Source organism: Malurus melanocephalus, unplaced genomic scaffold (assembly GCF_030028575.1).
Source record: "Malurus melanocephalus ecotype Western Australia unplaced genomic scaffold, MMel_1.1 scaffold_177, whole genome shotgun sequence".
In the NCBI taxonomy this organism is placed as follows: domain Eukaryota; kingdom Metazoa; phylum Chordata; class Aves; order Passeriformes; family Maluridae; genus Malurus; species Malurus melanocephalus.
In genome coordinates, this window is record NW_026623409.1 from 938,748 (window position 1) to 1,010,290 (window position 71,543).

At 43.0% G+C, this 71,543-nt stretch overlaps 3 protein-coding genes across 9 annotated transcripts in view; 2 read left to right on the forward strand and 1 right to left on the reverse strand.

Annotated features, from left to right (window-relative positions):
* The first annotated feature begins 12,645 nt into the window (after positions 1 to 12,645).
* On the forward strand, positions 12,646 to 23,482 carry GGCT (gamma-glutamylcyclotransferase). Its single transcript, XM_057372698.1, has 4 exons — positions 12,646 to 12,787; positions 16,752 to 16,897; positions 19,985 to 20,120; positions 22,016 to 23,482. The coding sequence occupies exons 1-4, from the start codon at positions 12,665 to 12,667 to the stop codon at positions 22,163 to 22,165; spliced, it is 555 nt and encodes a 184-aa protein (XP_057228681.1). The 5' UTR covers positions 12,646 to 12,664; the 3' UTR covers positions 22,166 to 23,482.
* Positions 23,483 to 24,105: 623 nt separating this feature from the next.
* Positions 24,106 to 51,761, forward strand: NOD1 (nucleotide binding oligomerization domain containing 1). Of its 7 annotated transcripts, none has more exons than XM_057372699.1 (14): positions 24,106 to 24,169; positions 26,074 to 26,250; positions 27,265 to 27,357; positions 30,755 to 31,093; positions 32,958 to 33,132; positions 34,324 to 36,127; positions 38,201 to 38,284; positions 39,316 to 39,399; positions 40,926 to 41,009; positions 42,461 to 42,544; positions 44,569 to 44,652; positions 45,272 to 45,355; positions 47,389 to 47,472; positions 48,906 to 51,761. In XM_057372699.1, exons 4-14 carry the CDS (start codon positions 30,878 to 30,880, stop codon positions 48,976 to 48,978), a joined length of 2,856 nt encoding a protein of 951 aa, XP_057228682.1. In that variant the 5' UTR covers positions 24,106 to 24,169; positions 26,074 to 26,250; positions 27,265 to 27,357; positions 30,755 to 30,877; the 3' UTR covers positions 48,979 to 51,761. The 7 variants fall into 7 exon arrangements, with proteins under 7 accessions (XP_057228682.1, XP_057228684.1, XP_057228688.1 ...); XM_057372701.1 differs by having other exon boundaries at positions 26,074 to 26,203; XM_057372705.1 differs by lacking the exon at positions 39,316 to 39,399.
* A 4,706-nt stretch (positions 51,762 to 56,467) lies between these two features.
* Positions 56,468 to 71,543, reverse strand: part of ZNRF2 (zinc and ring finger 2) — a 59,304-nt gene continuing 44,228 nt past the window's right edge. Inside the window, exons 4-6 of the mRNA XM_057372726.1 lie at positions 64,220 to 64,325; positions 63,429 to 63,506; positions 56,468 to 62,320 (exon numbers count right to left, since the gene is read on the reverse strand). Of these exons, the coding sequence (XP_057228709.1) occupies positions 63,449 to 63,506; positions 64,220 to 64,325 (164 nt within the window). The 3' untranslated portion in view covers positions 56,468 to 62,320; positions 63,429 to 63,448. The remainder of the gene's footprint in view (positions 62,321 to 63,428; positions 63,507 to 64,219; positions 64,326 to 71,543) is intronic.

The window sequence follows — 71,543 nt, forward strand, 5'->3', positions numbered from 1 at the left end:
ACTGATGGAATAGGGAATAAAAGGGATGATTGTGTCRCATGTTTGAGAGATAAAAAGTGCATAGGCTAACATACTTGGTGTTCTGGGACAGGCACTGAGAAATTTTGTATTGCYGAATTTAGAAACAGACTCTGGTCTTTTTCCTCAGTTGCAATAGTGATTAAATTCTGAGCTAATTAAACTGCATAGTAATTACCTTGCTTGTTTTAATGTGTCCTCTAAAAATTGTGCCACTGTGCTTGTCATACCACGGAGTGCTTATAAAATGCTTTTCTTTTTCGCTGCTGTTCAGAGGGAGATCCTGGGGTTCCAACACTTGCATCCTTTGCTGCTCAGACCCATTTCTGTTGAGAGCCAGGTGACCCTGGGCAGCAGAGAAGCCCCAAGCACCAGTCAGGAACAGAGCAATCCCCAGAAAACCTGAAGAGAAGGAAGCTCAGTGACCAAATAAAATTCTCCTGTTCAGCTGGTGAATCTGGAAACAGCAGGAGAACAATATTGTCTCCACAAGGAGGCAACTGTGCATGTCCCGCTGTAAGGTCACTTGTGGCTTYGGCTGCCTGGCCCATGYRGCTGTARGGSTCCTGTGGGATTGTTYGGWTGGCACCACTGGCCTTCACACCCTGTGCTTGGAGCAGGGTGCCTGAGCAAGAGMGGACCATGCCTTGTCACTGTCCTCGTTCTTGCCATCTCTGGCCCAGCTGATGACCACAGGGTTGGGAGGGCAGAGGGGGACAGCATCAGCCACTTCCAGTGTGTCACCCTCTCCCACCTCTCACAGGGAAGTGAGTAATAGTGTTTTCACACTCTCCCCTGCTTRTATCTCTGCTTGCATTTCCTCTGCGAGTCATCCCACGCAAAACCCGCCCTTCCTCGGGCAACACCACCCTGCCTTCAGTGGGAGTTTGAGTGGGAGTGCAGTAACAATCCAGATTTGGGTTACAGCTGTGGCAAAACAACTTCGTCCTTGTAAGAGTTTGGTTATAACSACATTTTCATATTAGCAAGCTATTTAAAGAATAAAATAAAATGTCTCTCTTCTGCTCAGCTGTGGTATCTTAGGCTGTGTTCCAGCCAAAGAGTGCCTGATAAAGACTCTGTATTTTTCCATTAATTAARATGCATTAATTAATTGGGATAGCTAATTTGAATTAGCTCTAGGAATAGTTATAGCCCTCAAGAGAGCAAAAAACAATGACTGCAGTTAATTCAGAATAGATAAGGGAAAGCTTTCCTTTAGGAAAAGCATTCAACCCTATAGACCAAGGCATCATTGGATGCACAGCTGGTCATTTGAATGCATCTCATCTGATTTTATTTCATTTCATTTTATTTTATTTTATTTTGTTTTGTTGTTTGTTTGTTTTTTGTTTTTTTTACAGGCAGTGCTTGGTTTTCCTTTTAGGAGTTAGAGTCACTGTTTTTTCATGGTACTATCACAGCTAGGTTTTTGCATGGACAAAAAAGATACTTTTGACAACCCTGTATTACCTTCATACAGCGTAAGAACTGGGAAGAACACCTTGGTTGTGTCTTTCTGGTGCTGGCACACTGCATTTCCCCCAGCCCTGAGGCTGCCGGGTCATTAGCAGTTCTTTCCATTACTGYCTTTCTTTCACCACACTCAGGGACYSGACCASTATGAAAAACCAGCACTTGGATGGGCACTTTYCGGGGCTGGCTCCCCCAGCTTGTTAGAGCAGGATGCAGAGGTGGAAGATGAGATCAGAAGCCTCYACAAGAGCAGGAGATCCAGGGCTGATTCCATAGAAGATTTCTGTTGAGAAATGGGCAAGGAGCCTTTTCAAGGAGGTAAGCTGGACTAGGGATGCAGAAAACAATCAGATGAATTTGCTTTCTCATTTGTGCAAGCACACGTCTCACAAAAGGAGATTAGAGAGGAAAACAAGGTGCAAGTTTTGATCAGCCATTGTGATTATTCGAGCAAGAGCTTTGCATTTTAAACTCCCTGCATGTTTATTGCTGCAGGAAGAACTTGTTCTGCAGAACAGGTTGAACTGTCTGCAGGAGCAGACAAATCTATAGATCATTGTTCTCTGCATTGAAACACACCAGTACGCCAGCCTGTAGAAGGATTTTGATGCTAGATACTAAAAAGAAAGTGTTCGCTCAAGAGTGAAATGTTCTGGCTAACCAAAAACTGCCGCAGACAGGATAGAGTCCTTATCACTGGCACAGGTGTGCAGATAACCGCTGCCTCCGAGCCCAACAAAATACAGTTATTTTAAGAACAGCAGTGATTTCCCCTCCTTGTACAAATAGCTGCAGTTGGACATTGTTGAAAACGCCACAGCATATTTGCTTTTTTCCCACCCTGACATGACCACRTTGGATATGAAACAGGATCCCAAGCCAGTGACTWGGATWTCTTGAGAYTATGCTTCTTTTTCTTCCCAGGAAATATCACTTTGAGCTCAACAAACACATCACCCTGTCCWAAAACATAGGTTCTATAGGACATGCATTTAAAACATAGGACARTAGATWAAAMTATTTTTAAGGTTTCTGYAGATCAGCTGATCCAGTTTTCTCCAGTGAGAACATCAGAACAAGAATATGAAAATATGCTTGCAGAAGTCTCCATGGGGATAACAACCCTAGATTCAAATAAGGGCATTGCATTCCCCGCTTTTCACTCTGTAAAATGTATTTTTACAAATGTATACAATAAAAAAAATTGTATTGTTTACAAAATATTGTAAACCCCTATCAGCCCTATATGAGGTACCTCACTCACAGCCTGAAGGACCCGAAGAACTGGACAGCATCAATGTGAGGCAGACAATTTTCAACAGATTTTTTCAGTTCATTGTTTTTCCAGAAAACCTGGCTTTGTTTGGGAGTTTCTCTTTGCTGATGGGGGGTGGCATTTTTAGTTGTTTTGTTTAAAAATACTGATCTATTTAAAAACCTGATTGCTACTAAATACATCAGGAAGGCTCCTTCAAGTAAACAATTAAACAATTACAATGGAAGATATTAAAATAAGGTTTCTGTGATRTGATGGGATTGATTTAAGAGGGCTACAGGAAGCTGGAGCCTGCTGTTCTGTGACAAATGATTTCCCTGAGAAAATTCAGTAAGGGAAGCATAATCACATAATGGAATTGATCTTGAAATATCACTAGCTCCTGGGTTTGGAAATCAGCAGCCCCCAGTGACCTTGTATTTAACATCTTTATTCATGGACTAGGAAAAGAAAAGGTAAACACATAAAGGATAAACCAGTAGACAAGAGGGCAATGTCAGGCTTGTTTAGTCCATGGGGAACTCAAATGGAAAAAGATCTGATTAGAGAAGTGAATTGGGATGTTACAGGCTACATCAAAAACAAGTCTAATGAGTCATTTAAGGGCAGAACAGAATGAAGACCTGCAGCAAGATCGAGCAAGGCAAGCAGAAGCAGAAGGTAAAAYTGAACTTACTGAAGCAATTCAGGGTCTCACCAGAATTACACTTGGTGCTCACTTGACCCTAAGAGCTCTAGAAGCCCTCTGCTTTTTAAACACTGCTGTGCTAGAACATCAGCTTAGATCACCCAAACAAAAAAAAATCAAGCGTGGAAGTGCAAAACGTGCTTTCTCACCCCCTTCATCTTGAAAAATGTGGTTGCTTATGGCACCCCATCACAGGCTGTCCCCTGGGGCCACTGGTAACACCTGTCAGTCTTTGGGACAACTYTCATGGTGACAAGCAGATAGGAAAATCTGCTTCTCCCTATGAAAACCASTGGACTTGGGGCCCCAGAGACTGGCAGGGCTGTGGCTCCAGGAGCGATTTCATTCACAAGTGAACATGAGGACCAGSAAATGCCAGGATCCTGTTCCCTAGGACAGAAAACTGTGCCCACAAGATGAGCAAAACCAGGAAGGCTATGTGGTGGAAACCTCAGGCTTGGATTCCATGGCCAAAACTGAAAAGGCAAATATTGCAACTTAGAGCAACTACAAAATCTCTGTTTTGTGCTAAATAAAACCRCAGGGTGTTCCTCAGGGTGTGGGCTGGAGGAAGCACCAACTCTAACATATATGGCAAAATGGGGAGATGGTCAAAGACCCTACAGACTTCTCAAGCAGAGCTTTTCAGCTTTCCATCTATATCCCTCTCTYCCTGYGCAAAAACKSYKSYKSCMAAMMAAWKSMRRMCMGGGTGAGTGGYACTCAYGGTTTTCCAGCATTCTCCTTACYAGAGGATGGGGAGAAGCTGCTGTCCCAGCTGCATACAGCCGGTAGGAAAATCCAGAGACGGACACAATGAGTGACGGCTGCACGATYTGGCTTTTCCTGCCAACGATGGCCACCCTTACAGTCTCCCCCTATTCCCCGTGGAGCGAGAGTGGCACCTGGTGGTCACATCGCCCTCGCACTAGCCAGGCGGATTTTTGTTACTATTTTTTTGAATGCTTGGTACAGTGGAAATGATGGAGGAGCACTTGGTATAAAGCAGTCCTGATTAACTAGATCAGTGATAACCGCTGGCTGCAATTAGTCCTGTAACTCATTTTTTTCCAATGCCCCTTGTCATCCAAGTAGCTACAATTCACAACTTGCAACACACCCACTGCACGAGCCTCCCTGCCCACTCATTATGCTCCTGTGAGTGGAAAGGAAGGAATGACAACCTGTCCCAGCTTGCTGAAAACATGTTTTGCTTCTTTTCCCCCTGKCTTCTTAATAAAGATATTCAGGGCTTTCTATGCAAGCAGAGATAAAATAATTCAGATTCCAATCAGCTACCAAATGCACATCCCTAGAGATGCTGAGGGCCACATGTGCCTTGGAAGAAAATATTGTTATTCTCCTTCTGYCTGTCATTGAGACATTATGTGCCTCAGCAGGACATGACTTCTGTAACTCCCTGCACTCTGCAAACCCTGTGAATAATAGATGTGCTCTGAGGCAGAACTTCTGCCAAGGCTGCTCCTGACATTGTTAACTTGTCTGGCAAACTGAATTTTTGGTGCAGAAGGGCTCTTTCTGAAAAAGGGACAAGAAAAACAAGCCCATACAAAGCACTGAACCTAAGACAACCTGTTTCCATTGGATTCAGGTCCTGTGGCTGAGTGATTTTTGTATGACTTAAGGGTGAGTGCTTCATTAGGGATCAGATTCTGATGGATTGTCTGTCCCTTTTCTTCTGACAAACAAACTCCTATTGGAAGTTTTTYTGTAGCTGGGCCCCTCTCTCTGTCCTGGGCAGTGTCATTGCTGTCTAAKAGCAGCTTACCCAAACTGCTGCCTTTCCCTGCTTGAGACTTATTTTTTCCCCAGCTGCACCTTTCCTAAAATTCACAGGAACGCTCAGTCTCAGAGATCAGTACCCCTCTGCAGGCTTGGTAGGAGTTGCCCAATGTGTTCAGGATGGGCAGTGAAGGATGCACTCACTGGTGGAGGCACRCAGTGTGATAGCATGAGCTGCACTTCCTTAGGAAAACAGACTACAGAGTCTGGGACTGCATGAAACCAAATCCATCTCTCCATAATGGTTGTCCTGCAAGGAAATTGTAACAGCAAAGATGAGGCAATTATGCAGCAACGGCCAAAATACAGAAGCCACTGGAGCTGGAACCATGGAACCATCCCAGGAACCATGAGTGCACTCAGAGAGGGATGTTCACCTGTGTGGCACCGCTCCAGCACAGGCAGCAACAGGAGAAAAGGTGACTTTATGTGAACACTGCTATCRATTTTAGTGAGGAGTGCGGTCTGCAGGTACAGCCAGAGGATGGCTTCTCTGGCTTTTTAACCTGAGAGACCTTGAAGGTAACAGAAATGTTATAGCACATGATGTATCTCRGATGTATCCTGGAAGTTTCTTTTGGTGAAGAAAGCAATGAAGCACCCAGCAGCTTTCCCACTAGCAAGGTTTTCTTCTGTTCTTCTCCAAGGGTTTCATCCCTGATGCTGAGGAATAAAAAGCAAAATTAGGGGAGGGAGGTGATAAGCAAAGCACTCCATCACTGGGAACAAGTGCTAAGAATACATTCATTAAAAGGCAACAATGTAGAAGTGGAAAATGAAAAGAAAAACATCTTTGGGGGACAAAAGATTCACTCTTTGTTTCTCCTTGAGATGTGCCGTAGATGGCAGAAAAGCATTGATATTCTTGYCCCATCTTCTCCAGAGATACAAATCTTGCTTTCAGCCTGCACTCTTCCCCTCCTGGTTTTGCGTCATCTCATCATCATTCATCTTCTGAGAATCAYAGAATGGCCTGGGTTGGAAAGAGACCTAAAAGATCCTCTAGTTCCAACTCGCTGMCATGATAAGRGAAYATCTTCCACTAGACCAGGTTGCTCAAAGCCCCATCCAGCCTGGCCCTGAACAATCCCAAGGATGGGGCATCCACAGCTACTCTGAGCAACCTGTTCCAGTGTTTCACCATGCTCACAGAATCCTCACAGTATCCTAATATCTAATTCAAACCTACTCTCTCTCAGTTTGAAGCAATTTCCCCTTGTCCWGTCACTACATGCCCTTGTAAAAACTTTCTCTCCATCTTTCTTGTTGACCCTCTTCAGATACTGTAAGGCCAGAATTAGGTGATCCCAGAGTCTTCTCAGGCTGAACAAGAACAATTTTTTTATCATTTTCTCATACAAGACGTGCTCCATTCCTCTAATMTTCTTCGTGGTCCTTGCCTGGACTCAGTCCAGCAAGTGAGGAAGTGAGGAAAACACAACCCCCTAACTCCAGTCAAATTCAGCTGCTGAGCTGAACCAGGTCTTGCTGCTGGTTCAAAGAACTGCTTACACACAGGAGCAGAGCAATGGCAAGCCACAGCATGAGCTCAAACTGCTRTTGTCACCAGTGCAATGCTCAGAGKCAACCTCTTTTTCTGACACACAGGGATTTTTCTGGTTTAGCTTATGTCATGSTAAAATGAGTTTAAAACAAGTGAAAAAAACAGTGCCGCCTTTATTCCACAACAAAAGCATCCAGACAGGCCAACAGTCCAGTGGAAGGACTGAATTAGTTTACCAGTAATTGTTACATTTCTGTCTAGAATCATTTGGTGGGCATCTGTACCATGTTTTGTGCAGTCTGTGCAGAGCTAGGAGGAACAGTACAACCAGGGCCTGTTTAGACATCCCTGTCACATGCTCCTCCAGTGCTCTAGCATTGCTCTTACAAAAAGGGAAATGCTTCTGCCTTTCTCCATCCCAACATCTCTCAGGCCATAGCTGCCCTCAGAGTTCAAGAAGTTTAATCATGTTGCTTCTGGGAAAGGATGTGGCTATGAGGCACACGACACTCCTGCATTGTGGCTGGAGCCATGTGATGTCTTGTGCAGGATGAAGTTGGCAGCACAGCAATGGTTTACAGACGTGTACAGTACAAAAGGAGAAGTGCAAACTTTGTGTGAAATACACTGCAGGGTTCWAATGCAAAGCCATAGGGTTAATACAGGACTGGAAAATTCCATCTGGAACTGACTTTACTTGATAATTTCAGAAGAGAATAAAAGGAGAAATAAACAAGAGTGCTCTCAGCCTACAAAAGGTAAAAGGATGGGAAGAAAGCAAATTAACATTAACCAGTAAATAATAMTAAGTATTAATGATAATAATAAAAAACTGCAGAAACACTTCGTAAAAATTACACTGAATAAATAAGCTGCCTAAAGACAGCAGGATACAGCCCTTTCATCTGCTGGTCTGCATTTGATAGTCATCACTTTCATAGAAAAAAAAAGGCTCAAGTACTTGACAGACTTGAGAGAAAACCTTTTTGGTGTTAGGTGAGACATGAGTTCCTGCCAGAGACAATGTGAACTGCTCCTCTGGAAGGGGCCATCTCTTCTGTTGTGGGAGAAGATAATGCACATTGAGACAACAGGACACAGAAACATCACACTGGAAAATCCTCTTGACACAGCAAACTAAGGGATTTCAGTACCAAGGAAAACTATTTTGAGAAAATTTCCTGCAAYCATTTGTGTTGCATCAGTAGAGAACTCTTATCATTCAAAAGAGCTTTACAATAAGGAAAGGTAAACACTAGGTCCTAGGATAAAAGACAGATTTGGAATGTACTTCCACAGAAACAATCAGGGTCAACTTCTTTTTCTGACTTACAGGGATTTTTCTCGTTGTTCCCACTATTAAGTTGTTCCTATTATACATTCATATGTAAGATAAAAACATTATGTGCCAGGTACAGTCTCTGCAGTACAATGCAGCATTATTTTTTTGAAACAAGACATATTTGGCAGGATTTATTAACCAGTTGCTGAAGTCACACAGGCAAGTACCTCTATGTCTGTAAGCAGAGCAGATGMCCTCACAAGCCAAAGTGACTAAAGYCAGCTGCATGCTGGGACTGCATCACTGGGATCTGTTGGCCCAAAACTCACATTGGCAATGGGCAGAACCAAAAAAAAAAAAAAAAGTCAGGTGGATATATGCACAGACCCAGCCATTTTAATAGTTCATCTCATAAANATGCACAGACCCAGCCATTTTAATAGTTCATCTCATAAATGACTGCACTATTTGAGGAAACACATGAAAACAGAATTGCAAAATGAATGATGGATATTCCTTCTGGTTGYCAGTGGTGCTGAGCCACAAGACTCATGGGTTGGTGGCTATTCTGTCAGGGAGGGCAGGGAAGGAGACTGGGTTTCTGCAGGACAGCGTGGTCCCTGTCTTGTCGGGAAGGAACAAGCACAGCAACATCATGACACCTTGTAAAATCATTTGCATTCATTTGCATGAACATGAAATCTCTGCAGACCCMCAGACCTTGCACACTGTATTAAAACTGGTACAGCTACCACAAGCTGTAACCATCCTGCAGCAAAAAGGTATCATTTTGATGAAATACTAATTGCAGAGCACATCCTACTTGGGCTCCTCAGGGAGGAGTGAAAAGCTGTGGGGAGGACTGCACATGCAGTTCATTTGCATCAGTTGTCCTTATTATCCTCCAGGTTCTATTTTCTTTCTTCAATATCAATTATGACTCATGCTGTGACAACCATGGGGTGTAAAGGGAGTGATGGGGAGGTCATTGAGTGACTGGCAGACATTTCAGCAGGTTTAACTTACCCCACTCCATCTCATTTTTCCCCTAGCTCCTTTTTCCCAATTTCCTTTTACTCCCCACTAAAAACCTAATAGGATATGCTTAGGAATATATTACACATAGGTGTAAAAACCTGATGGAAACAAATTCCTGCTTTCTTTGCATAAATAAACCTGTTGGTCTCCTCCACAGACAATGMACAAATAGCTGTGGATATCCAGACTTTTCGCCCATGTTTGGGAAGGTCCCAAACAGGAGGTGTGCTCCTGACTGCTTACGCTGCGCAGGTTTTGTAGCGACATGCAAGGGGGAACAATGGTTCCAAATTGTTTGGGGCTTCAAACAGATCTCATGTCAGCTGCTCTGGAGATCACCTAGAACTGATTTAACTAAAAAAAAAAACAAAAAAAMCCCCAGGATTTCATTTAACACGCTCCTCTCTTGGAGAGTTAATTTTAGTTAATTTTCATCTGAAAAGGTCATGAAGCAGCAGAAGAGTAAAATCTGGCAGCAGCATCAAAGCCTGGCAGGTTTTTACACAAATTGCTACAGGAAAGGTCTTCGTCCCTGCCTTTTCTGTTGTAAACTTGGTTTCCAAGCAAGGTGTGCCCATAGTGCCCAAGAATTTCCCTGTGCACACACAGCCATTTAGTCATAATTTGGACATACATCAGCAGAAAGACTTGCAAAGCTTTCACTCCAGAGCAAATTGACTTCCTCCCGTGCTGACTTGTCATCAGACTGGCCAGATGGGGAAGAAATGGACTTCAGAAATTCAAATTGATTGAATCAACTTCATTTAAAAATAATCACCATAAATCTAGGGTTTACCTGGGCAGTTCAAATAAAATTGGAGTTAGCATCATGCTACATCCAGACACCAAGCATATCAAAACCACGCTCCTAGAAATGATGGCTCCTGTTCTTTGGTCAGAGAATAGGCTWGGTATTCACTACAGACTGCAGAAAATGGAAACCTCAACAGAGGTTCAGTTTGAAAAGACCTTTTTGAAAGATTAAATACTTAGGATTGCAGGTGGCAGTGTTGTAAACTGATTCTCCTTCTATAAATGTGACTGTAATTTTGCTAGCTGCCTTTGCTAACAAAGGTTTTCAGATGTACAAACCTAGCCATGAGATCAGGGGCTTGATGTCCTCATTTATCAATCATCTGACTCAGCTTATAACATTAAAATCTCGACTGGGAAAGAACATGGGAAAGAACACAAGCTTTAGGAAAAAACTTGCAGCTTGTTCAAAATCAACATGCTTTTTGAATGAAAAATCATCACAATTGTTGAAACTCTGAATGTTGAGAAAAAGAATGGCTTTTTTTTTAACAGAATGTCAAAAGTTTCAATAATTTAAAAAGTGTTATGAAAGGCTGGTTGGGTTTTTTTTAGAAAGTAATTTTGAGATTAAAGAGTAACAACTGTTACATGCTTCATTGCAATTCTTCTATTTAGAAAGAARTGTCCACCTCAGCTCACAAGGGACAGCTCATATAAAGCCTAAACATGTAGTGCAGCACGCATCAAGGCTGGAAATCCTGTCCATCAGCATGCTTAGTACCTGGGGCTTTACAGGCCCCTCTGGAAGCCTCCCTCATGGGATCCTTGCTGTCTCATAGTTGTACTCAGTTTCTTTTCTTGAGACCAGCAAAAACCTAGTTATCTTTGAAACCTCTTGCTTTCTGGTTGAAATTAAGCAACAGTCTAGAAGCTGATGGAAGATGAGTGACACTTCTCATGGAGTTTGCATGTCMTTAGGGAAAATGGACTAAAAGCATACACCAGAAGCAGGTTTCCAAAAGACARGCTTGGATACTGGTTGTTGTAAGGACTGAGAGTGAGGAAGTCCTGCTAGATAATCCTATGACCTCTGTGRTCCYTCTCACTTTGCAATACTTAGTTCCYACACAAGAAAAATAATCCCTAAAAATAGAAAGCGACTAGTCAGGAAGGATCAGAATCACTTTCAGCCCTTTTTGTGCTTTACGATGAATCTGTCTTTCCCAATGCCTGTGTTGGGAAGACTAAAGCAGGGACTCGAATGAAGTGCTGCACACATCAGTAAAGRAAGGAGCTTCTTTCCTTCTATCTTGCATGGAGAGGCCAGGCACTGTGCTGCGGAATCCTGCTAAATCCTGCAGCAGCTGCCTCCGCCCAGGAAGCTAACTCGCACTGAGGGCTACTTTGACTGCTACTCTGGGCTACTCAGACCAATAATGAGTGGTGTCTCACCATTAATTGTTACACTGTTGCTCTTTACAGCCTTTCATGGTTGCGTTATACATGCATCGCTTCAGCAGCCAGCAATAAGGGCTCCTCCTGTCCCATTCGAGCATTGCTTTTGTCATGAAAGGAGAGGAAGTGCCTCTGCGCAGGGTGTGCAGCTCTGCCTGCCCACACGCCAGCACCTTCTCGCCTTTCACTCTTGCACATTGCCAGCTTACTCTGAACGCTCCCAGCTGGGAAAAGCTGCTCTACTTTGCTTCTCACTGAATGTATTTACAAATTGTCGCTGTTTATCTCAGAGGTGGCCAGGATGCTCATTTCGGTACCAGGGGCTGCRGGCCCTGCTCGCTGACAGCCTGTTTCTTCCCACTGAGGATGGCCCTCGGGRAGCAGCCGACATGCAGGAATGGGCAGGTTTTCCAGATTTTCCAGGTGTTAATGTGTGCTGTGCTACCTGTTTGGCCTTGCTGTGACCTGCCCCTCGTGAGCTGAGGTAGACATTTCCTTCTGAACAGAAAATCTTAATACAGGGATTATAATGAAGGTCATAGCAATTGTTATTCTTCCGCATCAAAATTACATTCTTAAAAAAAAAAAACAACCCAACCAGCTTTTCTTAACACTTTTTAAATTACTGAAACTTCCAATATTTAACACAAAAATAAATAAATAAATAAATAAATAAATAAATAAATAAACAAATAAGCTATTTTTTTTTCTCAACACTCAAGAGTTTCAACAGCTGCAGTGATTTTTCATTCAAAAAAAGCATGCAGATTTTGAGCATGGTGAGTGTTTTCTCCTAAAACCTGTGTTCTTTTCCATGCTGCTCCACCTGATGCTTAAATGCTACGAGCTAAGTGAGATGCTTGGCGAACGGGGAGGCCCTGATCGCAGGGCTGGGTTTGCGCGCCTGGGCCCCACAGCCCTGCCAGCGGCGGGGATCCCGGCCCAGCGCTGTCCCTGCTCCCGGCTGGACGGAGAAGCTCCTGGGCCCCACAGCCCTGCCAGCGGCGGGGATCCCGGGCCAGCGCTGTCCCTGCTCCCGGCTGGACGGAGAAGCTCCTGGGCCCCACAGTCCTGCCAGCGGCGGGGACCCCGGGACAGCGCTGTCCCTGCTCCCGGCTGGATCCCTGCTCCCGGCTGGATCCTCGCCCCCGACTGGATCCTCGCCCCCGGCTGGATCCTCGCCCCCGGCTGGATCCTCGCCCCCGGCGCTGCCCCGCCGGATCCCGCCTCACGCGTCCCACAGCGCTCCCGCCGCTCCTGCGTCACGGCCCCGCTCGGCGCCGGCTCCCCTCGGCGGCGGAAGCGCGGGGGAAGGCGGGGCGGGAGGGCGGTGTTAAAGCGGCGGCGGGGCCGGGCCGGGCCGGGCCGATGGAGCCGGGTGGCGAGAGCGGCTGCTGGTTCCTGTACTACGCGTACGGCAGCAACCTGCTGCGGCAGCGGCTGCTGCTGCGCAACCCCTCGGCCACGCTCTGCGCCCTGGCGCGCCTGCAGGTGCGTGCGGGGGGCGGCGGGGGCGGGGAGCCCGAGTGTCCCTCAGGGAGCCCGATTGTACCCCAGGGAGCCCGATTGTCCCACAGGGAGCCCGAGTGTCCCCCAGAGAGTCCGAGTGTCCCACAGGGAGCCCGAGTGTCCCCCAGGGATCCCGATTGTACCCCAGGGAGCCCGATTGTACCCCAGAGAGCCCGAGTGGCCCCCAAGGAGCCCGAGTGTACCCCAGGGAGCCCGATTGTACCTCAGGGAGCTCGATTGTCCCCCAGGGAGCCCGAACGTCCCCCAGGGAGCCCGAGTGTCCCCCAGGGAGCCCGAGTGTCCCCCAGGGAGCCCGAATGTCCTCCAGGGAGTCCGAGTGTCCCCGAGGAGCCGCGTGTCCCCGCGGCTGCGTGGGGTCAGGTGCTGCAGCCCGTCCGTCCGTCTCTCCCACGGGAGAGGCCCCAGCACGGATCTGGCGTGGGGGGACCTCGTCAAGAGATGGTGCCGGGTTCTTTACCGTGGTGCCCAGTGACAGGACAAGGAGTGGTGGACATACATAAACTAAAACGCGAGAAGTTTCACCTCGACGTGAGGAAGAACTTTGCATTGAGGGTGGCAGAGCACTGGAGCAGGGTGTCCAGGGAGGCCGTGGAGTCTCTGGAGACATTCCAAACCCTCCTGGACGCACTTCCGTGTCACCTGCTCGAGGTGACTCTGCCTTGGCAGGGGGCTTGGACAGATGATCTCAGGAGGTCCCTTCCAACCCTGACTATCCTGTGATTCTGACCCAGTTGCCAGGGCTGTCTGCAGCAGAAGGAGTGTTTGTGGTAGTCCCACTGCTGCGGGGTTATCTGACAGGGCTTAACCTACCAGGCTGCCAGCCATGACCCATGGCCCTGCGTGTAAAGTACTACAGACTTTGAAACGTAAAGTAGCAATAAATTCTTTACTGTGACCACTGGAACAGGCTGCCCAGAGAAGTTATGAATGTCCCATCCCTGGCAATGTTCAAGACCAGGCTGGATGGGGCTCTGAGCAACCTGATCTAGTGCAAGGTATCCCTGCCCATGGCGTGGGGTTGGAACTAGAAGATCTTTAAGGTTCCTTCCAACCCAAACCATGCTATAATTCCAGGTGCTCAGCTGGATTTATGGGACAAGCTTCTGGCAGTTTTAAAAAAAAAAAAAAAAAAAAAAAAAAGAAAATCACTCCTTCCTTTTGGCCATGCTGGGTTCAGGCAAGGAGCTCTCCCTGAGCTTTTACCCAGCACTGCACATCTGTAGCTGACACCTTCACACATCCTACAAGGCAGTTCCCTCCCCGGCAGGGTTATTAAATACCATTGTATCAGCTTGGCTTTAGTGTAGGCTTGGAAACACGAGTTTGTGGTCGTTGAAGCTGTTTGATATACAGATCTATACAACTCATGCTTGGAGAAGCGGAGCATCAATTGATACTACTTAAAGATGACTTGAAGGTTCTCTTGGGGTAACTGGCAGGAAATTATCTATGTTACAGTGTATGGAGAAGTTCCAAAAACTTGTCATTAATAAACTCCCCATAGTCAGATACTTGGTGTCTCTTGGGACTATCGACCTGGCAGCTAAGGCCTGCTCCTATAAAGCAAGAGGCACTTACAGCTACCCCTCTACTGAAGGTGTTGAGAGCACTGCACCTTGTAGGATCACACCTTTGGAAGCAGGGAGAAAGGCTGTAGTATTGTGTGTTTATCTTAGGATAAAAGCAAGCTTCTTCAGCWCTCCCAGCTCTCAGGTCGATCTCCAGGTTAGCCGGTAAGCACCTCTTGTCCCACTGCAGGCTGGCTGTTCAAGAGCGGGCGATTAAGCTCTGGCTTCTCTGGAGCCAGCCTTTGATCGATTGCTATGTTCCCTGCCGACACCGGGTGGCTTCACTGCCTCGCTTCCAACTGAAAAATCTCTGATGTTAAGGAGTGAGGGACTGCAGGAAGGTTGGAACTGATTCCTATGAATTGCTCTGTGATGGTGTCACTTGGGCTTCAAAAAAGGAGAAACAGCCTGTAGTCAGAGTGGTTTGGATCCTCAACTAAAGTTAAAACTTTAGTTAAACTTTAGCCAAACTTCCCTCTAATTTTACTTTTTAAAGCTTTGTTAATCTTCAGCCAAAAGCTGTAAAGAAATGGGATGTGTAACAAGYACAAAAAGGGTATTACACTGGTACTTAGAAGAAGGACCAAAGCCCAATCTCTTGTTCCAAGAAAGTATCTAGTGTGTTTTTTCCCATCTTCCCAGCAGTGTCTGATGCAGTTCCACACATGGTGTAGAACTTGAGTTTCCTGCTTACAGAACCAGAGCTAACTGTGCTGTTTCTACTGTTTCTATGCAGTCTGTTGCCCTTTTTAGGTGCCTGATAATTTTATACAGCTCCTTGCAGCTCTTCATTGCAGGTCAGGTCCAAGAAAATGTAACTGGAGGAATAAAGTAAAAATTGATGGGGTTTTTTTCCCCTTTTTGTTTTCTCCTCCTTTTTTTTTTTTTTCCTGCCTTACAATCACTTGTCCTCATCTGTAACTCCAGTCTGTGACTTGACTGGATTTTTACTTGTGTGAAAATAACTTGGCGCATCTGAGTAAACCTTTTTCAAGTGAAATTAATTTAATAGGGGATATTTTATAGGGGAGGAAGATGACTCTATTGAGGGAGTAAACAGAGTGGTTTTGCCAGGGTGCTGATTGTCACACACAGACACAAAAATTGATYGGTCTTTTAAGTGCTGCTTTTCTTTGTGTAAGCTTCCAACTGCTTCATATTTTGCAATCTTTTTCTTCTAGCTATTTGGACATATTACAAGAAAGTGATGTGTCTCAAAGGGAATATTAATATGCATGTGTGTATGTTTCAAATAAGAATTGTAGCTTCAAGAGCATGATCATAAAAAATACACAAAGCTGTGGGGCTGCATAGGTTTGGATTTTATTTTTTCTGTTGTTAAGCAGGTAGTCTTCCTTAAAGCACAGTGGTTTGGAATGTTTTTTCCCCCTTCTGCAGTGCTAGGGAAGGAGCCACAGACTGGCTAATAAGTAGGAGAGGATACTGAGTGTATTGAGTCAGGTGAGAAATTACACTGAAAACATTGAATTCATTATTCTTTTTTTTCATAKATAGTAATATTTGATATTACTTGTAAGAGAAAGTGATACTTTATTTCTAAAATAATTTCTRCTTGYAAAAACCTGAATAATCTCACAGAAKGAGTYATATGCCTTGACTTAAAAATACCCAAGACTGTTCCAACTGAGTGAAAAGATGCCACAAAACACTGTAAAATACAAGGGATTATATTTATTACTGTATGAGGACAGGACCCAAAGCTCACCATCTTGTAGACTTCTTTACCCTTACTATTTTCTTGTATCTTGCATAGTAACATTTAAGTCTTACAACCTCATGGATAGGGAAGGAATTGGCACAAGGTACCCATGTCTTTTGGTGGGAATGAGAGGGGAGTAATCACTTCTCTCCTTCATGGCACACCTCAGCCAAGGACCCTTCAGATTGTCCAGTGGGAAGCAGATCAGCAAYCCTGTCACTGYCMRSWTKGACAYAAGTCAAGCTGACTTTTCTTCAGCACTGCAGAATTGGGTATGTGKGCTACTCCTGAGAAAGGGTCGCCTCCATTCCCTTCTCACTGCTACAAATTGTCACCTGCTTAGGCCAGACTACTTCTGCATTTGGATTCAGTCCAGTCTCTGCAGGCCAAGACTTTTATCAGTAGTGCTCTATGCCCAACCTCTCTCCTCTTTGTCCCAAGGCTGCTCTTTCTCATAGGGAGGTGGAAAAGGCTGATTTCAGCCCCTCATGAGATGGGAAATGGAATCCTGTATTTCCTTCTGCATCTCCAGCTGGCTACATGTACTACTGTCCTTTGGCTGCTTTGTCTTGTCAAGAATAGCCATCAGCCCTTACCTTAAGTGGAAATTGATTCTCYGTGTTGCTTTCATTTGCAGGATTTTAAGCTCGAGTTTGGCCATCATCAAGGCAGGATAAGTTCYGTCTGGCATGGAGGTACAGCTACCATTGCTCAGAGCCCTGGCGACGAAGTATGGGGAATAGTGTGGAAAATGAACACTTGCAATTTAAGTTCSCTGGATAAGTAGGTGACTTAACTTYTGCTGTCTTCTACTACTTTAGAGAMYTATTGAAAAGTAGTAGTTAAATTTTGGTAAAGAGCTGTGWGGAAGCTTTGGTGTTGGAATCAAGAAGATGCTTTCGATTTTAATATGTGCATTCCATTTCACAGTATCGGTATTGACTTCTGAYACTTCTGTGATTAAAATGGGTTCATTTTCAAGCTAAAGCTACTTTTATGGGTATTTTAACCATCTGTGGACCTTTAGTTGAAGCTAATATATTGGTCAGGTTCCTTTGGCTTTTTTAACCTCATTTCCTAATTTCCTGTCTCTTAAATTATTCTAAAATCTRTGTTTGTCCTATGGCATTTTTTTCCATTACTTTTGTGAGAATTTTGTTTGAGAGTGACATAAATTTTTGTCTATATACATCTGTAGACTCCAGTTGTTGCAGAAAAGGAAGGGATGAGGACAAGACTGCAGAAGAGAAGGAGATCTTTAATACAGGAAAAGGGACCTTCTGAGGAGGTTATTTAACATGTCTTCTCTTCTAAGGATTTAAATTTGTGAGCTTGAGGAACATCCAAGCAGGGAGCTCGGGTGTTATTTTTCCCCCTTTGAATRGGAGAGCCTGACTGCACCTTTAGAATGCATGGTGGAGAAAGTTCTACTCTAACTGGTAACTTAAGAGAGGTTCAAGGCACCTGAGCAAGTTGCTCCTAGGCTGAAGTCTGGGAGACCAGCTGGGTGAACAAAGCAAGGAATGGCATGACTTCTTGCAGAGTCTGAGACAGGACTTAGAATGTAATCTCCAGACTTTGTCTGCTGCTGTATGCTTGTTGCATCTTCTGAGATGTGCCTGTACAGCATGGTGCTTCTGGTACACAAGGATCATTTCTTGAGAGCAGTTCATCACTGTCACTTCCAGCAGACATCTGGGCTAGTGAGGACCAGGAAGCAGAGCATAGTAAACCCAGTGAAAGCACTACCTTGATACCGTTCTCTTGCCTCTGGTACTGTTGCAATTTCACTGTGTAARCATGTCCTTACAATGCTGGCCCTGAAACTTGTTTCCAATGTGCTTTTCATTGCCTGTGGTGAGCCTGAAATACAACAGAAACTTGCCCAAATTCTGTTAGCACATTWTGGGAATGGCCACTCTCAGCACTGTAGTCCTCACTGGGTGTGTTAGTCCCAAGCAAGAGGGCATGGCATCTAGTTGGCATGCTTGTGGTTGGGGACAACTTCACATGTCCCTGCTTTATGATCTGCTGAGTTCCTGCTCAGCAAAAGCACTGCTGTTGCTTACAGTGACACTTAAATGTCCTAACCCCCTTCTGCTGACCTTTACTGAAATCTCCTGATTTACTGTGCTATCCTAAAGTGTAAACTTCCTAAGTATGACAGCATCTGCTTTTGGTAGGAGCACCATGTTCCCCCTCCATGGGACAGTATTTTGTATTTTGGCTTCTAGAAGTGTTTACATACTTCTTATAGTTGACATAGTGTAGGATTCCAAATCCCTAGTATAAACCTGCTTGCTAAGGTGCTAGAGACTTGAGTGCTGTAACATCACCAAAAACTGCAGCATGCACACTAGCACTACAGAGTACTTTTTCACAGCTGCCTCACTGGTGCCATGGAGGTGAACTGGAAGGAAATGGGATGTGTTCTTGGCTTTCATAGTGATAGTCAATAGTTCTCTTCTAAGCATTGCTCCTAACCAACTCAAATGAGCTTGCACATGTTCCTTGGGATTCTTTGGCTGCATGCAAGCTGTTATATCTGTAGGTTCTCAACCAAGTTATTGCCTGAAATTACCAGGTATCAAAAAAAAAAAAAAAAAAAAAAAAAAAAAAGAAAATAAATACTCAACCCCTTTTTATTTTCTCCCTCCTAATCTGGGTAAAGTAGTCTGTGCTTTGTTATCCAGAAGCAGAGGAGGGAATATGTAATTGATGCTGCATGTAATTAGTTGTAATACTAATAAAACAATGTAATATATAGAAAACAAATATGGGAGGGGAACCTTTTGCTTAGATGGCTGAACTCTTTGGCTTCAAATTCATTTTTGGTCCCATAGCCACTTCACAAATCTATAAGTTACAGACTAAATAATGACTTTTCCACACAGAATCTAGCAATGGATGTTGTTAAACAGTTTTCTTGCTTTCATGCAACCATGTGACTTATTTTATAGTCTGTTGAAGACTCTCCAGTTAGCTTCCAGTCTGTACTTGCACTTAACCTAGTTACTCACCTAACATGGCCCACATTATGTATGTTAAATAACTTGAAATGGTAGAAAGTCTTTGAAAAAAAGATGAGTTGTCAAATTTTTATTGGACAAACAGGGTTAAAAACATGTTATGACTTGTAGCTAAAGTACATCTAAAGTAATTGTGCTATAAAGTCTTTTGTGTTGCTTAAGTTTTTCATTTACTTCTTATGACTTCCTCAGATTTTTATTGGTGGCTAAATACCAGTGGTTAAGGATTATAAGTAGCCTTGGTTTTGAGTTTTTGTTTTCCTAAGCATGATTTTGCTAATAAAAAAAAAAAAAAAAAAGCTTTTTGCCCTGACCTACAGTATATAACTGCTGTATATGTCTTGTGCAAGTTAAAAGGTGTCTTTGATTATTCATTGTAAAGTACATTGCACAAGTTGTGCGAGTTTCCCCTTATTAAAATGTAACACAATGGGCAAGATAAAACTTAGCAGTTGTTTATCTGAGTGGCAGGTAATGAACATGTGTCTGSCTCATTAATTCTGATAATCTTGCTTGTATTTCTCTTTTCAGACTACCTGTCTTCCACAGTAATTAGTTTAGGAGTATTCTCTTTCTAACTATGCAAGTTAACCCTGAGTCACTTCTTACAGAGCTGAAATTATAAAAATAAATGCTGCTGCTTCTCTAGAAATTTATTTTTTATATGAAACAGGYTTGCACAAAAGTACTGAATGATGTTTTGCTTTATTTGTTTTTCTTTWACAAAGACCAGTGTCCTGCCTTGAATTCTGTTATAATAAATCTGTGTGTTTAATTGCATGGTTGGTTTGAAAGATGTATTTGTTATTTTACATGAAAGGAATATGTATGTCCTTTACAGGCAAGAGGGAGTTGAGGATGGCATTTACGTCCCAATAGAAGTTAATGTCCACACTCAAGCAGGCCAGGTACTGACCTGTCGAAGCTACCAAATGAGGGACTATGTCTCTGGTCCYCCTTCTCCACAGTATAAAAAGGTAGGTATTGCATCACTTTAATTTTGGCAGAAAATTCTAATTCAGTAATTCTGTGCTATTTAATAARTACTTGAATTACAATGGAATGGAAGGCATGACTACTGGAAATGTACAACAGTCCTTGTGCAATGTACTACGTAATAATGCTCACAGAAGATTGCTAACTCTTACAGGGCTACTAAAACAGTTTGAGTTTTTTGCTTTAGTTATGCCTTACGTGAAGCCCCTATTTAACTCGTGAGTTAGTTACAATTGACACAAAGATTTCTGTAGGATGTTGKTCACATATATGCAGCAATTCTCTGAAAAATTAATATGCTCCACTAAAAGGACAGAGGAAAGCTGGTGTGGAGAAAATACAGCACCTCGCTTGTAGGTTCAAGGATGTGGATTATCCTTATTGTCTTGGGAAGTACCTGCTATCACTTAATACAGGAGTCCACCTGCTGCCTTTTCCCAGATGCATCATCAGTACATCACRGGACTCCAGCAGCACTGCAGAGCACTGCAGGACTCCCCCTTGACGGCTGGTGAGGCAGAAGTGTTTCAACACTGCTCTGCAATGCTGACTCTGTAGAGACACATGATCCAGTCACGCAGCAGGACTGACCTGCTTAGCTTGTGAGAACTTGTGCAGGCCTAGGCTGGGGTGGTGTGGCTGCGTGTCTGACTGGTGCAGCTGTTGGTGCTGGGACACAGACATCACTGCAGCTGGCTGCTTCTACCTAAAGGAAAGAAACAGGCGTGACCCTGCTAAATCCCAGGTGTGCCGCCTTCTCATAGCTGAGGAACTCACTCCTATGAATCGGCTTCCAGGAGCACAGCTAAGGTCAGCTGCTGTGGGACTGCTCAAGAGAGGACTTAGAAAGCAGGCTCTGCTATTCCACAAACCTCCCTGCAAACACACCTCGTGGCAAGGCAGATCTTCAGGGCTTTTCAGGGAGTTAATACGTAGTCTGCTGCTGTGTGTCAGCTCACATTGGTATGTGTCAGCTCTCATTGGTATGCTGCAAGAGCAGACCTGCACTATTGGCAACTTTACCATTCCCTCCTGGTCCTCTCGGGAGCAGTTGTTAGTTCTGTTCTTCTCCTCTGCCCTCAGCTTTTTTTTTGTTCACGTTAACCAGGCAGGAAAGATAAAAACTTAAAAGGTGTCTGCATCAGCACACAATGATTGAACTACATCCATCTACTGTTACGGACTTTTTGTGGCAGAAATGTGGCAAGGATTGACACCTCATCCTTGAAATGCATCCTGTTAAATGCATGAAAACATATTTAGAATTTTCATTTTTATATGCAAGCTTGCTGGTGTCTCCTTCAAGCCATATTCCTACAGCTTCTTCTTTTCCTTTCTGTCACATCTTTTCTTCCACACCAGTACTTCAGTTTATTTTGTATATTKGAAGGAAAGCTGCAGTTACAAACTAAGGAATCTGTGCTTTTTCACTAAGGGTCTGTTTCTGTTTCTCCTRTACCCTGTCTAGGTACTCATTGTTGTCCTTTGGATTTGAACAGCTTAGTTTTAAAAGTAACTTCAGTAATATACATTGCTTCTCACTCAGGTGTGACACTAAAGCTGGCTAAAGGTTTAAAACATAATTATCATCCTCTCTAGAAGAAAGAAGAGAATAAATGAATAATAGCTTAATTACAGAGTCTTGTGCACTTTAGTAACACATCAGAATCTAAGCAGTAGTTAAAAGCCTTTTCAGAGTAATTTTGTTCATGATGTTCTGGTCTTCTATGGTCTCCCAGAAGCCTTTGGCTATCCTTAGGTGTAAATAGAGCTGTTTGAAGTTAATTCTCTGGGTAACTTCCTATACAAGTGATTGTYTGGAGGAGTCTGTCCTTTCTATTACTGAAGACTTTTTTTTCCCCCCTTTTAATTATAGGTTATCTGCATGGGTGCAAAACAGAATGGCTTGCCAAGTGATTACCAGGAGAAATTAGAAGCTATTGAAACTAATAACTATGCAGGACCKGTGCCAATCATGGAGGAGATTGAAGCTTCTATTAAAGCAGAGAAAATAAATTCTGCATAGAATAACTCTCCATTTGCTTGGCCATTCACTTTGATTTAGATACCTCTCCACACTGTGCTGATCAGCAGTTTCTCTGTTTACCAAGAGAAGATGAGTTTGCTGTGCATCTACAGTACACCATTAGACAAAATTTGCAGCCTGAAGACACACTGACATTGGTAACTTGTCTTTGTATGTATAGCTTGAGTACATGCTGAAGTTTTTGCAGATTTAGTAATTATCTTTCTATAATTGTCATGCAGTGCTTCATGCAAATTTGTGCTTCACGTCCAGTTTATTGATCTTTTTAAAAGAAAAAGGCCAGCTTCATGAGTTTTGGCACCTGTTGCTTTTTGAGGACTAAAGGCTGCAGGATCAGGCCCTCTGTTTTTAAAGCTTGTGCAGATGACTAGATTTGTTAGATGTGAGGTAAACTTAAAACTCTTAAGGCTAAACCTTTTTCTCTGCTACTTCTCCTAATGGTTTAAAGCCCAACCTATCTGAGGCTATGGAGTTCCTGTTCCTRTTTATATAGTTAGCAAAGAAAGAAAAGTAGTATTTTTTTAACTCCTTCCATGTTTTTAAGTGTAAGTCCAAAAGGCAGCCTAGGSCTGGAGACAACATTCAGCAAAGGATCTCTATCAAACAATCATAGCTTCCTCCTTTCAATGTCTAGTGATCGTAATAGGTGAAGTGGTTAGCTGTAACCAAGAGGTTTTTAAACAATTCATTTTATTTTGATGTCTCCAAGCGTTTTAAAATTACCTTTTTCACTGGCTTTTGTGTCCATCTTGGCCTTGGTGTCATGTCCAGTAAAATCAGAAATCCTTTGAGTACTAGCACATTTGTTCTGTGGTTTTGTTTGTCTGTTAAACCCCAGAGGAACAGACTTGCCCTCTTGTGGTTTTTTGGTTTTTTCTCCCCACAGCTTTGACAATCCAATACAAAACTGGAAGCTTTTGTAACAGTATTTATTTTCATGGTACTTGGCAACCCCTGCAGTTAGCCTRTGGGGCATAAGGAAAAATTGACAACTTGGAAGATGTCAAATCACTGAGCTTTGGCTTATCTTCTCTACAGTGTATTTTTTTCTCTTGATGTACAGAGGGGTATAAGATATAATTGATGTCACTGTGTGACTGCTTAGATAAACAAATGTTAAAGTAACAGACTGACCACGTCTGTATAAAATGTTTTCTATAAATTCTGCCAGGTATGTGTAGGTGCTGTCCTGATGTAATATGACTGTTTCCAGAGTTGGGCACTGTGACTGCTGTAAAACATGGTACTTTCTGTATTAGCACAGTCTAGTTTGAGTAAATAAAACTGATTACCAAACCTCTGCTGTGCCTGTTCAATGCCTTCAGGARTATCACAGATTCACAGATTGTAAAGGCTGGAAGGGACCCCTGGAAATCATCCAGTCCCAACACCCTGCCACAGGGTCACCTCCAGCAGGTGACACAGAAACAARTCCASGTGGGTTTRGAATGTCTCCGGAGAGGGAGACTCCAYGACCTCCGTGGGCAGCCTGCTCTCCTCATGTAAGTGAAAACTGGTGATGTGGGAATGCAGCCGAAGCCTCCATTGTCTGTTTGCGCTTTCAAGTGGGTGTAAGGTCAATAGGGAGCGCAAAACTATGCATGAACGCGCTCCTCTTTTATCAGCACCACCACTTCTTTTTGCKCTTACCTTGCACCTTTGCGCTTTTCAGCTTCTAAACTTCTAAACGGATACTTTAAATGGGTGAAGAAAACAGAAACAACACGCTGGCAGTATCCTTGGGGAAGTGCTTGATGAGTCGTTGAGGGAAATGGTCGCTGCAGAGGGAGCCCTGGCCCCTCTCGCAGGAGGCCGGGCGGGTGCGGAGGGAAAGGCGGTATGGGTGAAAGGGAAGCCGCCAGCCATTCCTGCGTGGGGAGGAGCCGCTTCCCGCTGGGGAGGAGAGACCGTGTGTGGGGCGGGAGGGGGGTGAGGGAAGCGCCCGTGGGCTCCTCCCCTGACCTCCGTCCCTTGGCCGCCGCGGTGAGTGCCGGGGAAGGGCCGGGGCCCCGGCGGCTCTCGGGGTCMGGTGCGGGCTGGCGCCGGGAGAGGGCTGGCGGGTGTGAGCCCGAGTGTCTGCTTTCCGTAAACCAGAGTTTCTGTGGGACCGCGGGAAAGGYTTGCGGCGTGGGAGGGGAAGGGCTGCGCCGCTCCTGAGCTGGAAACTTGGTGTTTCCTCAGGAGGGTCCCTCCCGCCCCGGCGAGGCGGCGGCCGGCGGTGTCTGGGAGTGGGGAGCGGGGACGGGCAGCAGCGCCCGCAGCTCCTCGGCGTGGGGACAGCGCCTTYGTACCAAACACAGCAGCGCTACCGGGAGTAAATGGTGTACCATGCGAGGATGCGGTGTTCCTGAGGGCTGTCAGGGAAAGGTGGCGAGGTCCCTCCGGCGGAGGAGGTGGGCRGGAGCGCCCGCAGCTGGGCGGGATGCATGCTGCCCCGGGAGCCACGGTAACAGGGTGCGACAGGATATTTGCTTCCCCGAAAAGAGGAGTGCAGGTCCCAATCTATGCGCGGAATCACGCGGGGCTCGCTTGGGCCCCGGTGCTTTGCTTTGCTCACTGGGCGCGAAAGAAGCTGGAAGAGAGGGAGGCGGGAGCGGCTCGCAGGGCAGGATGGTGCCCCGTGGCGTGGCCGTGATTCCATCAGCTGCAACTTTCCTTGTAGGATTSGCTGCTGGTTGAATGTGAAAATAGTAAATAACAGGCAAGAAGCAGTTCCAAACTTATAGACAGAAGTAGATTGCCCCCTCCTCCTCTATCTCGTAACAACAACAAAAAAAATCCACAGTGTTTTTCTGATCGGAGAAGATGTCTTTGCTTTCTGATAGCGGTTCTGTGTTATTTATTAATCTTTTCCCACCGGGAAGGAGTTACAAGGAAGCCACATGAAGTCTTTCTGGCAGGGGCTTCTTCATGCATCCAAATACTCTATATAAAAGTTCCCTTTCTTTACAAAGGAAYCTGTTAGGATATGTAGGAACAAAACCTGTGAGGGATGTGAATATTTCTGTCAAAGCCTGTGCCTTTTAAAGAAAAGCTTGTTATTTTACCAGATGGAGGCAGAAACAATTTCTTGTGTTCTTTTATATCTGTTGCTCTTCAAATATCTGGGGATGCTTACAAAAGCTTATGAAACAGTCAGAAGAAAGAGAGAGGGGAGGGAGGAAAATCTGCTGAAAGATACTGATCTCTGTGACCCCAGAATGATGCTAAAGCAGATGAGTTGTAATGGATTTACACGAACGTGATCTTAACATATGGCTCCCTGGGCATTTATTGACGTATGTAGCATCAGTGATGATAGTTAAAGATTGTGAAGTGGAGTGTGATGCGTATGCTTTAATTCACACAAACAGAATAATTTAAGATCTGCACAGGGACTGTGTACAAGCTCTACCAATGCACCGTTTTTGCTATAAAAATAAAAGGCTATTTTTAAGTACCTTTGGGAATACATTGCATTGCTTCTCATCAAACATGCAGACTTTTTGTGTAGCATATGTGCCCATTTACTTCTGATCTCAGCATGTTTTTGCTGTTCTTGAACTAAATAAAATAKCTGAAGTTCTTTTAAATGTGAGAGCTGCTGTGTGGAAATAGGTGTYTTATTCACTTATTATAGATAAAGACTGACTGCTGTTGCAGTCTGTGACATAAGATGTGGAAAATCAGTCTCTTTTCTGTCTCTCCCAATGATAGCAAAAAGTTGAATTTATACTGGCCTGATGGGGTCCAAATTACCAAGCATGGCAAAGTTTCCAATTCTCCTCTTGCTGTAATGACTGTCATACAGCTGGCACTGTAAAATAGCTTTTCTCAGGAAACAAATCTGACTTGGAGACACAGAGGGCACAGATTTTCACGTGAAATGGACCATTGTTTTCATACAGCCACCTCTGGAAGASCAATTGCCTTTTGAATGCTACGGACAGAAGGCTATGCCAGCGGGGACTCCACTAGACCTGGGCTGGAACTCAGATTTGTGTGCTTCACTATTGTCCCAGCAGAGCTGGCTACTAGGTGTGTAAATCCTGAAGATATTCCAGCTACTGGCTGTAGATAGCTAGGTAAGTAGCGCAGCACTTTATTTCACAGACAATTTAAAGGAGCAATTCTTGTCACAATAGCAGAACAACAGAAGTAGTATTGATTGAGTTTTCAGCTCTTCAGAAATGTTCTAGATTGGTCTTAAATCAGTTGCTGTAAGGGATACTTGTAAATGAACTGCTCCTTGTATTGTCTTTACTGCACCATCCTACTTGGGAGTCTCCTTGGGAACARCCAGCTCAGTAAGAACTCAATTCCCTAGTTGATCCGAAAGTGGAGATGTTTTTTTTTGCCATTATATAAGATCCTTCAAGCCCTTTATCTTCAGCATTTACATTTGACAAGACCTTTTTKTGATAAACCAGCACATTCTTCGCTGCCAGGGGTCTTGCAACACTGCAAGTGGAAGAGTCATAGAAGTTTTGTTAGAAGAGCAAGGAGGTCTTAGTGAAAAGAGGATGTGAGAAGGGCAGGGCCAGGAAAAATAGAAATGTATATATGCTTGCACAATGCTGAGAGCAGAGGGAACTCAGAGGAAACACTAGATGAAAGTGCCAGTGCCTTCATGCAGAAGCCAATGGCACTGCTGCAGCTTTTTGACATGGACTGTACAAAACCCTGCTGGAAGCTTTTACCGTACCTCTTACTATGACAGATTTCATTTCCCTTTTTCATTTCCCTCCTTATTCCTGGCTTGATCCCTGCCTTGCTTCCTCTTTGTTATTCTCAGTTACACAGGTTTATGRTAGCATTGATTGCCACATTTGCTGTTGCTTCTCACGCTGCTTCAATATCCGTCAACATTTCATTTGGCCAAAGCTCTGCCTTCCCTTTATTCTTGCCTTTTGCAGCTGGTGGGTAAGCACTCTGCTCTTGGGTTCTTTTAATTCCTGCTAATTTAATTCAGTCTGTTTCCTGTCTTCTTCACCTGATGCACTTTGCTGTCCTCAGAATGGCTAGCTGAATTTCCTCGCCAACGTAATTGGAAGTCTCTTCAGTAAGTCATTGTTTATTTTTTTAATTTTTCCTCTTAGGAGCAAGAAGTCCATTCTGTTTCCAGATAGGAAGCTTTTCCCCGTGAGTGTTTCTCCTGTTGTCTCTCCATACCAGACTCCTGCTTCACTCAGGTATCATCTGTCTTGGCTGTCTCCATTCCTCCTTAGGTGTTTTGCTGTTTCAGCTACTCTGTCAAGCTTGCAAATCTTTCCCTTTTTCTTGCTCATTCTTCAAATAGATTCACAAGGTGTTGCTGTTAGAACAGGTGATCTATTTTGACCATAACTTGTAAGAGCCTTAAGGTGTGTTTCAGAAAAATTATTTTATTCACTTTATCCTTTTCAGAAATGGGAGGCAGTACACTGAGGTGTCTTACTTCTCATTGTATGTCTCAGTCTTTTCTAACAGCATCCCCATGACTGATGCAACATCAGYCACAAGAATTACACTGGAATTGAATCCAGCATCTGGAGGACCTAAGATAAGGCAAGGAACAGAATATGCACTCTAGCAAGGAAGTGCTTTCAATGCCTATTTATAAGCTGCATAAGCATTTGCCTTTAAACGTACCAGATGTGTAACCTAGCACTGTAAAATTAGCATCCTTTGTATTGTAAAATTAACAGATCCTTTCACAAGAGACTTAGCAACCATRTGTTCCCTCACTGAAAAGATTCACCTTGAAGCACTATGGAAGCTGGGACTCTTTCCAGAAAGAGAGGTGATGGGCTTGCAGATAACATGGGGACCTCAGGGTGTCACACATTCGCCTCATGTTTTGAAAAACACCACCAAAAAACCCCTCCAAAAACAACAACAAAAAAAAAAGCCAATAACACAAAGAAAGCTCTAACAAAACACAATCATGTATGTCAAGTTTCTTTGTACAGCTGATACACTTTGCTATGAATACACGTGGCAGGAAGTCTTTCTGTTCCAGCACCATTTAAGGTGTTCAGCTCTTCATCTGGTATGGATTTTCTTACTCTGTAAATGGTGTTTTTCCTTATTAAAAAGGACTGATGAAAAGTACTGTGTACTCCAGAACTGGGTGGTGTGGGATTTTGTCTTAAATTTAATATGTTCATTGAAAATATCACTGAGTACATCATCATCATGCATAGAATTCATATTGCCAGTTCTGACTTCCCTGCTTGGCATTTTTGTTCTTTCTCCTTTTCTCCCTGTTGTTTAGCCTCACTTTCTATTCCTTTTTGATCGGTTTCTTGTTTCTCCATTCTCCTGCAGYTCATCCTGTGTGAAAGGGAGCATGSCCTGTCCAGCAGCATATGTATACACATCCTTTCAGTAGCAACCAGGATTTGTACTGACTGGGATTTAGTCAGATGCAGGGCTGCCCTCTTTGAGACCTTCTGATCGTTCCACATTTTCCATGTTCTCTCCTGCTTCGGCATTTCTTCTTTCTTTTCTTACATTCTTTGCAGATGGAACTGAAATAGTGAAGAAAATACTTGTATTTAGTTTGTACACTTGACAGCACTTCATTTCATTCCTATGGTTTTCTGCATATTTGTCTCAGTTCTTCTTAGAAAGTAGGAAAAATGAAAATGTGTTAGAACAGTGTGGTCCTAGAATAGCCAACTCAAGCAGGGAATGTTGGGCAGATGCAGTATCTTAAAAGGAAGCTTAATATTTCTATTTCATGTTTTAAGGTGACTCTGTCTCTTTAACTAAGAGCCTACAAAAGCTCTAGAGTAAATGATGTTTTCAACATGTTTGGTCTTCATGGTAGGGTTCATTTATGAAATGAACTTTTTTGAACAAAGAGATGTGCCAGTGTGGCTTCTAGGAATCTGAGTGACTCAGAAATCAGCCACTTCCTCGGGTGGGTCATCTGAATGGCGTAATGAAAGGTTGATTTGTCTGAGTAGATGCAGTCACTTACTGGTGTGGTAAAAAAATTCAGATCCCTTGGTTACATTCCGTTTGTTTGAAACAGTTTTGCCATTTTGRGAGTTGGCTGTGACCCAGAACGGTTGTGCTGGGGATTTGCCTCATCTCAGCCCTTGGAGAGCCCAATGCTTAATGCAATTATCTGCATCCATGCAGGTCAGCAACCGTAAATTTGGACCTCTTGGGAAATCCRAGGAGCTAAGCTGGTTTGCCCTGCTGGTTTGAGTGTCGATAGTTAGTATCACTAAAATGCAGTAGCATAAACTGTCTTTCTCCAGCATCAAGCAGGAGAAGCTTCACTGATGCAGCTTCTGATATAGAAAACCCATAGAAGTGAGATTGTTCTAGTAGCAGGTCACTTAAAATAATCTGTGAGCTGGCAGRGCTCAGTTATAGCTTGCCAGGGGAGTGCTGGGGAGCATTTGAAAAAGTTTGCCATCACTGCAAATGTCTTCAGAAATTGAGAGAATTTTGTAGCAGCAGAGTTGGCATGTTTACAGAATGGTTAAAGGGTTTTTGTCTTTTGTTTCTGTTAATGTGACTGTAATCAGAAACTAAGAACATTCTTCCAGATATCCCTTGACCTGCTGAAATAACAGTATGTTTTMACTGTTACTGGGGGATGTCAGTCATTTGTGTTGATCATACAAATTCTCCTTGTCTGTGTGGAGGTGATTCAGTTGTGATCCTGGYAAAAAATTAGCTTCTTGCATGGGAAATTGTATGTGCAAGCTTGTACCTAAATAGTACCTAAATAAACTTATTGAATTGTAATTACAATATAAATTCATGCCTACTATATGGCAGGCACATTAACTACAATTAAAAGAAGCCCTGCTTTAGTAATACAAAAGAGAGCAGCCTGATCCTAATTCCTCTTGCTTTATGCCTTGTAGAGAAAATTGGGAATAAATGGGCATCTAAAAAGAACTCCCAGGACGTGGTCTATAGAACAAGGGCATCCACTGTGTGTATATGTGCAGACAAGGAGAGAGCATTCATGCTGAAGAGTATGGTTTCAAAATAACATCCCTCATGGTGTTGGTGAACCTAGTGTCCTGAAGCTAAACTCTTTTCCCTTATTTAGCCAAAATCATCTCAGAGTTAAAAGGCCTCACTTTCAGGAACAGGTATCATATTGGCAGCACTTTATACAGAGTCTCTTGTTGTAACAAAGAAAAAGCAAAGTGAATTGCTACTATAAATTAATGCCTCTTACAAAATTAATTGCTGGGAAGTATAATTTTATTCCATTTATTTCCTTGTCCAGATTGTGTTTGGACAGATGCCCTGCTTTATCTACTAAAACATGAAAAGTTAATAAAAAATATTAAATTATGCWCTAGGAACAGTCAGTTAATCAAGCAGATGCCAGTGGTGGTGTTTGAGGCAAGCTACAGTAAAATACTGGTACAGGAGGGAGACTATCTGTTGTAGATATTTTATTTTTCAAAACCTGAACAAAAAGAGGGAAATACCTAAGGAAGAAACATTATTAAAAAGTTGGCCATGGTACTGCACAGAGGTTGGGAGTGTGTCTGTGATGTGTAATTGAAGGATGTACGTGCATAAAAAAAGGTTTACACTGAGGTTCTGTACAATTCCTTTTTGCAGGCTTGGTGATATGAAGGACAGATTCCCTGTTTGCCTGAAGTTAAAGCCAAGCTGACCTGTCACTACAAATGCACAGTTTCTCAAAGATGAGGCTTGGGGGAGCAGCTTCTTGTTATCTCAACCATGGAAGGCCAACTTGGTGCTAATGTGGGCATTTCCATGAAAAAGACTCCAGGAGCAAACCCTCCATCCTTCATTGCTTTGCTGAAGGTTCACCGAGAGCTTCTGGTCAGTGGGATCCGAAACACGCAGTGTTTGATTGATAACTTAATTAAGAACGACTACTTCTCCACTGAAGATGCGGAGATTGTTGTCCAGTTTCCTACTCAAGCAGATAAGGTATGATTTTTTTTTCCCCTAGCCAGTGAAACCTTTGGTTATTTTAGTTTATCACCAGGTTTTAAAGGTTTATCTGACAACTTCACATCTAGTGTATTTTCTAATCTTTGTTATTTTGGAGTTTCCCCACCCAGTTCATCCTGGATGAGTGTCTCCAGCACATCCCTGTGCAGCACGGCTGGCACTGCTTGCAATGCCTGTTGGCAGCTGTAAGAACTAGCAGGGTGATAATTGCTGTTCTGTCCCTCCCAGCTGCAGCTTTGTCTCTGATAAAAAAGTGGCCACATGGTTGTCAGAGTATAGGAAGGAAAATCTGCTTTAGCATGCTGTGGGACTGATCACCCTGCTTTAGGAGAGACAGAAATGAAAGGATTTTTTAGAAGTTAATGGTTGAGTGTTGTCTGTATGCACACCTTCCATTCTCTTTAAAGACCTACATATGTTGTAACTGTTTTTATGGAAAATTGATAAATCTTGGCATATTTGGGGTTTTAACACATCTTTGGATACCAGTAGCAAAAATTATTCCCCGGTCTTACGTTAGGAGAAAATTGCTGTGTACACAGTTGTTCCATGCATCATAACGTGAAACAACTGAGGAGATTGTTTCCCAGACCAACCAATCATGCAGCTTCAGAACAYTGTCACAGTTAGGGGCAGGCACACCATAAAAAATCCAAAGACCTTGGACTTCACCAACAGTGCAGATTTTCATAAAATAATCATTCTCGCTAGCGTGTTGGAATGGTAAAACAGTGCTCACACTGTGTATAGGGTCAAAGCTGAATAAATGCAYACTGTATGATTATCTCAATTTCTTATTGTTCAACATAATATTCATGATTGTTGTACCAAAGCTGAGGGGGAGGCCATGCATCATGAGTCTGAGCAGAGACAGAGAGCAGGCCACAGTAGTGTAAGTGAAGTGGACTCTGTGGGAGCTTCTCTGGAAGGCATAAAATTGCTTTTTAGAGCATACAAATTGTCAGAAAAAGCTCCATGTGTTTGTTGCGCTGCATGTACTTCACCCTGCTTTAAGCTCACAAGAGACCACAGTCTCTAGAAACCCTTTGTCTGGTTTAGAGCTGCATTCTTCATTCATTTCTAGCAAGGGGGTCCAGAGATTCAAAATGTGCCCCTGGATGATGGCTCTGCCTTGCAGAGGTTTTGTGCTAGGGCTGCCTTTTAYTGGTGCACAGAGATCACCCTCTGCCTTGCCTGGGGAGGTGACACTTGGTGTTGAGCTGCTCCAGACACTGCCTGGTAGCCATTGGTTTTGGTAACCACTGCGGGCAGTGAGGCCATGGTACCTCAGAGAGAACCTGAAGAATTGAGTTGCTGTGYTAGAAGGAGAAGTTGTAGGGTTTTGGCTAGCGTTAAAATCCAGGGAGAGGTTCAGCCTACCCTGCTCTGCACCTAGTTGGATCCTGAGGAAAATTCAAAATTGACTGAAGTATTTACAAAACAGAGGGTGAATTTAGGGCACTGAGAAACCAGATCTGTTTTCTTTTTAACCAGCACAGGATTTAAAATACGCTATCTAGCCAAGCTGATGAAATCCTTTGGGTTCTCTCTTGAGGAATGGTRTTTATCCATTTTGCTTCTGGTTAGTATATGACTGAGCTACAAGAATCAGACCTTAACTTGCAGAACCATTGCAACATTCTTTTGCAACACTCAAACACATACAGCAGTTGAGTTTTGTGATGATTCTAATTCAGAGCAAGATTTTGATTTTGTCTTTTTGAAGCACMAGTTTTAATTTTAGTCCCCTGCTCCAGTCCAGAAAGGATCCTAAAGTAGTTGACAAGTGCTACTGTAATAAAAKGCTGTATCAATGATCTTTCCTGTGGTGTTTCTTCAGGTTCGCAAACTTCTAGACTTGGTTCAAAGCAAGGGAGAAGAAGTTTCAGAATATTTCATCTATGTCCTGCAGAAAGTCACTGATGCTTACTATGAACTTCAGCCGTGGCTGGATGAAATAGGTTACAAGCCYTCAGAGAATATTTGTAGCAAACCTGTGGTAAATACAGATCCAGGTAAGGCATCTCTATCCCTTCCCTTAGAACTGYCCTGCTTTGTAGGAAGCTCCAACCAGGTGACAGAAGAGGAAGAGTCTAGGCTGGCACAGCCAGGGAAAACAAATGTGTGCTTGCTAGCAGYGGTAGCCAGATTAAAAGGCACACTGTTTAACCCAAGGCTGATGTTGATAAATCACATCCTGTTTTGTTAAACTGAAGCTCTTTCCACATTTGTTTGTGGATATGTAAYGCAATGGCAGAACCACCTTGTGCCAGCTGTAGTATTTTCTAGGCCTCTACTACAATTTATTAGCAACACTGATATTTTGGCAATGGACTAGCCAGTATTTCATTATGAGAACAGTCAGCTATTGAGGCAGGTTGCCCAGAGAGGCTGTGYRGTCTTCATGCTTGGGGGTTTTCRAGATCTGAGTAGACAAAGCCCTGARTAACCTCATCTGATGTCATAAATGAGCCTGTTCTCAGCAGGAGGTAGGACTAGACCTTCTGAAGTCCCTTCCAAYCAGAATTATTCTGTCATCCTAAATRAWGATTGTTAGCAACCCTAAAAMGTTTAAATATTGCAGGAATTATTTCCTCTGTAGAGGTTTTTCCATACTACATAAATAAAGGAATTACTTTTTCCCTATCTGAAACAAAGTTTCTGTTGAAAAACACAAGCCAACCTTGCACAATAACTGAGAGTCTTTTTTTTTGTCACCTTAAAAGAATTTGTTGAGGTGGCTGGCACTTCGTTTCTAAAATGCATGGCTTCTATTCACAATAATATAAATGGCCAAAGAAGTTAGGAAAGAATTACCACCTACCTGATAGAACTGCAGGTAGAATATAAATACAGTGATATGACCAACAAGCCCAACAAGCCTTTGCAGAGAGTGAAACAGCCTTCAACAAAGGSTCAGGACTCGACTTTGAGTCTCAGATGAAGGACAGCAGCCCCTCAAACCAACACAGCATCAGTACTGGCTTTCTGGAAGTGGTGGCTCACATGTGACCTTTCMTTAGCACTTGAATTTTCCCAAGTGAGTGATGATGACAGCACAAATAGAAGTAATCTGCCAAAGAACCCTTTTCACRTTAGAATTACTTTTGTTTATTTACCCCCTCTGAGTTCCCAAAGGGGTGGGTCATTGTACACATAGGTTTTTAAATAATAATCTTTTTAATAGCAATTCACTGTCTTTTTAGTTAGCAGGTATTGCCAGAAGCTCAGACATGAGCTGGGACGGGACTCCAAGTTTGTTATGTTGTATGCTCAGAGGGARGAGATGCTGCTTGAGGAAATCTACTCCAACAGTATTATGGAGCTGGTCAGTTTTACCAATGAGAGTCTTGGCCAGGTGGGTCAATTAGAAGCCCTTTTTGATGATACAGTCGGGCTAATTAATGAAGATGGAGAGACTGTTTATGTCTACGGTGAYGCAGGAATTGGAAAATCCATCTTGCTGCAAAAGATACAAAGTCTTTGGGCCAGGAAAGAGTTGGACATTGGGGCCAAGTTTTTCTTCCGTTTTCGGTGTAGGATGTTTAGCTTCTTCAAGGAAGATGAAGCCATATGTTTGAAAGACCTGCTCTTCAAATATAATTGCTACCCAGACCAGGACCCCACAGAAGTGTTCCATCACATCTTGCARTTTCCTCATACAGTTCTTTTCACATTTGATGGCTTTGATGAGATCTATTCTAACTTTGATCTCAGCAGCGTACCTGAGATATGCTCACCCAATGAACCCATCCACCCYCTGGCGCTGCTCGTAAGCCTTCTCAGAGGAAAGCTTCTTAAGGGATCCAAGAAAATTCTTACCGCCAGGACAGGAACTGAGATCCAAAAAAACATCATTAGAAAGAAAGTGTTGCTCCGCGGWTTCTCCAGGAATAACCTGAAGGAGTACACAGCTACGTTTTTCAAAGATGAGCGGCAAAGGGCACTGGTGTCAAACCAGTTGGAAGCTAACCCAAATCTCTGCAGTTTGTGTTCAGTRCCTTTATTTTGTTGGATTATATTCAAATGTTTTGAACACTTCCATTCCATGTTTGACACCCATGAGCTTCCAGACAGTTCTGTTACATTGACAGATGTATTTTTGCTSATGATTGAAGTCCACCTCAACCGATCTCTGAAAACGAGTTTGCTGAAGAACAATATCAGGAGCCAAGCAGAAATGTTCAAATCAAGAAAGGAAACTCTTCTAGCTTTGGGTAAAATGGCATACAAAGGGATGGAGAACTCTTTTTTTATCTTTGAGCAGGAGGAGGTCTCRTCGGCAAACATCTCTGAAGAAGATTTTCAATTGGGCTTTCTCAGAACAGTTAAAGGTTACAGTGGCTGTGACACTCAGGCCACATATGAGTTCTTGCACTTAACCCTTCAGTCTTTTTTCACAGCTTTATTCTTGGTAATGGAGGAGAAAGTGGGTGCCAAGGAGTTACTTGAGTTTTTCAATGAATGTTCTTCCACTGAGACTGCYCAGCCTACTTGCCTTCCTATCCCCTGGCTGAAGAAACAGCTTGCAGGGGAGGATCCTTTCCGAAATAAAGAACACTTTAATTTTATCAACATGTTTCTTTGTGGCCTGCTTTCTGGATCCAAGCAGAAGCTCTTCAGGCATTTAGTTTCACCTGCAGTCTTTAAGAGAAAGAGAAAAACMCTCATCACATACCTGGGGGAGAGCCTGAAATCCCACCTGAAAGGCTACGCTCGGTCCAGGCTTACGAGCTACAACCAGGTGCAGGTGCAGCCCAACTTTGTGTGGATGCTGCGGTGCCTGTACGAGACGCAGAGCGAGAAGGTGGGCAGGATGGCCGCGCGCCGCATGCACGCCAACTACATCAAGCTGGCCTACTGCAACGCCCACGCCGCCGACTGTAGTGCCATCTCCTTCGTGCTGCACCACTTCCAGAAGCGCCTAGCTCTGGATTTGGACAACAACAACATCAATGACTACGGAGTAAAACAGCTCCAGCCTTGTTTCAGCAAGCTTGCGGTGATCAGGTAGGAGTCTCTGGAAGCGGGTCCTTGCTTACCCTTGGTTTGTTCCGCAAAATGGTGGGCTGAAGGAATTGGTCTTGGAAGTGGAGGAGGATGAGGATTACTGCTGCTGGAAATTAATGTTTCAGATCTTCTGAAATCTTTGTTCATCCAGTCACAGGAGCAGGGATAAGCTGTGAATTTGGAAACAAAAATGGAAAGGGCAGTAAGAAGTTGCTGATCTTCCATGATCTTCCAAAGCAGAGAATTTTGAATCTGTAGATTTAGTTAGCTCCATCTCAAATTGTTTTGTCTCAGAACAGGATTTTTATGAGAGAAGGTGCTTAAGGGAAAAGAAAGGAAACAGAAGTGCATCCTCCATTACCTGAAGATTGCCAGAGGCATCTCTGCCCTTGGTCATAAGGGGTGAGGGAGGATCTGCTGTTCACAATAACCCTTGATCAGAAGTTCTGCATTTCTTGCTTTTGCATCCTGCCAAAACGTCTGACTTTCATAAGACAAAAGCTGTCATGTAGTACTCCATGAAAGGATGTAGTTCAAGTCTCCAGGTGTGGTGTTTCCCTGAGGTGATGTGAAGGGAGCACATGGATAGGTGTGAACAGGGAGAACTAAYTCCACCTCTAACATCACAGGCCAGATTGTGTCACCTCCAGCCCTTCCAGACTGGGTCATGTAGCTATATCTTATTTGTCCAAACATTTAGGTGCAGAAAATCAGAACTTCATATATATCTTTTTAAAAGCTCCTTCAGCCTCGTGAGAATTTGGTTTTTTAACAACTGGATTTACTCCTGCTGTTTAGCTGTGCTCTGCCTTGTTTTCCTCTAGGAATGAATCAAAGCAAGTGACATTTCTTTTTTTTTCCAGTTAGTTGCAAATTGACTGACCCCCCTAAGGGAAAGAAATAAGGAAACTCCTGGGGGAAATGCTTAAGTATGTAAGACAAAACAAAGGAGAAAAGGCCAGCCTTTCATTCTTTGTCTTTATCATGTGATCATGCCATACACAGTGTGGTGTTAACACCATTCCCAGCACCAAAACAGTCTTTTAGGTTGCCTTTTTGTCTTTATGGATCTTCAGATGTTGGAGCTKTCATTTCCAATGAGCAATTTCTGCAGATCATTTCTGCTGGAAATATTTCCAGCAGTTTAGCCATCCCTTTCAAAGAAGCAGGCTGTACTAATCTGTAGAAACTGGCTGATTTCTCCAATGTGCTGGTGCATTCCAAAGGGACCAGGTTGCTAACTAGCAAGTGTTAGGGAGGCTGTTGGTGGTGAGGGACTCTCAACAGGGAATGTTCAGCTACTGAATTCGTGTACAAACTAAATGTGGTCAAAATGTTTTCACGGGGACAGCTTTACCCAGAAAATATGATTTATCACAATTGGAATGCTTCACTTGAACCTGTCCATTTAGTGAAGGTGAAGTTACAGAAAAACAAAAAAAAAAGGCAACAACAAAAAATCCACCCCTAAACAATTGTGAGAAGTATTTTCATCCTGTGAATGCCTGACATTGATTTGTTTCATCCTGTGAATGCCTGACATTGATTTGTTTTATTCTGACAATAAAATCAGAAACATCTAGCACACCCATGGACCGCAGTTCTGTTTTCTGGCCAGGGCTTTTCACAACCTTTATTTGGTGAAGGCTGAATGTGTTGTGACTTTCAAGATGCCTGGCTTTCACTAGGTACTCAGAAGATTGCAAGACTAGTAGTTTGGACAGCTTGCTTTTGCTAGGGTGTTAAGCAGACTTTCTTCCTGAAATCACAGTAAGCACAGGAGGAGGGTGAGATGTTTATCTGGTGTCTGACTTCCTACATTTTATTGTTCTCAGTTCTGTGGACAGCTTCCAGAACATTACCTAGGAGATTTGGGCTTTCTGATTTTTATCATTTTTGGAACAAGCCRTATGAAGCTGAGCTTACATTTCCCTTAACAGCTTTTAATATGTGGCATAAGGACCTGTTAAAATACCAGAGGAAAATGCACAGGTCTGCARTCATTTGTTAACTCGTGTGTTATAAACACTTGCAATCTGTATTGATTCAGGCTTTTCATTCCTTTCTTTTCAGGCTCAGTGTAAATCAGGTCACAGATCACGGCGTAAGGATCTTGTATGAAGAGCTCTCCAAGTACCAAATTGTGTCTTTCTTGGGGTATGTACCCAGTTGGGAACAAATYGCTCAGTAGTGATTCTAGAAAATARAACTCCAGTGCTGACAGTACTGACACAGCAGAGGTGGGGTGGRAACCACAGTTACCTCCTCATTTGGTGACCGTAAGCAAAACAGCTTTTTTTGTCAACAGTGATTCTGTAACCATTCACTAGGACAGGGAGCACAGCTTCCTCTCCCATCACTCTCCCTCACAGCCTCCTGCTGGCATCAGACCTTTCTGTGACAGTGTGGACTGCTGTCAGGTGACTGACCTGTGTGATTGCTGATTTTATACCAAAAGCCTTCTGCAGGAGGGGGAGAAGGCTTCATGCAAGCAAGAGAGCATGTGCAGTTACAGCCTGCTGCTTTCTCTGCTGTAAACTGATTTATTTCAACCACACAAAGCAGATACAGCTTGGTAGAAACTCGTGTCAGGAACATGTACTTTCAAGTGTCATGTTCATGATACCAATTTATTTCAAGAGCTTAATTAGTTCTTAATGAAGTTGAAGCTGGAAGGCACATTAACTCTGACTTCCTGCTCTTGGTTAAGTAGCTACATAAAAATGACTTTTTGAAAGGTGAACATGAATACCAAGAATAGCTTTTTTCCTCCAGTGCCCTAATGTAAGTACAACTGCTCAGGTATCTGCTCTTCAGTAATATTTGCAAGGGGATTTTATGACTTTTAAAAGACCAAAAGTACATTRTGGTGTTTTCTCTTTTGACTTATCTTCTGGCAATATTATTTCTGTRCTAGCACAGGAATAAAGGGAAGCCTTGTTTACTTGTGGAGAGCATTTATTTAAAAAATTACATAAATATTCATGATTTGCAGTCTGGTCTCCTTATATTTTTTATCTAGCCCATCACAATATGAATTATATATCAAAATAGAAATACARGCAACTGTGAATATGTACAAAGCTGTACAGAAAAGATAGATGCTATGTGTGCATCATAAAACATTCAGGTTGTAAATATTTAACAGCAGTAATAACCTATTTTTACCAGTGTGATTTTTCTTTAAGCTTATACAACAACCAAATCACTGATGTTGGAGCCAAATATGTTGCAAAACTAATTGAAGAGTGTTCAAGCCTGGAATATGTTAAGTATGTTGAAWTTTTTTCCTTTCTACAGTATCCCAATTAAGATTAAGCAACTTGAAAGGGGAGAGAGAGTAGAAAAAAAGACAAAAATGGTATTTGAAATAARATATAACTCAGKTTGCAGTTGTATATTATCTTGCAGTAGTCTGCTAGTGAATGGCAGCAGATGAAACTCTTGAATCCACAGTCTTTTCAGGAGTTAAAGGAGTGCATGAGACTTTTTCTTTACCTAAATCCAGTCTGAACACCTGAGCGAGGCTTAAGCTGTGCATGGACCTTGCTGCTGCTTCCAGTAGGCAAATTCCCTTGGATTTAGTACCAAGCCTTTTAGTGTCTGATCTTTTATGGGGCACTGGGGTCAGGCTGTGCTGGCATTCTACCTCAACTCTGGAATTCCCAAAATTCACTTGGCACRATGTTCCCTTTAATTTCTGGAACTTGCTCCGATAAGAGAGTCTGGCCATGTATTGGTTGGACATAAAGGTAAATCATTAACCAGTGGTTTAATTGTGACTGTAGCAGAAACCAGAGGTAACTGCAGCAATGTCAGCCTTTGGTAGGAATGTAGGAGCTGGAAGCCAGGGACTCCTGGGTTCTAGTCCTTGTTCTACYACTAACCTGGTCTGAAACCCCACTACAGCCACATCCTTCCCACTTGAAATACTTGCAGACTTTTGAAATCCAAGAGCACTTTGGTTCTTTCACTTCTTTGACAGTGATTTGCTTATCTAATCTGGCTTTCACAAAAAAAAAAAGCCTGTTGAAGATGGTTCCTTTCAGGCTGCATAGTAACCCTAGAGATTATTTTGAGATAGAGTGCATGTTCATGTGCCTGAAGTCAGCCAAACAAGACAGTTTTATGTAAATGTAGTGGCTTGGGGGGSCTTGGGGGATTGGTCTGTTCTTTAAATCAATCCATATGCAATTATTTCTTCCTTGAACTCCAGCCATTTGATAGCCACATAAGCCAAAAATAAAAAAGGCCTTGTGTAAAATGCCAGCCRGAGACAGGGACTGCTGCGCTGACCTGTGCCACTGCCTGTTCTAACAGAAAGACTTGAAATTATTGCAGTCTGTGCTTATCAGCTGCAGTCTACTCTGGAAACACACASTCAAGAAATGCTCTGTTCCCTATGGCATCATGAAACATGCTGCATGTAATTCATGAGCTCTGTGGCAACTGCTCATACTATGAATTATGTTCAAAACAAGGCCGGGGTCCTTGCCCTGAGGATCAGTTCCTAAAGCTCATTTCTTACATACTGAGTACCAAACAAAAGACTCTGCTGTAATACTTCTGATTTGGAGGGCTGACATGCAAAACATGCAAAAGGCAGCATAAAATTGTGTCTTTTAGTCAACGGTCAAGTGCCTACAGCATTTTTTTTTGCTCTAGGTTAATCTTGGATAACTGCAGGTAGCCTCCAGAGTWAATTATCCTTAAATACTTGTGTGTGTTTCTGGAGTGGTGTTCTGATAGCAGCACAGCTGTTAGTGATGCACCTCATCAATTTATGTATTTTGTGCAGAATAGGAGCAAACAAAATAACAAGTGAAGGAGGGAAGTGCCTTGCCCAGGCCATCCAGAAGAGCAAGACAATGTTTGAAATTGGGTAAGTTCAGTGCTARGGAGCAGAACTTAGGGCTTGATCTTGGCAAGGCATCTGTAAATCCAATCCATTAGGATTCCTTTTTTTTCATTCTCACCTTCTGTCCCTCTGCTGTTCCTTCCCCCCTCAACAGCAGCATTAGAACAAACAAGTGCAGAAGCACAGCCACATTTTCCATGGAAAAGGAGGGATGCTTAGTTGTTCTTCAGTTCACACAATGTTTGGTTTGGGTTTTGGCATCTCTTTTTCTTATTTTTTCTACTGTTCTGACAGAACCTTAAAGGAGAGACAAACAAGTTTGGAGGACAGCATGTAAAGATAGCCACTTTCTCTGTGGCAGCACAGCTCCTCTAGAGATACTTGGTTATTTTTAATCTGTGTGGTTTTATGACAATTGGCCCAGCACCTAGTTATTGAGTGTCATTGTTACAACTGTCAAACCTCCTGCAACACATCCTGATAAAGCTGTGAGCTGGGAGAATAAAAAAGAATTCACATCATCCTTTTCTCTTAGTCTGTCCCTAACTGCACCGTCTGCTATTATTGGAGAGAGGTCTGAATATATTCCAAACCTTTAGTTCCTGYCCTCTTTCTCAGGAAAGGTGCTAGGTTTGATTTATTTTATTTATTTTTCCCCTTCCTTCTGGCGAATCCCAGTTTCTCTTTTCACTCTACAGGAGAACATATTTCTTAATATTTAGTACTTGAATACATGGAATCAAAACGTCTGCAAGGCCACTCTGAAAATCACAGTAGCTGTGAGACATGAAAATCAGATTTGTACAACCAGATTTTTGGCCTTTAATTCTGTTGTTCTACAACATTTCACAAGTACAGTGAACAGCCTGCACACTTCCATATAGCTGGGTCTGCTGTGCTGTACTTGCTGTAATTTCAGTGAAGGACTCCTATTTTCTCCTGTGGAGGAAATGATCCCTCCAAATGGATTTAGGATAGCTTGGACAGAAATGTTTAAACAGATACATTCAGCGTTTAAATAACAAACTGCCCTGGGTTTTAAGGACAAGGAAATTCTGGGGAACTTACTGGAAGTCCGTGTGTTTGGATACCACAGAGCTCAATTGATTTTAAAAGAGCTGCCAACTAATTACCCATCAAGCTGAGTGTGGCTGTGAGTCATCAAGCCATGATCCCTATAAAAAACACCAGGACTTAGGCTCAGCAGAGGCACTTTCAAACCTCATGGTACAGAGTGAATTTTCAAAGAAGTGGTTGGTCTGCATAGGAAGGATATGACCAGATACTCCTACTAAATGTTGATCAAATCTCTCCAGCTTGTACCCTTCTCTGACAAAATAACCCTCAGTGTTCCCAAGGRTTGTTTTGCCTTTGGATCAGGGAGGAGGGGAGGGGAGGGGAGAGAAACAGGGGGAATGCATTGCCAGGAGTCAGTAGGGCAGCACAGCTGATTCCTCCTGTTCTCTCTTCACCAGGATGTGGGGCAATCAAGTTGGAGACGAAGGAGCAAAGGCGTTTGCAGAGGCCCTGAGGAACCACCCCAGGCTAACAAATGTGAGGTAAAACACCAGCAGAGCCAGTCAGCTTGTTGCAGCGCTGACTTTTCCATTCTGATGTGAAGCAGTGACTCTTCCCACCAAGAGTTAGCTTGGAATGCCATCTGGTATTGCAGCCTTTGCTATGCAAGCAAGAGGTGCAAGCAAGAGGCCAGACAGTGTCAAAAAGCCCTGTGGAGCCATTAGCATTAAAAATACTACAGGACTGGCATGCTTTCCTCTATCTGCACCTCCTCCCCTCATGCTGCACAGAGTTTGGTCATTTGTGACAGCACGTGGTCAGTGAGTGCCATTTTGATCTGGGAGCATTAGCAGCAGAAGGCACCAGCTGTCACAGAATCGGGCTCCCAGCGAGTTCTGTGTGAACAGTTTCTATTGAAGGTGCAGCAGCTCTTACCAAAGTAGTTTTTAGCCCATAATATATTTGGGATGGGGACATTCTCACATTTGGGCTCATCCTGTACTCCAGTGGAGCTACACCACCACACAATCAGTGCTAACGAGATGTCGTCCTCACTGGAATTCAGGGATGGATCTCAAAGTAGCCCTCTAGGAGCCATAACATGGGTGAGGTTGGAAGCACAGCAGGGGGAGAAGTTAGCAGCGTTAAACAGCCCATTCTCTGCCAGGCTTTTAAATGCTGGSTGGGGATTTAAAGATTTAAAGATGGTTTGGAGTCCCTGCACGCAGCAGGAGCACTGGGTTCATGGTGACCCTTTCCATTTGTCTCCCAGTTCCACTGGACTCCATGGTCAGTGAGCAGACAAGGCTCCTCAGTTTCCCCACAAGGTGGCACATGGCACTAGTTTCTTCAGAAGTACTCCGGGAGTTTGGGGCTCTCTGGAGAGTTTATTGCTGCCACTTCAGATCCAGGGATTTCAGAGCTGGTGCCTTGTCCTCCTTTCTGCAAGCGGGTAGTCGAGCTTAAAAATTAAAAGCTGAACAGGTGCAGTGACCTAGATATATTTAAACTTAAAAGCCATCTGAAATAGCCATCTTCCCATAATTGCACAATCCATCCAGACGCATCAGACGTGAAAGAAAACATTTTGAACTTGAATCAGAGCTGAGGGATTCTCACATAAGAGCAGATATGCTGATGAATGTGTTTGCAAGAATAAAGAGGAGTAACTSTGCTGCCTCGAGCTCGGGTTTGCTGGCATTTGTGCAAGGTGGATCCTCTGCTCTGTACTTGCTCTTGGGGTCATTTATCTCCCACTGGTTAGTCTTGCTCCATGATTGGAATTAATAGTTAGCAACAATGCAGTGGCAGCTTTATGYGAAGACCAAGGGAAGATAATCCCTACTACTGCAGTTTACTTTATTTGCCATTTTTAGACCCAGTCATGATGGGCTGAGATATTCAGTTTCAGCTGAAGCTAGGAAGGACTCAYGCTAATATATACCTGTGCCAGTGCTCTACTTGGTTCCTCCTTTTACCTTTTTTGAGATCTTGCATTATTTTGAGGGGACAGATGCTTTTTGAACTCTGAAAGCCTGGAGCTTAACTTTAACTGGATGCTTTTGCCAATGTCTCTTCAAAGAATGAAGGGCAGACTAAGAAATGTTTGTGGTTTGTAATGGAAAACATTTATAAGCTCATCTCTCCATATACAACACAAGTTGTTGCATGTGGAAGAAGAATGAGGTGYTTGGATTTCTGAAGGACTTAAAGGACAAAGTGCCCAGTTCCTACAGAGATGACAAAGGCATGTAAAAACCTGTGTACTGCTAAGCACAGCTCCTTGTCCTTGTTAAAAGCCTTGACTCTCAAAATTACTGGGTGCAGCTCTGCTGTCAGCCCCATGAGCACAACTCACTGACAGCAAACCTTGTGGCCTGTATGAACTGCTCTCCCCTATAAAAGGCATGAGAACTCAGTGGTTTGCCAAGTATGAGAGCCTTTGAAACACACAAATGCTGAACTGTACAACTGGGAAGCAGATCATCCGGGTTATTCACTTGTGTTTGGCAGTGGGAGAGCCAAGTGATGCCCTTTCCTGGACATTTCTGCCTTTACTTCACAGTCTGGCGTTCAATGGCATCACCACAGAGGGAGGCCGAAGTATTGCTGAAGCCATGCAGCACAACAACTCCGTCAGGATATTCTGGTAATTGACAGTGTGCTCCCTTCCTTCTCTTCTTCTTTTTCCAGAGCAAAATGCTGTTTTATTTCCTTCAGTCCCATTGGCCCTCCCACACTCCCCTCCTCCTCCTCCTCTCCCTCCCCTCATCCCCTATGCTCTCACTATCAGCAAGCTATTAGATATCCCTTTGGAAGAATGTGGACATGAGTAATGGATCAGCAGCATTCCTTTGGGACACATTCCAATGACTCAGTGTCATGCCTCGCTCTGCTCCTTCCATCTTGCTTTCCCCATCTCTCTTTTCCATCATTTGAGGTCAAGTTCTTTGTCCTCAGTTTTTGCACCTCTTCAGTGTTGTGTGTACCTTTTCCCACTACACCTCGTCCACCTTTCAGACACTAAAGCATCACGAGAAAGTATCATTAGAACATTGCTCAGAGAAATAAAGATCTGATACTCTTGTCTCTTTTACCTCCAGGGCTTCTCTTCAATATCTCTTTGTGYCCAGCCTTTACAATTTGCTCAGGGCAGGAACAGCACATCCCCCTTTGGCTGTCTAAAGCTAAGTCACAGACAAGCTGGAAAAACAGGGGGCTGAGAAAGAACGACAGCATCCTAAGCAAACATTTTCTCTCCCACTTAGGTTGACTAAAAACGAGCTGGATGACGAGGCAGCAATGAGTTTTGCAGAGATGCTGAAGGTCAACAAGAAACTGGTGCATTTATGGTGAGTTACATTCCACAGTGGCACTTTGGCAGTCACTACATTAAAGCTTCACCTTCCAAGTCTATGTAGGTCACAGTAACAGTTTCTGTGCATGGTCTGGATGCAGCTGACTGCTTGTAGACAGTTCTAACGGGAAGTTAATAGAGCTGCTGTCTAGCATTTGGAACCTGCTTTCATGCAGGGAAAAGTTCAGGCTGTTTCTGGTAACTTTCAAACTAATAATTGATTTCATTGCTCCTTAGGGGAACAGCACTGGCCTCAAAGTCGAAAGTTAAAAAAAAAAAAAAAACCAAACCAACAACCCAAGCAGACAGCTAGAACAGAATAAGATTACCATTCTTTCTGTTCATCATTGTTCTATGAAAGTAGCTCTTCAACCAAGAACCTKCATGACAGACACTTAAACTGTGTCCCATTTGCCCAGTGCTTTCTTTTAGGGCTAGCAATACACTGATGCCAGACACTCATCTCCAAGACATAAATCCTCATGAAACCAGGGATTATTTCTAGCAGCCACAGTGAGAGTTGTTACACTTCGAAGACACACAACTTTTCTACTCTRGAGGTTGTCAATGGAGGGGTTGGGCAGATGTGAGCTGTAAAAAAAAAATAGCCATCCATTCATTTCAAGTGATCAAGGGAATATCAGAAATTGAGTCCCTTTACAATCTTTACAAAGACTTGGCTGTCCACACTCTAGCACACTCTGTATTAATCCTCGTTCCAGCCCCTTAGGAAGCACACTGGCCAAGTACTCGAAGCCTCTTTTGAAAGCAGCAGAAGCTGTGGTGCCCATCACCCTRAAAATGAAAAGGAGGTGGGGGAAGTGCTTGATTTCTTTGTGCACAGCTGCAGATACAATTCACTGAGCAGTTTGGGTTGAATTCATAACAAAATTTTACCCAGCCAAAGCAGGCATAGTAATCTAGACAAATGTCTTTGCCATGGCTTACTATTGTCCAAGGGTTTTTGCCAAGTGGATAAATTTATATCCTTTGTTGACTACCCCAGTGGATACCTCCAAAAAGTAGTGACCTATATAGATGGTTGAATTTGAGGCAGAATTAAAGCCTTTTTCCAGTAGCTGAAAAATTCTATTGGATCCCTTTGCATTTTGATTCATTTACCAAAGTGCAGAAACTCCCTTAATGGGAATGCCTCCCTCCCTAAGAGATTTTTCAGTACACTCCACTTTTCAGCCTCTTCCTGAATCCTGAGGGATTCATGCAACCAGTCACATGGAATGGTACAGCTCTGGTGCTCACCATGTTAGACTGAAAGGTGAGTATTGAATTAGGCCAGGCTGAGGAACATTTTTATACTCATGCAGCTGAGTGGCCCTTGTTCATCTTTAGTTAGTGAGATGGTCTGCAGTGGTTAATAAGTTACCTGCTGCTTCATCAGTTTCATTGCTTGAGGATCTTATGTATCTTTTTTCTTCACTAAGCACAGATGAGACATATTGTGTAGCTGGTAAGTTTGCTTCACTGGGACTTGGCCCTGTTCATACCAGAGTCAAAATCAGTGCTGTATTTTTCAAAGATCTTGTGGGTCTGATAAGCAAGACTGGAGGATTTGGCAGCCTCTAGATCATAACTGCTTAAGCACTAGGCCTGYACAGGGCCTGTACTCAGAATTTTCTGTACATCACTTAAAAATGTCTCACAGTCTTCTTAGTAAGAAAGCAGAGCTAAGAGGTTTGTCTGTCTCAGTCCAAATATCACAAGCCCACATCACTAGTGAAGAGTTCATAGCAGAAATTTGTCAGCTGTATAATTAAAAATGCTCAGTATCTCCAAAATGCAACCACATGCAAGATTAAATGGAAAAGATTAATACTCTGAGCTCTGTTTCTGAAAGTGCCTGTGGGGCATTTGACCAATACTGTGCACTATTCTCACAGATAAAAATCACTGTCATTTGCTTGTGGCAGACAGCTTTGCTCGTTGATGTCAAACTGAGCRTAGGTTGTGCATGTGCTGCAGCTTAGTTTGCATGTTAGTTGACTTGAAATGCTTTTTTTTTTTTTTAAGGCTTATCCAGAATCAAATTACAGCCAAAGGTGTGAAGTGCCTCAGCGAAGCTCTCAAGGAGAACACAACAATTCAAGAAATCTGGTAAAGGTTCCTTTCTCAAAGGCTCACTCTGGAAAGTTTCTTTCTCTTTAAAACCCTACTGGCCTTACTACTTCCCAGCCTAAAAAATTCAGAGCAAGTTTACATGAGGCAGGGGTTGTAGTTACAGCTGTGGATTTCAAACAGGTAAAAAGCCACTGCCATTGAAATATTTCCTTGTGTGTTATGAATGTTTTCTTGGTTCTTATCTGTCTATACCCCTGATTTGCAGAACGTGTATGTTTGCAGGATCAGGGCCTAAATTTATTGACCAAGTTTTGCTTATCCTGTATTTATTTTTTAAATTTTTTAACTTCTCAACATGTTCATACTTTTCATGACTTAAATGCCAACAAGCAGGAGATGGTTCCTTTTAATCAGCTTTACTAATTTGGTTCCTAGAATATGTGCTTGGATTATTTTGGGCGGTGCTCCAAACACACYGAAAGTGCTAAGCTACAAGAAGATTAACTTTTTGTGGGATTTGTTTGTTTTAGATTAGGTGGGCATCACACAGTCACACGTGTACATTTAAGGCAGAAAGCCAAATGCCATATTCCTTCCCTCACCTCAGGGAGCTCAGGAGTCAATAGAACTGAGCTGGTTTTAGCCCTACTGTTTTATTATTGAACATGAAATTCATTTTTAAATATATGTGTTTGTTTTCGTGAAAGGACACTGAATTCTTGCTTAGAAAGACAATGACTCACTGTCTGACTAGTGTGTTCCCCAGAGATGTGGAAGAGGTACTTTYTTTTCAAAAGCCACTGTCAGCTTTCGTCTTCAGAAGAGGCATCAATTCCCCCTCAGATCATTCTGAATCTTCAGACTAAAATCTGTCTTTTGATTCTGGCCTGAATGTTCAGAGGCATTCATTAACCCAAGTAATTTCATAAATCTGAATGGTTTCATGGATTTCAACATTTTTGAGAGTGGCACTTAACCAGGCTGCTCATTTCCAGGAATGTAAGTATCAATGCAAATTACCTTTACACAGCCAGAATTGAAAACTTTGCTGTTGGTCATTTCACATTAATAATGCCTGAGTACTTCACAGAGTTTTCTTCTTGTGTTGTCGTGGAAGACTCAAAATGCTGTGGAGACTGTGTAAATGTCTTCAGACCAGCCCACTGCACGATAAGAACCTTTGTCAGCTATGTGCCACCTGCTGAAATGCAAACAGCTTGGGTTTCCAACAGAGTTCAGCTGCTGGAGCCTAGGTGTRTGTTCAGGCTTTGTTTCTGAGGGAGAAGCCGTGTCCCTTGGATATTCAGTGGGAACAGCAGAGCTGTATCCAGCCTGTCTAACATCCATTCCCTTWGAGAAGCACACAGCCCACATGGCATTGCAAACCTCTGTGCCAAAACCTTGGAAAAACAGAAGATGGGCAACAATCATTACCTTACTTTCACATCCTTTTTATTTTACTCCTCCAGCTTGAATGGGAACCCGATAAGCCAAGAAGAAGCCAAAGCTTTTGAAAATGAAGAGCGGATCATTTGCTTTTGAATGAGGACTTTCCCATTTTGCCAAGTTGGTGTTAACAAAGGTTACTCCTACACTTGGACTGCAGAGTTTGTAAAGGCATAAATCTACAGTGCTCATGGCAGGAGAGAGACACGCAATTAGCTGCCTTTTTATGAACACACTGCACTCCCTCAGCTCCATCCCTTACCCTGACTGTTATTCTTAATCCTTTYGGTTAGTGGGAAGTTGCCTGGGTAAATAATTAATGTTTGTTCGGTGCTTTGAAGATGAAATACAAAGCGTTAACAGACTAAATCCACTGGCAGGTGTGTGCATTTTGATGGCTGAGTTTAGATTTATTCTGTACAGTGATGTAAATAATCTYTTAACTTATTTATACACGTGAATAAAGACACTCACTATACACACATGYAAGAAAGGGTGCAAGATGCACAAACCCCACCAGCTCAGAGTGTTACCTGCCTCAGAACTGAAATTGAATATACACAGCTTTACCACAAACTGTGTCTATGGTAGTTGCTTGCTGTCAATGTTCTGAACATGAGTACTTTCTTCCTGCCTAGAAATTAGGTCCCCATTTCTCCACTGACTACAGGCAGCATTGTAGACACTTCGTTGTTGTTGTTGGGTTTTTTTTTGGATGGGTAGAAATGGAGGCATAAGGCTTAGATTACTTTCATTAATCCTTTCTTACCATATCAAAGCCAATCCATTTTCTTGCATGCAACCAGAAGTCCTTACTGCCATCCCTGTAAAACCATAACCACTTGTGCTTTGGATTTCCAGAGGGCTGCATAGAAACGGCCACCTCCTGTTTTCACAGTGTTTGTTCTGGGGAGGGGGTCTGGAGAGAAATGTGAACAATTAATTAGCAGGCTGTTTGTTGCCTTGGCTCCTGGCCTAGACACCRTGCTGGTGGCACTACACCAATATCACGTTGCCCAGCATCAGTGGGGAGAAAGGACGAGTGAAAATCCACTGCATCAAGTAGAAATCTCTTCTCCCAGCAACAGGCAAGTGCACAGGACTGAGATTGGCTTGGAAAGCTTTCAGTCTGTGCTTGAATCAGTGCACAGAGCAAGGCAAGGGGCAGGTAGTAATAATGAGGATCAGCAAGCAAACCTTATCCTCCCCAAAATGATTATTGTTCAGAGAGTGCAAATTTAGATGCTTTAAAAGAAACCAGTTTGCAAAGCAGTGGGGCATTTGATTGTTTTTTGTGGGAGCATTATAAACTCAAACTCTACCCCACGMTGTAGGAACCTAAAATGGAAAAGCATGAGCCATTTTCCTTCCTTTTCCTATGCTRCCATCCCCCAAAACTTTGAGAAACGATTCTCCAGTTGCTGACTGAGCCTTGGTAGGCTGGAAGAAGAATCTCCAGTTAAAATGCCAAACCAATGAACTCTCACCTTCCCGTCTCACAGATCTGCCCCATGAAGCAAAGAAAATGCTTGCTTTGCAGGCCAGAGCTTCTCCATTTCCTGTGTGGTAGCAGACCTTTCCCAGCCCTCAGTTCTGTCTGCTCCCTTCAGCTCCTTAACACATTTTAAGATACTCAAAAAGCTGTTCACAAAACCTGCAGTTATAAAGAAAAAAAAAAAGACAAAAAGGGGAAGAAAACCATCTTAGTTATTTTTCAGTGGCTTTTGCTCTGTGCCTGTGGTATCAACWCTAATTTTTCACAGGGAGACAGATGAGGTTTTTCAACCATGCCAGAGGGAACTCAACTAACTTGAATGATTTCTGCACCTGAGCCATTTGTTTACTGAAGCAAAAGGGCACACAGTTCGAGATGAGCTGGATTTCAATTGCCAAAACATCTGCCAAAGCAAAGCCTTTAAAGACCTCTCAGTGACTTTAACAAATCAGACACTCATGCACCTTGTCAAAGTGTGTTTTGCCAGCCTGCTCTGATGGAAGGGAGAAGACACTGGTGTAAGGAAAGGCTTTCAACAGAGGTGTCATTTGCCTGTGTTTTGGGAAATGTGCTCCTACTTTGCTCTAATCACAGAATTATTTGCTCATTTACCAGGTRGAAAATACATTTAAAACTCCATTTCCAGTCCTCATTTCACTAATTGACTAAAACAGCTCCCCCCGAGCTTTCCAGTGCAGACAYATCTACCCCTTTTTCGGGCTGGAGCAGTCATTGGCATTACTTGTAGTGACAAGCTCAGCCCCTGCAAATCTCATCCCACTTCTATACCTGGCTGTTACAAGCTGGGCATCCAGAGGGTGTTTTCAGGGACAGCAAATGCARCCTCAGGGTCAGTGGTGGCAGGATTGAGCCCAACTCTATGTAGGACAGAGTTTGGCAGTGATTACAGTGCCAGAGCCAGAGCCAGTGACAGCCACTCATTCCAGAGGTGATTTTGAGCAGCAAACGCTGGTTTGGACTGGGCTGGAGGTCTGAGCTCAGCTCAGTCTGGATTTGACAAAACCAAAGGGTTTCATAGCATCCCGCTCCCAGCTCACCCCGAGCAGGGGGTYTGCTTCACAGAGCACATCACAACTCTGCCAGCCATGCTGGGCAAACCGGGTGTTGCTCTGGGAGCAGCCAGACGTCCCTTGTTTGTCAGCACAGCATTTCTGGCTTGAGCTCTTTGTGGTCTTACCAACCTTCTGTAAGGTGCATTGGAGCAACACTTCTGCAGCTTGCAGTGAGAGCCTTGTTTACTCAAGTTCAGAGACAACTGTAACTTTTTTAAGACTTGTTTGTARTTTGCTGAAGCCTTCTCTGTACACTGCGTCATGTTTTTCCACTCGTCCACTGTGATAATAAACAGCTTTTTAAAGAACAAGCTGCCTGCAAGCGCTCGGGCTTTGCTGAAGCCGTGTCAAGCAGGCTCTTGGCTGGATCACGAAGGGACAGTGGCACCCCAGCTCATTCWGGCTGCAGACAAGAGAGGAGCTGCCACAGCTGGAGAAGGCCTTTCACAGCTGCCTCTGCCCAGGAGGGCTCCTTCCAGCAGCCAATCCAGGCAGGGGCAGCGAGGGGAAGCACGATGGTAGCTCAGGGATGTGCTGCAGCCTCACTGACTGCAGGAGCTCTTTGCATTTCCACCTGCTGCTGCTGGGAACAGAGACTTTCCAGCATAAGGTGTTACCACTGGTGTCTGGCTGGTGCAAGCTGTGTGTGTCTGCTGGTGCCAGATGATACCACARCCCTCCTGTGGCACAGGGCAGCCCTGCTCCCGTCACACACTGCCAGCTCTTCAGGAAAGGGCGCTTTCCTGAGYCTGGTGGGGCTCACTTGGTGTCAGACCCCAGCTCATGACTTGCAGGGTGGTGCAAGGCCGTGCAGCCTTTGCTCTTGAGCCATAGCCAGCACAGGACTCCAATCCCACCACCCCATGCCGAGGGAGCAGCTCTGATGCTGAAACACAGCAAGACACCCATGCCTGCTTTTGTGTAGCTTCCTTCTGATCCCTCACCTCGGTTCAGCAGACAAAACCAGGAGTCCATTGCAAAGCTGTGCAAATGTCTGCAGTCAGGAGCGAAGGTGCCAGAACCGGGTGAACGCAAGCGAGGGATGGGTCTGCCATGAAGAAGGAGAGGTCACTGCAGAGACCACTCGGGTTTCAGCTGATGGAACGAGTAATCTGGGCAGGAAAACGCTGGAGCTGTACGCAGAGGCCTTAACTGCTGTTTTAGAGGGTAGAAACAAACCAGCAGGATTGTGCTAGATGGAAAGGGAGGCCAGGCTGGGAGCTGCCAGCTGCGCCCAGCGACTCCAAATTTACGAACAGGAGGAGGTTTCTCCTGTCTTGCGGTGGGGTCTCAGTTGCTTTGTGGGATAGGTCAGCGTTCTGAAAACACTGTAGCAACAGTGGCAAGTCCTTCCTCCTTTCCTGGAATGGGGACAGAGGGTGAGAGGATGCAGGGAGTGCCGCAGGTGCTGGGGGAGTCCCCTCTTTCATCCTGGGAAATTGCCGATCAAATCGCTGTGAACCTCGGCAGGGGAGAGTCAGCCAGTGTCCCTTCTCCTCTCCCAGAGATAAATGAGAGCTGATTGCGTGAGTGGCAGAGGTTTGAAATAGCTGCCCTCGGGAACAGAGGGGGACGTGGAAGCAGGGATGATGTTTCAGAGAAAACAGCAGCTTCTGGAGCATCAAGGCATGAGAGGTCACGGAAAGTGGGTTAAGGAATGAAATCTGGTCTTACTCAGCCAGAGGCAAAAGCTACAGTCCCTGCTTCTTTCTGGGAAAGCAGGAAATGCCCTGTGCCCTTTGCAGACGGGAGTCCCTGGGTGACACASTGTAAAACAGCGGGTTCCGAGCAGCGCTGCTGCCACCTCACCCCTCCAGGTCAGCGCCCGCAGGGCTCAAGCAGCCCTTTAGGGTGGCAATGCATAAATTCCTGCCACACACGGGGCCGCAGCTGCTGCGGGGGGCTCCCAACAGCCCCRGGAGGCTGCACATTGTGCCTGTGGGGCTGAGAAAGGTGCCCCGCTTGCCCATGCCAGCTCCCACACAGACAGCTGGCTTTGAGGTGGCTGCTGGTGACACGGCTGATGCGACACTGCCATCACCGCAGCGAGCGGCTGTGCCCGAGCAAACCAGCCCGGTGTATAAGCTGCCATGGGGCGGAGAGCCAGAGCTCCAGCTCCAGCAAAACCCTTGCAAACAACTAAATCGTGCTCAGCCKCTCCCGCCTGGGGATTCCTCTTACACACTGAAGGCAGCAGCTTAATTAGCTGCTAAAGCCTCGCAAGCCGGGGGACTTGGACCTCACAGACTGGAGCCAATGAAGCTGTCAAGCCTTCATGCTCCCATTACCTGCCAGACACTTTAATCCTGAGTTAGCAGATGTTAATCCTGGCCCGGGTGATCTGTGAAGAGGAAAGCGGTTCCCTTGAGAAGTCACCCGGCTCGGCAGGGGGATGGAGTGGGTGAGGAGACCCCACGGGCAGCCGGGGTGGGAACAGTCCCTCGGTGGTCAGTGACCGTCAGGGACAAAGCCCGACGGCACTGGGGACACGGCTGGCAGCTTCCTCTTCCTCCTGTTTGAAGCCGGCTYAAAGAAACAACTGGGAGGGAAAGGCGGGGGGAGGGTTTGTTAAAATGTAAACGCGTGTTCAAACAAAGCAATCTGTAAACAGGATGAAGCGAAAGTAGGGCAGAAGCTCGACATAAAACATGACTCCGAAGATAACGGGCCAGATGCGGGGAGGCACCGAGCACCTGCACTTTGCAGCGGCCTCAGCTGAGGACGAGTCCCTGCGCTGGAGATCTGCCTCCTCTACGCTCTTGCTTTTACGAGGAGTGAGTCATCTTGCGTCAACCGAGGATGGGCTTTATGCAATTATTTATTTATGTCAAACCCTCCTCCCTGCCACCACGCATCCCTGATCTCATCCCCCTCAGAAAACAGATGCTTTATTCCATGAGGGCTGGAAAACTCCATCTCTCTTGGCATTTGCCGAGGCTCCTCGTTGCCCAGTGGCCGGCTGGCGAGGAGACACCGGAATGAGCTGCACAGCGCCGCACAGGCAGTGTGCTCTATGGCCGTGTTTGGCTTTTCGGACACCAGCACCTCTCCCTTCGGGGTGGGATGGAGCCGGGAGCCTCCTCTACTGAACAAACACACCGGGGCTGTTTGCAGACACCAGCGGGCTCCAGCCTGCACCCCACCCGGGCACAGACATTGTCCAGGTAGCCACAGAAGGAGAACGAGAYCTTACAGAACAGGGCACTCAAAAGGCAGGGAAGGAACTTCCCTGTTTAGCTTCAGCTGCTGCAGGGGACTCTTCCAACCTTCCTGCTCTCTTTTTGTGCAGGCTGAGTTGTTTTTCCCTTTTTCTGCTGAAAACAACATGGCATCCAGAAGCGGAGATGGACCACCAGCTGTACCAAACAACAGCATGCGGTAGCTGGGCCCACACACATGTGCAACATCACCTTCTATTGCTGACAGTTCCCAGGAACACCTTGGGGCCAGCACAGGAACGCAGTTCACCCTGCAGGACAAGAAACTTGGGGCAGAGGTTGCATGTCCCATGTCCCAGCCATAGGGAGGAACGTAGGATATGATACCAACAGGTGCCATTTATTTCAATTTCACCTGTGAAATCCTATACCTACTGAGCTGGAATGATTTCCAGCAGATTTTTCTGATGCCAAGCCAGGCTCAGCTCTAGTTATCAATTGCTTCCATCACACAGCTCAAGACTGTGGAGAAAAACACAGAAATAACCGGCAGTGAAGGAATCCAGGCTTTCCAGAAGGTGACTGGGGGGAGTGGCTGGGGAAGTGGGGAGGGGTGGGGAAGCTACTCCAACAAAAGATAGAACATGTTCCTCAGTAATTACATCCAACTGTTTCTGGGTGCAGATTTGGATAATTCATGCACATTAGAACTATCATCTCCCACAGAGACAATTGTGRTGGCCCAGCTGTCACTGTGCTTTAGCGAGGGGTTCAGCTACCCCCAGCCACACCAAAAGGCTTGTCCCAAAAGTGGAGCAAGCAAAGATGGATAAGCAGMTGTGGGGGAACCAGTGCCACAAATCAGTGCATCACATTCCATCAGCAGGTGGAATACCTGCACAGCCTCCCTGGCCAGGAGCAGCACCCTGTTGAGTTGAGATGSAATACACCAACACAAGAAGCAGCATCTCCTGCCTCAAGAATGAACTCCTTCCATTTCCCCCTACATCCTCCACATAACCTTGGTGAAATACACTTTGGTGTTGCTCAAAGCACCCACAGCTCCACTCCCAACTGGTGCAGGGGGAGAGGTGTAAAATCACACTTTCCCCGCAGCAGACTTACCCCGTACACTATCCAAAACTGCACTGCTCATCTGTGCTCCTGTCCTCGTCTCACTTCACGTTTAGCACAAGGGCTGCAGCTCCCCAGCTGCTGCCAGGCCAGGTAGGAAGATCTGGAGTGGTAATGCCAGCCACAGCCACCTGCTGCAGGTGACCTGACTTGGAGGGCTGCAGCCACTGCCCCAGGAGAAAGTTTCCAGGCAGTCAGCATCGGCGTGCTCTGCCCTTGCAGGGATGCTCCACTGGTGAAAAATTTAACACCCTCAGTGGCTCTGGGCAGAAATTCCCTCCTCTGGCAAAACGTCTCTGCAGGAGCCTGTTACAGTAGCCTCCTTCCGGCTGTTTAGGGACAGACAAGAGAGTGCTGGTAACCATCTGGGACAAAGAAATTCATGCACTGCAAAGTCACAGGGAATCAGTTTTAAAGAGGCAGCTAGGCAGTGTTTTGGGAGGAAGATGGAGTGGTATTTGGGTTTGAGGAAACTGAAGGAAAGAGCAGGTGTCAAGCTACTTTGATCCTGTGATGGAGGTTCCCAGACCCCAGGCTTTGAGAAAGGACTGTTTGCTACCATCTTTGCCCCAAGTTCCTTTTTTTTTCTTCTAAAATCTGCTTTTCCGGCTGTGACTCTACACCATGCATTGCTTTTTCTTCCCCTGCTCCAGCTCACTCTGCAGCACAGACATACAGAAGTTCTGTCCCACAGCAATACATCTTTCACCAATACTTAAAAAAAAATCACCTGGAAGTGTGAGGAAAACTGTGCTTCAAAAGATTTATTACATATATTTGTACATATTTTACATGAATGGAATGTTAAACATACAACCTAAAAATCAATAAAAAAATATTTTCATTCGTGATTATGTACTGGCAAACCACTGAAAAGAGTACCTCAGAACAACTTAAGTCAACTTGCAATCATATTGCTCAATTAAAAAAAAATAAACCAAAACAACAAAACAAACAAATATGTTTTTACATTTACATTAGACATTGCAAATTACATTCCAATTTCTGCTCCGGGTAATGATGGAAGGTATCTTTCCATTACCACTGCACGAACAGATGGCATTTCAGAAGTTAGCATGGACTTCCCTCTAACTCACTGTGGGCAAGGTTAGCTCTGTAGGAAGAGGCATAAAAAAAAAAAATACACACTCTGCTCCCCACCAGCAGCTATCTGCCAAAGGGTTAGGAAGAGCCAGAATGAGATCAAGGGATAAGGTTAACGCTGATCACCACTCATTCAGTGCACACTGCAGCTCTTAAAATTTGTTACCAGTAGTTCTTAARTAGTTCATTAAAGCATTCCCTCTAGAGCTAAGCCACCTCCCTTCTTCCATGAAAGTTATAGTGCTTTGGCAATACCAGCTAGGGGAGAATTCTTCACTGTATGGTAATGAATATTCCAGCCTCATCTTTATATATAAAAGAGCACAAAATCAAGCTTTGATGTCTCTTCCTCTTAGCATTTCACACCTTGAAAGCTTGTGACCAGTCATGTTGAGAAGTGTTTACTATCAAATATAACGAATTAGCAATAAAAGGGACAGATTTGAGGGAAAACAAGAACAGGATTCAGCAACAGATTATGTTCTTGTAATGTCGGGTAACTTACACTTGAAACTCTGCCAAAATCGAGCAAATCCTATTTATCATTGCAAAATCTTTGCCAAAGCACACCCAAGGGCAAAAGTCTCTCAAACAAACACAGATAGATTAAAAGCTGCCAGAAAGATCAGTGAGTGGGCTGTCTGCCTTCTAGTTCTTGTATACTGGTGACTTATTAGATGTAAGACAGAACCAAGTCCAGCCTTTTGCAGGTGCAGGATATTCCTACAGTGGTCTACCTGAGCAATTCTTCAACGGCTAATAATGCCCCATAGTGAGGTCATTTTACAGCTTATCCTATCATCAGCTCTGATGTACTACTTGAGAAATGACTTTACAGAACACACACAGCTTGGGAACCCATCCTATGACTGTGGAGTAAGATAGCCAAATGTAATTTGAGAGTAAAGACTGGGTTGGGTTTGTTTGTTTTTTTTTTTTAACCTCCAACAGGCTAGAACACCTCCAACTTGATATTAGAAGCAGGTTAACTTATGTGGAAAAAGAGAAACATCACAAATTTTCCATTCAGGAAACAAATCCTGGATGTATTTCTGTCATGAATTCTTCACGCAAAGTGTTTTGAATGACAAAAAATTAAGTGCTAGGAGCTTCAGGAAAAAAGTCATGTTTGGCTGGATTGTAGGAAACCAATCTCTTCCAGTTGCCTCTTACATCACTTTTGCTGATGCCAATGAAAAGCCTATCCTTATGGGAATATGGCCTAACATATATCATGTCTTCAGAGGAGAAGAAATTGATCCTAAAATGACTCCTAAGCTTGGAAGGGTGGAAAGTGAATCATCAAATATAGCACTCATCAAAAAAAGAAATAATCCTCCACCAGCAAAGGTGAGATGGAAAATCCCAGAGCAGCACTTCTACACAACCACAGAGTCTGCCTGTGGTAGTCTCTCAGCAGGAAACTCCCAACTGCACAGCAGAATTTGTACGTGGAACACAGCAATACCAAATCTGCACAAAATACTCTCTTTCAATATGGGAAAGTGGCTAAAAGCCACAGAAACTCAGAGAGAACACTGCCTGTATCAAAACCAACATAGTTTTACCACCATTTACGAAGAGAGAACAGTAACATTCGGGTGCCAAGTTCCTTCCTTTTGGTGGAACACAAAARAAATTAAGCAAGTTTCTAAAGCCCTCACACAGGAAAGGTGGCACACTAAAAGCATTCTTAAGCATATCTCATGAATCAGACATATCCCTCCAAAGAAACACCWAAGATCCACATTTCTGAATAAAAATTATCTTTCCCATATTTGCTGAGATTTCAGTCTCCTGGGAGTCCATTTTACCAGCTCTCCAGCCTTTCAGCAAAAGCTTAATTAAAAAGCCAGTGCTCCTAACATTAAGTAGYAGGATAAATGTATAAATCTTGAGATTCAGTCATAAGGGGGGAAGCAGGGAAAAACCCAAGGTCACAAGTATCCACCCACGTTTTTGTACGTCGCCTACATGTTTTCCATTTCAAAATACCTCGGTACGCTTACCCTCTATTATGACAGCTAACTTGACTACAAATAAGACCATCTGTTTTCGGCTTTATCCCTCCCAAAAATAAAATGCCAATAATTTGTGGTGTGCTTCATATTTTTGCTTTTACATCCCACTGAACTCATTGTCAAATGTACACACTGAAAGAAAATGAGCTACCTCCTTGCAAAGGGAAGCATTATTATAGATATACTGACTTGTAAGAGCCAGCACAAAGGGTGCCCTGTGCCGACAGCAGTGTTGATCTCTTGGTACTGTACGGGGTATGGTTATATACAATCCAACTCACAGCCACCTCCACAATGAACTTCAAAACACGAGTTGCTACTGAAGAGACATAGGTATGTTACAAGTTCAGAAAAATCTCACATTTCAAGACAGTGTCAAATCTACTCTTCCCCCGCTGGCAAGCAGCATGTTTATGGCAGACCTGAGTATGGGAATTATTTCACACCTTTACATACTTAGGGAAGATGACAAAAAATACTCTGAAACAGCACAGAATTGGCAATCTCAAGATATTTACAGGCAAAGAAGCATATCGCACCGAAATTTAAGTTATTGCTTCTTGTGGACAAGTGTGGTGCTCCTTGATTGAGACACAGGACTTGTTTGGTGTTTATTTTTCCCTTCTGAAGCACAATGAGTTGGCATCCCTGTGAGGACAAATTCCAAATGAAGGTGTTGTCTGTGACTAGAGCTGTGCCTACAGCATGGTCATCACCAGCTGATGGTGACAGAAAGCTTACCTGGGTGAGTTTTCACACATGTTTTCAAACCCAAACATTGCTCTCATGCTTCCAGGGTCATTCCGGGCTTGGTCTACATTACAGATTTCAATACAAGAAAACCTTCCATAGTCTTTCAGAAGAGATTTATGGATACCAAGAAACTAAATGCTGACCTTGTTTCAGTTCCTCAAATAATCCAAGGAATTGCTGCTCTATTGTGCTTATGGAAGCAGCGATGGACYCGTGCCTGCAAAAACATCACCAGTGCAATGGCTAGTGACGTGCTTTTCCAACATTTTTCCTAAACATGGGACAACAGTCCTAACTGCTGGGTCTTTAAATCAGCTACTTCCATCTGAATACAGAAAATTAGGGTTTTTGAGGAAACAGTGAGTGAACTAGAAGTAACAACTACCAAAACTGAGTTCAAGTTGCAAACAGATTTATGTTTGTAATATTTACCAACTTAACCCCCAAGCCAAAGGCTCTCTCTGACTTTGGAGACAGGACATCAAAACACTGACCTACCCCCTTGACATTACTACAGGTGAGTTTCTGTAGGCATGGAGCCAACAGTAAACATTAAATCAAAGCGAATGGAAAAGYTGTACTTTCAGAAGATATCAGGGGTTTAAAACATTGGAAAAGTGGGCCTGCAGGCAACACCAATATTTGAGCATTACAGGTGCTGTAATTTCTCATCCCCTCCCTCCCTCCCCCAAGGTAATACAAGGCAACACAAATGTTCTCATTGAAAAAGGACTCTGTACAGGGAATGACTGTACATTTGATGTGACTACAGAATCGGACGTGTGACAAAATGATTCTGCTCCACTGAAAAAGAGAATTCAACAGGGTCCCATAGTTACAGATTCAGCTGAAACCAATGATGCAAGCCCAAAAGTGTAGAAACCGCAYTGGCAATTACAACAATTATCTAGTTTGGACTCCTTTAGATTTGCAGCGTAACAAAGGCATTTTACAGAGCAACATTCAGGAGAAAACGTTATCCAAGGAAGAACTGCTCTTCAAGCAAGATGGGAGAGTTTAGGAACATGCACTGCACTTGTTCTCCAGATAGCAGCAGTTGCTCCTGTTCTTTGCCCTTTTTGATATGAATCACAGCAGCAACAGAGAGAAATGTGTACTTAAACAAAACAAAACAAACAAAAAAAGAAAACCAGAATTATTTATGTACAAGAAAAACATTTGAAGTGTTGTGCAACTTATTATAACTATTGAAACTTACGAAGAATGCTGTTGCTAATGAATATTCATAAACTCTTCCCTGTGTTGTGAAATTCAGAAACTACTATGATTAATTCTTGATACAAAAAGTATGCTTCTAAACCCTGATATCTGTTCCAGTTCATTGTCTTCTTTTTTYCCCCTGTCTTTTWAAAAAAATTATTTATTTTAACTGTGATACTTTGTGGGAACTAACATTTATCCACAGTTTTACTTGGTGTACCCACCCAGAGACATCCTGTGTTTTGTGGAGCTCTGGTTATACAAATATAATACAGAAAAATAATAATAAATTAAACAAATGCAGATGCTTTAAAAAAAACAAAGGAAAGAAAAAGCCCAAACAAAACAAAAACTCATACTGTCAAATGCTGGTCTCCACATGAAGACACCAAAGGTTTAGATGCAAAGTACTACAGATCCTGCCACCAAAACCATTCAAACAAGGAAACATGAACTTGCGCATGTTCGAAAAAAATAAACACAAATCCCACCTCGATGTTATCTTGCCCATGCCTATAAAAACCTCTCGCTGTGCCTACATTTGCAGTTATTCATTTACACCTCAGGAGGCAGCCTGGAGATGAGAGTAGTACAATAAAATAATTACCTGAAACATCTTTAAAAAAATACCCGTTAAACAAATTACCTTAACTGGCAGCACTTAAAATTGGTAATTCTTTTCTTTTTCCTATTTTAAAAAAAGTTGCATAGCTGTAAGATTTTGCTCTGCTGCATTTTTTTCTGTTGTTTTTACTCACAAGCAGTAAAAGAGACATTTTAGTTACTTAAATAGCAATACAATGTGCAGATTTCAACAATCTCTATAGCTTGATCAGTATAAATTAGTTACCTGTCTTGTTTTTACTCTTTGGACTGCATTGTGACAAAGGTTTAGTTACAAAACTTTGAAATACAGTATTCCTACGCAGAGTGGTTTATGTTTTCTGTTCTTGAAAAAAGTGAAGAACGTAAAACAGGGTGTGAATTCAGTAAATTAAGGTCACACTGTTAGATTTTATTTAGTTTGCCATTTACTGTTCTTCAGCAAACGAGAAGGTGAAAACGTTCCCACTCAAATCTGGGGCCGTCCTCTTGCAAGGGTCTCAGACAGCACGTATCGAACGTCTCCGCTTCCACTGGAGGCAGTAGGAAACACGTCCAATAACTYGCTTCTTCACAGAACCAGAAGTTAGGCTGAAATTAGGAACTTTGGCCTTCGATACAAAATAGTGTCAGTAATGTCTGTGGGGAGTCGATTGTTACAGGATGTGCAGCATTTTCAAAATCCCTGTGTGTCCTTTGCATGAGTGTTTGGTATACCGAGCACTACTGGCAAGTAATGGTGTCTGCRATGCTTTCTCTGTGTCACTGTCCATCTTTGCCTTTTTCAGCCACAAAGAACTGTAAGTATCAAGCCAGGCACGCTGTGTTCAGCAAGGGAACCTCACATCTCCTATGTTTTCTGATCAGTGGAAGCAGCTGTTGGAAAAGCAGAAGACAAAATACCATCATTTCAGCATCGAACAGYGTGAGCACAACCACTGTGTTTTCCTTCCCCTTTTTCCTAAGCCCCCAGTTATCACYATCCCTGCTGTGACAAAAGCAAATAGAATTTAACATGAGGTTRGACAGCAACGAGCATGTACAGAGACAAAGATGTTCATGAACAGCATGCAGGCTTCTGCCACAACCAGAGATTGGAGGCAATATGGGAAATGTGTTTGTTCATTAATTTCAGCTAACACTGCCCTGAGGTTAAAACAATTATCCCTTTAGCAGGATGCCTTGCTTGAGGTTTTCTTTGCTACCCCTGCAACATAGAGACATGAAGCAACATGGAACAAATGCACAAATAAAAGGTAGTGATGAATACTCTCCAGATGTTTTTAAAAAATTCCCTCAGAACAACAAAACCAAACTCTCAGCTACCAGACAATTTCAGATATTTCTATTTCTCTATGAATTATGATGATTGTTGGTGTTCTTTGTAAGKCTTAGGGGCAGTAGTTTAATGTAASATAAAGTTTTTGAGTTAGTCAATTTAAGAATAAAACAATCCTTTGAACAGATTGCAGATCTGCAAACATTAACACAAAATGTAAGCTGGAAAAATGTGAACCTCTGTGAGATGGGATGGAKAGAAACATGTCAACATTTTTTATTCATTTATATATTTTAAACATTCTGGAATGCATTAACATGAAAGTAGTTTTGAAAATACTTAGCTTCAACTTTTTCATATGATTCCAAAAGCTTTCTGTCAGAAATACATGCCAGTACTCAGGGAACAATCCAAAATTACACAATTGTAATAATTTAATTATGTTTCATTTCTATGGAAAAATACTCCTAAAAAGTTTATGCTAAAGCTTTCTTGACACTGACTTGCCACTTTCCAGTGCTAAAACTGGAAAGGTAACAGCAMGTAGGTATGTAGAAACCTTTAACCTAGATTGCAATATACATCAATGCTTACTTATTAATATTGTAATTTTGAGGCACAGTAGCAAATTCACAAATGAAAATAATTAGCATAGTTATTTCAGATAATCAAGATATTTATTGTTGAAATGTTGATAAACATTACCTAAAAATATGAATCTTSTCTTAATCTGATGGATGCTCTGGGCAAGATCTATTTACTTCAAACCATTCRTCTATGCAGCTGTTGGATACAAGACAAAAATGAAAATTGACATGAGTATCAGTAAAATCTAGCAGCAGGATATGAATATAAATTGGTTTCTCAATTTCAATGGCTGGCAGAATTCTATATTATACAAAGAATTTCATACATATACAAACATCACTAGAAAAATTAGTAACCTCAAACCACAGTAATATTTGRGTATTAAACATTGTTGAAAATCTAAATTTTTTTAAGTGTTAAAATTTTCTAAGGAAGTATTTTAMAATTTACAAATTTTATACACAGGTTAATTCATTACTAACATTTTCATCTTGCTTATATCATTGACACTTTACTTTCTGTTAAGTACAGACACATATAAAAMCAAAATATGAAACAGGTTTAAAAAGCATTCCCCCTCTCCCTGCCCAMCTCTATTAGCATTTGACAAAACTTAAGCCTACACGACCTAAACTCCTTAGCCATGAGGCACACTCCTTCCTCATCCAGGTGATTTTGCAAGARTGAGAAGATCGTAGAAGGGAAATTCAACTTCAAATACATTTGGTGGAGATGCATAAAGATGTAATTTAACAAACATCTTTAGGGTTGTTGCTGCTGTTTCTTTGTTGCTTGTTTTTAAATGCAAAAAGCCACTAAGTTCTAACATTCGTTTAAGCACACCTTAAGAAGCGTTACCAATAAATGCTATCTTCTAGAATTTTATATTCACCCTAAGGAATACTTGCCCTTTATGATATATGCAGAGGCAAGGCAGCCGTGCTATAGTATCTCCTTGCTGCAGCTCTTCCAGGCATATTGCACACTCCCCAGCATCTTTACTCAGCACATCCTCTGAGGAAAGAGCACAAAGTGAAATGGTTAAAAATCAGACTCCTAAAAGCAGGACGTTCATTATTCAGAACATCAAGGACAGCTACAGAAGAAGGTATTTTTTGTCCTTCAAAAAGGTAAGGATCAGCGACACASCAGCTGACTGAAGATTCATGGCGAGAACCCACACTCAGCCTTCAATACGGAGGTTAAGTTCAAGCCTGAATGCAACATCTCTGGACAAGGCACTGGAGGTAAGTAATTAGGTGAAGTTCTTCCTAAACACTCAGCCTGTCATTTGCTTTATCTACTCTCYTGCACATCTCTCTTCTTTCTATACATCCAGCTTTCTCTGAACAGCCTTAATAGTACTCGTATTTCACACCTTCAACCTCTTCTCACCAYACCAGCATATTCTACATCCCATCCATCTTTTTTCTCAATGTAAAGTATGCAAAGATCAGTGCTCCGTGGCTCCAATGACCCTAAACTCCTGGAGACACTGTTTTTATTGCATTACCAAATCCCGTAAAGGAGAAAAAAAGTAAGTTACTAGGAATGTAAAAGAGTTGGCTTTAACAAAGAAGTTTCTGGGAAAACATATTATTTTTAATAAAAACCTTCTCTCTTGGACAGTTCTCTTAGCCAGAATGTGGGRTGCAGAATTCAAGTCTTAGCATGAAGCAAAACAGAACATCACATAAGGCCCTGTTTGCCAGATGCAGATTAAAAGTTCCAGTTAGACACAAGTCCACAGGGCACTCCCAACAAGTGACCACATAGTAACCAAACTGGCAGATCAGAAAGGTGCACACTTGGCAAAGTMAAGTCCAAATGTTCAAGTTTCCATGGTTTCATGGGAAAAGCTTCCCTTTCTTTACCAAAAGATACCTGAAGTGATTGCTTATGAAGAGCACCTTTTCCAGTTACAACTACGAAACCAGCAGCTCTATGCTGTTCTCTCCAGTAGCTCCAATACTCACCAATGGCATTCAAACACAGGGAATGACAGCCAGCTAGAAAGCTACCATGGCTTCAAGAAAGTAAAAGGAAATTAGGTCTACAGTATTTCCATTAAATGACCGCCAGCTGTCTTGCAGCTGCTTGGGTTTCTAAAGCAGTGCTTATTTCAGCCTCCACTATATTAATTGGTTATGCCAAAAATATTGTAAAATACCACATGTGTGGCACCTTCATGGTGATGTGAAAAATATCTAGCATGAAGTGAATTATTACAAAGAAAAATATTAAAAACAAAATAATCAATATATCCACCACAACAAAGACAATTTTTGAAATKTATTTTACACATGGTAACATTATCGGTGGGTGTTGTATTAAAAACGTATTTCTATTCTATCAAAAGCTGTAGGCTTCCTAGAACATCAGAAATACTTGAGAGACAAGATAATTAAAAACAATGTAAAAGATTTTAAGAACTCTTACCTATCAACTCGCCCAGAAGAGGGTGCTAAGGATAAATACTTCCTTGAGGTTGGATTTTGGTATTGGTTTGGGCTTTTTAAAATAAAAAATATTCTATTCAAAAAGACATTAACGTATCTTTGTATTTAAAAAATAGAGTATCTATTCATTTAAAGTACACCAGGAGGAGTACTACCAGGAGACAAGTACTCTCCAGACACTGTCCTGCTACAAAAACACCAATCTTGGCCTGAGGCTCCCAGGTTTCACCCTCTTAGACCACCTCTTTACACAACTTTACAAGAACTCCTGTGAGCAGTTCTCTTTTCACAGTTAGATTGTAGGAAGCAGCACCATTAATAATTCAAGCATGTATCAAACATACACAGCACACTTAATAAAAGTAATTTTTTCCATGGAGTCCCTTTATCAGATCAGCAGCTGCTACCCGAAACAAAATGGGACTAAGATATCTGTAGCRAATTAAATCCCAGTCTCACTCCCTCAAGCAGTCCTCAAGAGGGAAGCATTTAGTCAAGYTTTGATAACAGAAAATAAAAAGTTGTCAGATAAAAATACAATTTATAAAAGAAAGCATTCCTGTGAATAGCTTTCCCATCATTCTCTATTGTAYATGTCTGGCGTATCCTGCACTCCCCAGACTGCACAATGCTTGGGTCTGAACTCCCACTGAGCAATTTAACAAGGCTCTGCACCTTTTGGCTAACATTAGGGCACGACGCCAATTTAAACATTTGTATCTCCCACCAGCCCTGGTGTAAGTGTCTGACACTCCTTTTATTTTCCCTCCGGTATTCCTGCACTCTCCCTCTTGCCAGCACTGGCCCTACTGCACAAGTCCCTGGCAAACAGCTTGCCATTCTCTCTAGCTTCACCCCAGGGCATGAAGCCACCAGGCACACACTGGCTTTGCCCAGTCATGACAGAAGGAGCTGCTGTGACTGACGGCATGGACTGCTCCTCAGAAACACGGTGCAGCTCTGCAACCCCTGCAGAAGAGATTCTCTCAATGCTCCTCTTCCTTTGGAATAATGAGGAATCAACATTCCCTACTCATGTTAACCTCATGTTAACCATAAACCCTACCTATGGGTCTTATGCATAAATATTGAAGGAATGAGTACAAAAAACAACTGCTGTAAACGCCCATGTATAATTTGCACATTAACATTCTCCAAACCCATATAATTAAGCTCATAATAATTACCCATGTAGAGTGACAACAGCAAAAYCAAATGCTTCATGGACTTTTGACACTTAGGATCTGACTACCTTTTGACAATTTTAGGTGGTTTGGAGCAATCTCAGACACAGAAAAAGGAGTGAATAATCCTATCACAGACCTGGATCAAGTCAGAATTTGTTCTGTACTTGTTTTCTCCCATACCAACACTGGTTTGATGGAAGTCARTTTAAGGGCCATTTAACAATGACTTTTAAACATAACTGTTACAGAAAACTCTGTAAATCATTTTGCACAGAACCACTGCAGTCTGAAGAGGTTCTTTTGTTTTCATCTTTCCCTGCAGCAGAGTGATTCAGCAGATACACTTAWTTTTTTACAATTTTTCACTTAAAAAAAAACCCCAACAAAACAACAAAACACACAAACCAAAAGAAAGAGCAAAGCAGTTTAAAACTTCATCAATGTTACGATTAAAACATTTATACCGTGTATTACCTAAAGGGAAGTGGGAAGAGGACATRAGCCACATTTTCCATTTCACCCACATGTGGGTACAGACACAAATACCACACCCCCACATCCATTGCACCAAATAGGAGGCAAACACTCCTCCACCTTCCCAGCTACTTGAACAATACTTGAACAAGTACTCACTAGCCAAAGACTGGTGTCAAAGACAAAATCTTGCAAAAGAGCACAGTATTTCACACCTGAGTCTGCTCAAGTATTTCTCTTCTGTCCCTGGTTGCTACTATTTTAACTTCTGGTTGCTAGACATTTTTTCTCCTAAACTTCTGCTTTGATCTTTACTGGAAAATAAATTCTACTCCACTCCTGCATTTATAGCAAAATAGGTAGTAGTGGATTAAAAAACAGGCATCCTGACAATTTTGCACATACTTTACCAATCAAAAACTTTTCCAACAACTTTTGAAAATTCATCCAATAATTACGACAGCCACTATCCAGCCATGACTAGGATTATAGGCAACGTCTGTGATTAAATTGTCTTAAATTGAGGACTGCAAAAGTACATAGGTTGCATACCTTCTGAAAAAGGTAATTAAAATCTGTGTTACTGCTTTTTTGGTTTTCCTTTTAAAAYACAGACAGATATAGCCCTAGGCTCAAAAATCCCGAAGTCACAAATCGTGCACATGTCGATACACTTGGGGAGACATCACTTCATAGCTGCAATATTTTACTCTCTGGGCATTCACTGGAAAGAGAATACCAAGTTAGAAACACCTTGACCCAGTTCATGACAAATCTTCAAAATATCTGTGTCTTTTCTAAAATTTAAAAACTTGAATGTCCATGGAAGCTGCCACCACAACTAGCTTTCTAGTGAAGGACACCACAAAAGTCCACCCTTTTAAGAACACRACTGAAATTTAATTGAAACATACMTTTTGAACAGCATTGTATCAGCACTAAAACAATAGCCATTAAAAAAAATGATGAAATGTTATTAAATAATACATATTAGCATGTACCTATTGCACATTCATTCAATTTTTAAGCTGATGACTCAAAACCATCTTAGTAAAGTACTTACTAGTCTTTGCTTGTTTTTAAGTAGAGCATGTAGAGCTCTAGACATCTAGAAACCATTATTTTTGTTTACATGCATAGCATGAATTCATCCATAYTGCAGAATTTATTCTACATTTTTACTGCTATCACCTTTGCTGATATCACAAGGAGTCAAGGAAGAGCTACACAGGTATATTTCCACAGGTATCTTACTACTTGGTAGCCAGCAAGCATGTATGTATGTATGTATATATGTGATTACACACTCTTATTAAATGTTACTGCCTTGATTTACTAAATCTTTATGGCTTCTGTCACATCTGGTTTTTCTCCCTCTCCACTTCTTTCTATCTGTGTTTTTTACTATGTTTTCCTCCTCTTCAAATTCACTTTCTCTAAAACGTAWTGTCTCTAGACCTATATTTTCTAACACTCCTCCTACCCTCCATCATCTTATTTAATTTTCTGTTGCAAAACAGGCAGTGGAGAAAGGAGGAAGAGAGAAATATTATTAACCACTGTCTGATACAAATGATACTGACAGCCTTCTTATATGGGGTTAATATCCTTGGGAGAAGTAGACACTGGAATGGAAGGAAAGCCATTATGAAGAACGTGCTTCTCTCATGTAGCTCAGTTATTGTCTTTGCCATGCAAACAGGTATTGACTGGAAGCAAACCTGTCTTTCCCAGTCCATCCTAAGCACTAGRAGAGCCCGCAGTTTCTTTGACATTCCAGCTGTTTTTCAGTATTCTGGCTGCCACAAGAGGAATACCCTTGATTCCCTAGGGATCATTTTTGGATGACCAGGTCAGCCATCTGCTTCTGCTCAAAAGTTGAGGCAGAAAGGSACTCTGAAGGAGAGCTGATTCTTTAGTGTGCAGAGCTCTCAATAGCAGGAGGAACATCATTCAGCTGTCACTGTAGGTGCTTATTTGGCCACTCAGCTTTCACAGCTRCAGGGTCAGTCAGCAGACCAAGCAAGGCAGAGTTGAAGCCATTAGCTTAGTTCACTTATGAAGATTGCACCTTCACAGCCAGAAGTTGGACTTCCACTGCCTCAGCAGGGAACACACCTCTTGAAAAGCAGTGGGTTCTGACTAGAAACATTTCTTGTTGCTCTAAAATAAGCCACATCCTCTAGATCAGATGTAAAAGGGAAGATATTTAACATCCAATGTTTTAACTTGTACCACAGCTAGAGTTTTCAGGATTCACAACATCACTAAATTGAGCAGGTGAGAATTCAATATTAGCTCTCCTGAATAACTTCAATCTGAGTTCCCTTTTATGCTGCTGAAAAAAACCCTTGTGCTAATCAAACAAACACAGGTTGYAACTTTTGGTGTGTCCAATAACCCCAGACACTACTTCACGACTCATGTGGYAATACCCAGAACTTAAGCAATCAAAAAACACCTTCCCAGCCACAATACACAAAGACCAAACCTCTCCAAAGCAAGCTAACAAGCAACAACAAATGTGACACATCATCAAATACTGACAAAGCTCTTAATGAATTGCTGGGTTGGGGGGTGTGGTGWTGTTCTTTGGCATCGCTCTTCACYYCTTGCAGCATGCCAGCCCATTACARTTTTCTACTCAAAGTCCTTGTTTTATCCATGTTTTCCCCTTCCCTCTCCCGTTGCTCAGTGTTGGTCCAGGACTGAGATAACTATATACAAACAGATACCTACCATGAAGAAAGAMTTCCTGCACAAACATTGTGTACAGTCTTTGGGGCTCCCTCTTCTTAAAACACAAAGGTAAAGGTGAGGGAACACACAAAACAAAGGGAAAGCCACACAAGAAAAATATTTGCAGCATAAAACCTAAGTGGCAATACTTGTATCATAACACCAGCCTGAGAAAGAAGGAGGTGGCTACAGAAGTTTCCTTCTTTCTTAGCTAACCCATATTTGAAGAACTAGATTTAAATTTTTGTGGGACATTCTGAGCTTTCAGAAGCAAATTCTGAGAAATAGCTAGATGCTTCCTGTTCAGACAGATACCGATCAGGTCTGTGGTAGAGAAAAAGTATTTCTAGTTAGATAAAGATAAAAACTGAAATAGTAGTGATAGAAATACATTTTAGGGAGCAGGAGTAAAAAAGCCTGTGTTGTACAGCCCTAGTTTATCTGAATAAAATTGTATCCAGGTAGGCAATTAATATAGAAGGCTGAAGCATTTGCATACTGAGGAAAACAGTTGTTTTGTAGACAGATTTAGCTTCAGCAACCACAAGGGAAACTTAGCTGAGTTATATGATACATGGTGTCAATACAAGTTGTGGTTCTGGAAAAAAAATCCCAAGTATAAATAACACAGCTTCAATACAATGTCCAATTAAGGTATCTTGCTCGAAGACAAAGTCGAATTTGCACCTTGGAGCTCCCAGTGAAAAGCCAGGYTTTGCAAAAAAGGCCAAGTAGTCAGAGAAATACAGCTCCTTGTGTCCAAGCATCAACATCCACAGCCACTCCTGCGCTATCATGATCAGTSTATCAGCTTTCTCAGTCCATATTTCTATTTCTGGCAGAGAGTGTTGGGGTAAAACAGGTATTCATACTAGAAAAATTCTATCAACCCAACTGGACATGAAATGTCTTGTCCTCCCATCTTGAGATTTATTGCCAGAGTGACTATGCCTTTTTACAGTAAATCAAGATTTGCTCTCAATAAAATTATCTGATTGACTCTGAAAGTTTTGCTTAAGTCTTTCCAACATCTGTTTAATTGGTCTGCTTGYAGTTTGAGATGCCTTCGGGCATTAAATCATCTCAAGATATTTAAATAAATTTCCTCTGTTGCACTGACTTCTTAATGTAAGTTTCTTTCACCACATTGGTAAGTACTATGTCTTTAAATTGTCAAATTTTAGTCTAGGTATGGGCCACAGAACTGCAGCAGTTCATAAATTAATCTGTCCTCCAGAACATGATGTAAAGAGACTTTTTGCCATCCTTACCCATCTTCCACTAAGTCCCCACCTCAAATGAACTGACATATATTTGTTTTTTGAGCCTTGTTCTTGAAAAGTCTTCCTTGGCATGCTGTGTTTTGTCCCAAG